The sequence below is a fragment of the Canis lupus genome, chromosome 24 (assembly GCF_048164855.1).
Source record: "Canis lupus baileyi chromosome 24, mCanLup2.hap1, whole genome shotgun sequence".
Classification (NCBI taxonomy): Eukaryota; Metazoa; Chordata; class Mammalia; order Carnivora; family Canidae; genus Canis; species Canis lupus.
The window spans coordinates 26,413,449-26,474,396 of record NC_132861.1 but is presented as its reverse complement, the minus strand read 5'-3'; the positions used below and the strand labels follow the sequence as shown (position 1 = coordinate 26,474,396).

General features: G+C 37.4%; 1 long non-coding RNA gene across 1 annotated transcript; it reads left to right on the top strand.

Annotated features, from left to right (window-relative positions):
- Positions 1-17,267: 17,267 nt before the first annotated feature.
- LOC140615907 (uncharacterized) lies at positions 17,268-59,886 on the top strand. The gene is made up of 3 exons (XR_012016412.1): positions 17,268-17,397; positions 47,040-47,670; positions 48,683-59,886. It is a non-coding gene; the product is annotated as an uncharacterized lncRNA (long non-coding RNA).
- Positions 59,887-60,948: the final 1,062 nt, after the last annotated feature.

The window sequence follows — 60,948 nt, the reverse complement described above, 5'->3', positions numbered from 1 at the left end:
ACTGTGGGAAGCCATCCTAAGGAAATAGTCCAAAATAGGGAAAAAGATATTACTTACACCATTAGTTCTGCCATTATTTTTAATTCAAGGAAAAAAAAAAAAGAAAGAACTGGAATGCCCAAAACTTGGGGGCTGTTCAAACAAATAACTAGCAGATATTTGAGTATATGCTATTTACAAGATCCTATGCTAGATAGTGGTAAAGTAGACCAAAATACATCCTCGTCATGTGTTACTCTGAAGCTATGATGTTTATGAATAAAATGAGAAAGCAGTTACAAATAATTATGAATACCAAAAGGATGTGAAATTATGCACATATGTCTATATACGTATGTGTGCACACACACATTACAATTACCATATAAAACTGCAAAAATCTGATTGGAAAACAGAAACTGGAGTAAAATATACCAAGATATGGATAATGATCTTCCCATTTCCTCTTTCAAATATTATTAAGGATCATATATTTTAGATAGAACTAAATAAATTCCCTGACCTACTCAGAAAATAAAGATAAATGGTGTCCCCAAATTAACTAGTATAGTTTTCCCTCAGAATGTTTCCATGTATTTTTATTCAGAATTTGCTTTATTTTTAAAAGACACTTAGTTGATCTGTTAAATCATTTCTGGACAAATGTTTTGTTTTCAAGCTTCAAAAAGTGGATTGTCTTATATTATTTTTGTCTGATTGAATTAAAGACCAACAAGAGAAAGATACCAAATCTTTACTGAGGAAATTTTCATTTGCTTAAAAAAAAAAAATGGCTTTCTTCTTGGCGCGGTTGGACAGGAAGGTTGGATTTAATTTAAAATGATTAATGAGATTTTGTCAGGCTCCTTGACTTTACCACCACTGCAGTTTGTCAGTGCAACAACCCGGGAAGCCCGGACGCCACTCTGTCGCCCAAAACCACTCTCCAGGGAAAAAATTAACTGGCAGAACTAGTGCCAGGTACATGTCAATGGCATTGTCTCTTGGGTATCGACAGTTTAAAAGTCTGAATCAGAAATATGTAAGTTTTGGGGACATACATACCTAAGATAATGTTTTCACTCTTTTTTTTTTTGCAAGTGACTAATTTTAAATATTTCAATTATTTTAAAAAAAGGAAAAATTTAAGTTGTTGATGCTTTCCAAAAGAAACTATTTAAAGCCAAAATCTTTACAAATGTCTGTCTCCTTAATGTATCTTAAAAATTAAAATAAACAAGAATTCTAGGATCTCAGGTTACTTTCTGCTTTCCTTTTTTTTTTTAAGAATTAAAGCAAAGCATTCTTAAAAAGTAAAATCATTTTTCCCTTTTGAAAACACATCTTAGCCATCAGCATAACCCAGTTTTATTATCAAGTTTTTAAATTAAGCTGAAAAATTGTGATTTTATACTTATTTATGTATTCAATTTTAAAAATAATCAATGTAATTAGCTAAAACCAAATTACTGAACATGGTTAGTTATGGATAGTTAATGCAATATGTATTTTTGCTTTGGTGTTTAACTGTAAAAGAAAACAAGACCAGTGTTTATCATCTTATTTAAAACCCTATGTGAAAAGTTCGAGGAAAGGGAATTTCTTCCAACAAAAGCATAGTGAAAGTGTGAGGATATGATAGGCATTTGAAGACTACCTTTGTAGAAATTTAACATAATGATTACTTGCCGATTTTTATCCAAACAAAACATGAATAAAGCATGCTTTCATGTTAAACAATGTCGGAGGAGTCATCTCTTCTGAACTGCGAGTGTATGCAACCGAGGAGACAGACCCTCTGCCAGCACCAGACTCCCAATGAATCTGCTTACACTTCTGTGGGAGGCAGCTGAGAAAAGAGCCCAGAAAAGTGGAGACATCTAGAAAAGTTTATCAAGGGCACTGCTCTTACTGAGAGGACAATAAGAAGCAGCAAAACAGAGTAGCTATGTGTATATAGCAGCGCATTTTCACCCATCACATTGGCAGTGAGTTTCTTCCAAGGCCAAGGTCATTTTCAATCCTGAGGCCGTCAAATCATTTATTGAATCTTTAAAATTCTCAAAAATTATATACATTTTTAATATGTATCAATTTTAGTGTTGCAGTTTAACTGCTTCATTAATGTTTTTCCCCCTAAAAATGGACTGTGAGATCCAATGTAGGTAATCATATTTATGAAGGAATTCAGTTATTTATTTTATTTCACTTTGGAGATATTTGTTTTCACTATGTAATTCAAAATATATATATACATATTTTCTCCTTTCCTTGGTTAATCTTGGAACAAAGAAAATAATGCATAGTATTTTCCAAAATGCCACTCAAAAAAGATTATAGCCATTGTCAATAATAAGATAAAGAATTGAAAAACTCTTGAATGAGGCCAAGCTCAGATTAGATTAGGTGAAATCCAATGCCCTTGTAACAGTGTTCCTGGGGTAGCATTTATTACCATGATGAATTTGTTCGTTCTGGGTCTGGTTCTCAGTCTCAGAAATCTGGTTTTGTCAACAGACTTCAAGCAATGTATTTCTCACGTCATTGATTTTTAAATCTAGAACTGACGGGAATGTTACAATGATAACTTACTGAATGTGATCAGTACATTCTTTTTACCAGCCTCCAGAAAGTTGATTGATGATCATGGAGTCAGAGCAAGGAATCAAGCAAGCAACTAGAATCAAATGCTTTATGCTTTTTATCAAACAGCATAGCCAAATGCACTCTCTGAAATGAGAGGATTTTTGCACAGCTAAGAGTTTGATAGCTGAAGTCACTTTGCACTATGTATGGCTAGTATTTGGCTCCATATTTCTTTTTATTTTATACCATTAAATGGAACAATGCTTTGCCCTTCCCCTCCACACCAGCTTCCCTTTTCATGGAATCAAAACATTTCTAATGCTTTTTTTTTTTTCAAGTTTTTACTTAAATTTCAGTTACCATACAGTATAACATTAGTTTCAGGTGTAGAATTTAGTTTCTAGCATTTTCAATTATTATTACATTAATTTCTTTAAAACCTGAATATAGCTGATCATATTACAGGCATGGCCTGCTCCCTTAAAGCCATTCTGATGCATTTTGTGCTTTTCTCAGTATTTAAGAGAAATCACATTTCTCACATGTTCAAGTTCACTGTAACCCCCAAGTACCTATAACATGTATCAGTTTCGGATGTTGCTTTGCATTACAGTGAAGTTTTAATTTAAATATTCAAATAAGCATTTAAATATGGCTCATTTTGGGTGAGGAAGAATGAACCAGGTTCTATGAAAGAGACAAAAATAAAGAAAACTGTCCCTTACCATCAAAGACTTCAGTGGGAGGAAGGCAATCTTAATCCATACAGTTCTCTAATACTTTATATATAACACCACAATTTTGCAGAGGTCTGGAGAAGTTATGTGACTTTTGGAGGTTAACAGGAACATTTATAGGGATCAATATGCTGACTCCCAAGGACATTTTGTATACAACTAACCTTAATGAACAGCGGAAGAAAATGTACTAAAAGATCTTTAAAAAGAAAAAAAAAGCAACTATTTTAGGAAGAGTGAACCATTAACACTAGCTGAGTGTGAAAGATGAATGTCATTTCAATAGGTGTTTGGGGGAGAACTGCATGATCAAAGTCATGGAAACATAGCGTAGGAGGAGCATGGGATGGTGACTAATCTGCTGGGATTGGAAGATAAGGTGTGAGCGACGAGTTCATGGAAGCGACAAACAACATATAGGTTGGAGAAAGTAAGCTAATATAGTGAGTTGATATTTTATTTTTGTAGGCAATTAGAAAGTTTATTAAGAATGGTGTCATTTCTGATCTGTGATTTAGGAAGATCTCTCTAAAGCCTATCCAAAATATGAAATGGAAATACAACAGAATGTAATACATTCAAGGAAATCAGTGAAGAGGCCCCCCTACTTACACAAGTGAAATATGATGGAAGTTGACCTTCAGCATCATTACTGGGCATGGAAATGAAGGAAAGATTGGCGAGACATTTTGGAAGTGAACCATTTTGGTGAACCACGGGCTGTTGGATATAAAGAGGAAGGGGTTAAAAATTACTCCAAATAGTCTGAAGAAGGTGTTGCCATTGGAGATGAAGGGACACAATTGAAGGGCAAGTTTGCTTGGTTGGGGGTAAGGTGGTGATTAGGAGAGAATGAGTTCTCTCTTCTCAAATTTAAAGAATAAATAGGACAATCATGTGAATTATTATTCAGCAGTTAGTTTGGAAATGTATAATAATGCAGAGATGAGAGACGAAAGCTGAGATAACATTTTGGGAGGGTCCTCGGCATAAAAATGTAGAAGAAATAGCAGAGTAGACATGTATATTGTCACAATCACTTAGCATAGTGCATGAAAAATTCTAGGCTCTAAGGAAATAGTTGTCGAATGAATACATTGATATTGATAAGTATTCTCAAACCGCATATCCGAACATCTATTTAAGTACTTCAATAACCTGCCTTGGATATAAAAAAAATTCATCCTGTTTCAATTTAAAAATCTTTCACAGGACAATTTCAGAACTGGATAACTAAGGTACTGTCTGTTCAGAAAATACTCTTCTTGGTCATGAGGTGTTAGAACTATCAACTGTTCTTTGTAAATTGAGAGACTGTAATTGATCCTATAATTGGAATATTCAAAACCAAAAGTATCCTAAAGCAAATTTACTCTTGCACTGGTGACATAAGACCCATGCAAATCCTCCCCAATTCCCTGCCTGAATATTTCTCAGAATGCCTAGAAATTCTGGTTGTTTTCACACCTCACTGAGGGTAAGGGTTACAAAGCGTCTTCTAGGATATGTCTCATTGCCCTCATTTCTTGACCAGGATGCTGCCCGCTAATACACTTACAACTGCAAGCTCTAAAAGAGCCAAATGGTTCTGTTCTCTGCAGTCCTCTCTGTCTTGGAATAAGATGTCTTCTTAGCAGAAATGGGGAAGCGGGGAGGTGGTGGTGGAGGAATCACCTCCTCCCAAGGCTCAGCCACAGTCTTTGAGGCCCTCCTGACTACTGCTTCTGCCTGGAGCCAGCAGTGACTAGCTTTCGCCCCAGAGCCCTTCTCAGCATGCAAATCGGCCAGACATCTCTGCATCACCAGCTTCACCAATTTCTCCAGCAGGCCCACACTCAGCTCAGGACCACCCCAGTGGTCCTCTGCCTCTCCAGCCAGGCACCTGCCTCATAACTCGGGGGACTACAGAGTTTATTGTCTAAACCAGGACACTTTTGAGAGTGCTAAAATGCTAAACCAGATGGTACTTCAAGACAACAGGCATAAACTAGGAAGTATGGTCACCCTACCCGTGACTATAATACAATGTGATAAATGCAATAATAAAAGTTTAAACACTTTCCAGTGGAAACATTGTGAATGTAACACACCAAAGGGTCAAAATTTGTTTCCAATCAAGAACATCTCTAAATTTTTTTGCCAATTGGCATCCATGATAAAAACCATACTGTTAAGCTGGGGCTATTTGTACCATGCTGCTCAGCAGAGTTCTGGCTCTGGAAGGAAATAATCTCCCAGCATCTTGGAAATGTATTTTGTGACTTAGGATTCTTGTAGAGAAGCTCATTTTGTAGTTTGATCAACACCATAGGGAAACGAGTCCCAGAAATCTCTGGGAAGATTGAGGAAATATTTAATTGACAACACTGATGATAAAATAAAAATTACAGATTTTTTTTTAATCTTTCTGCTCTATCACAATTACTCTGCTAAGGGCGTTATTTTCTTTAAGTCATTTGCCGTCTCACAAGTACACTCTGAAGAGGTAAACGTGACCTTAGAAGTCACAGGCTGGGGAGTCCTGGGTATACTGGCTATATATGGACATGTCTCTCTGTATTTATCTAAACACAATCATCACTGAGAAGATCCGGACAAGAATATTCCAAAGCAGAGGGAGCAGCAAATGCAAAAGCCGTGAGGTAAAAACACTCATGTACAATAAAATGTGAGCTTCAGGGGTGCCTGAGTGGCTCAGTTGGTTAAATGCCTGCCTTTGGCTTAGGTCATGATCCCAGGGTTCTGGGATCAAGTCCCACGTTGTGCTCTCTGCTCAGCAGAAAGCCTGCTTCTTCCTCTCCCTCTGCCTGCCACTCTGCCTGCTTGTGTGCGCGTTCTCTCTCTCATGAGGTAGAGCCTGAGATCATGCCCTGGACTGAAGGCAGACACCACTGCTGAGCTACCCAGGCATCTCAATAAAATATTTTTTTAAGATAAAGAATATAAGCTTCAGGAAGCAAGGCACTGTTTTATTCACTTCTCTATTCCAAGCACCTTAAAAAAAATCACTGAAACATAAAACATCAATAAATATCTGGAGAATGCATGCATGAATGAATGAACTAGGGAATTCAAAAAGGAAGGCGGGTTTTAAAAAGCAGGCAGAGGTCCTATCTTGCATGGCCTGATAGGTGGTGGTAAGGAATTTGGATCTTATTCAAGTGCCATGGACAGCTGCAAAAGGATTTAAAAAGAGAAGTGATGTGGTATGATTTATATTTTTCAAACAATACTGTGACTACTGTGTGAGGAATGAGTAAGTGGCTGGAGTAAGAATGAAAGTAAGGAGACTAGTTTTATCAGACTTCTGAAGTTGTACAGGTGGAAGCCAGGGAGGCTTGGAAAAGGGTGGTGGCCAGAGAGATTTTAAGAACTAGACACTCCTACATTTTTGGCTTTAAAAACTGTGTAGATGATGGTGCCATTCACTTGAGATGAGGAACACTGGGAAAGAGTATGTTTAGAGAAGAAATCTAAGGAAATTTATCTATTAGGAAAATGTAAAAATTAGTTGAGAATTAGGAGAACTGTTTATGATTAAATGTTAAAAAGAAAGCCCTACGAATTATATACAGTAATTACAAATCTGAAAAAAATATGTGTACTGAAACACATGAGTAGAAAATATGGTTGAATGAAAACTTTGATTTATTGAGGATTTGTGGTTTTTAAAAATTTTAATTTAAGGTTTTACTCTGCTTGTTATAGTACTATAAAGTAAAAGTAAAATTCTGGTTAAAACACACACACACACACACACAAACACACACACACAGTAAGTCCATAAGAAAAGCCTAAACTGAATGTAACCCAGAATACAATTTCATTATAATAAATCTATTAAAGAGTTTTGTAATGGAATTACTTTAAAACCACTGAAAGCTGTATTCTCAGGTCTTAAAATCCAAAGCAAAAGTCATGAGTGGTTGAGGGAGAAGAAGGGAGGTAGAGAGATTGAATGAATGAATGAATGAATGAATAACCAAACTCAGATTACTGATACGGAATTCTACTGGTAGAGACCTGAAGAGAAGGAGATTCCATGAGCTTCTATTCCAACCCAGTCAATTACTTTAACCAATTTCCTTAAAATTCTTCCACCTTTTTCTAACATAAGATCCCCAAGTCTCTCTGTGCTTACTTTTGAGGTTTTTGCTTGTTTTGCTGTCAGTAGGGACAACAACTAGCTGCCAACTATAGTTTAGGAGCATTTTATATTCCCAAACCCCTTTCAATTGTCCCTTCTTTTGTTCATACAGAGAAATCCTTTTATAGTCATAGTTATATTAAGAATAGATCATTCTTTAGTAACACCATGCCACCCCTTGTCTTGACTACATTAAGAGCTACAAATCAATTTTATGTAAATGATTTCTGCATGAAGTAATAAAATTACTTACAGCTCAACTATATTGTAGGGCCCCTGAACCAAGCAGAACAAATATAAGCTGGTGCCCGTTGTGTATTGAAAGCACAAACTCTACATAAATGTTCATTCATTCATTTTCTTTCTTTCTTTCTTTCTTTCTTTCTTTCTTTCTTTCTTTCTTTCTTTCTTTCTTTCTTTCTTCTTTTCTTGATTTTATTTGTTTATTCTCAAAGACACAGAGAGAGGCAGAGACATAGGCAAAGGGAGAAGCAGGCCCTATTGTGGAGAGCCTGATGTGGGACTCGATCCAAGGACCCCAGATCACGCCCTGAGCCAAAGGTAGACGCTCAACCACTGAGGCATCCAGGTGCCCCATGTTTTCACTTTCCATCAAACAGTAGTTACCCTAGAATTCAGATAAATCTAAACAATTACATCTACTGGGAAACTCATCTGTATTTCCAATTTATGTGCAAAGTATTCTCTCTCTGTTTTCTTTTGATTATTTGTAACTGTTGTCAAATCTCAGGCCCAAAGTGTGATCCATGCATTGCAAATACATTGAGAATCACCATGGCCAAAGTAAAGAGAGGATTTTCAATAGAACATTAACATGTTCTTAGAAAAGGAACACAGAGGGCAGCCTAGGTGGCTCAGTGGTTTAGTGCCTGCCTTCGGCTCAGGGCGTGATCCTGGAGTCTCGGGATCGAGTCCCACATTGTGCTCTCTGCATGGAGCCTGCTTCTCCCTCTGCCTGTGTCTCTGCCTCTCTCTCTGTGTATGTCTCTCATGAATAAATTAAAAAAAAATCTTAAAAAAAAAGAAAAAAGAAACACAGACTTGGGGAGAGCATCTTCACATAGGCAAATACTTTAACATCTTACACTCATATTTAAAGAATATTCATCTGGAAACAAAGAGCCTGACTTCATATGGCACATAAGCACAGGAAAACCTCCAACTCTGTTTAAACAACCCTACAAGTATTTATACGTGGTGTATTAACCATTTTTTTCTAATAAGAAAATTATTTTTGTCTCTTTAGGAGATAGACAGATGAATAAAAGTCCAGTTTCGTTTGGGAATAATATCTTAATTCTATCCCAAAGAAGAGATCTGATTAAACGAAATAATTTCATTTCTTCATGATAAGTGTGAATCTCATTTAAGGGGTCTCTGAAAACAAAACTTATGTATGATTGCATGTATGTATATATTGGCATATGTATTTGACTACTCATAAATATATTGGATGTTATTCCAATATATTAACATTTTGGACAATAACTCCCTAAATTTGAAATTGCATTGTGATACCTAAATTTATCTCTGTAAATTTGAATAAAATTGACCCAAGGCTTTGTGGGACCTTATGCAAAACCTGATGTTCAGACTCTGGCAAATTTCTATAATCCATACATTTGGGACTACATACAAATATGGGAAGGAAAATAGCAAAATTTATTAAGATAAGCTGAATGGGGATCTTACAGACAGACTTCTATGAAATGCAACTGGCTATATTCTTTTCTTGAAATGATGAGCCCCTCATAAAGAATGCTTTGTAAGGACACTTGGGTGGCTTAGCAGTTGAGCACCTGCCCCTGGCTCAGGGCATGATCCGCTATCTTAGGATAGAGTCCCACATCAGGCTCCCTGCCTGGAGCCTGCTACTCCCTCTGCCTATGTCTCTGCCTTTCTCTGTGTCTTTCATGAATAAATAGATAAAGTCTTAAAAAAAAGGAATGCTTTGTAAACTGAACATAGAATGTATTCTGTATTCTGACCATTAGCTAATATGGTGCAAATTTTAATAGAAATATGCTATTTGCACCAAATTTTGCTCCACATTAAGTGGACAGTTTTTCACACTTTGCCACCTAGTGGACATGCTGAAAACTACAGAATTCCCCTCCCCCCTCAACTATTCATTTCCAGATTCTTCAGAAAGAATCGCCCAACTAAGGAGGGCAAGAATTTTGTTTGTTTTGTTCATTGATGCTCCTAGAACAGTGCCTGGTACATACTAGATGGTCAATTAATAATGGGAGGTAATTGCATTTAAAGACTATTGTCATGGAGAATGTATTCAAAAATATAGTTACAATACGATATTGGTGAAATATGTTTCCTAACTAAATGGAAAGTTCCAAATTATTTCAAAAGTAAATGGTGGATCCTCTGTCGTTGGGTTAGAGATACATCTACATAGCTCATTAGGAACAGGAGATGTCATTGCTCTATATAGACAGATAATCCACATAATTTAATTTAGATAGTAACAACCTACCTCTCTTTCATTCCAACTGCTCCAAATAAGACTAAATCTAGCGTGGAAAATGCCCTTTCTTCTTTGTCCCAAAAACACGATTGGATTTCCTCTTGCTTTGGGTTGTTTCTTGCCATTCCCTTTTCTACTGCCCTAAATTATGAAGCCCTTTTAGCTCTCTTCTCAAAAAGAGTAGATATGCATACATATGAATATATATATTTCTTTTTCAAAATAACATTCTTTTTTTAAATTTTTTTTCCAAAGTAACATTCTATGTTTCTACTTCAATAAACCTAAAGTGTCAGGGACTCTTAAATATATTTCTCCTGGCATGAAGACTGGTACTTTTTTGTTGTTGTTTTGTTTTCGTTTTTTAAGATTTTATTTATTTATTCATGAGAGACACAGAAAGAGAGGCACAGACACAGGCAGAGGGAGAAGCAGGCTCCATGCAGGGATCCCGATGTGGGACCCAATCCCGGGACTCCAGGATCATGCTCTGCGCGGAAGGGAGGCGCTAAACTGCTGAGCCACCCAGGGATCCCAAGACTGTTACTTTTGAAAAACAGAATAGTGATCATAATTTTTATCTAAAAAAAATGTTTTTTAATGATCATGATGTCTAAGACCTAAATGTCTTTTAGAGACCTAAAAGACCTCTAATGTCTTTTTGATTTCAGATTTTCTTTTGGAAACATTTTAAACAACAAAACATATGCCTATGTTTTAGCATCTTAAAATTTGGGCTGGAAAAAAATCATTAAGTAATCTACCTTAAATTTCTTTCTCAGGAGGATTATATTCCAATCATTCCAATCTAAAACCAGTGAAATATCTATGCATATAACATATGGTAGTATGCTGGTGTTCATTAAGAGACCTTAATCATTTTGTTTTCATATCAAGCTGATCTTAGACTGACAATATTTTAACACAATAATATATTGTTGAGATACAATTTTTTAGCTGAAATTCTATATTTCTTATATAAAACTCACTTATATAGCATAGAATTAACACTCTCTCCAGGATTCGTAGTTTTAAACAAATAAGCACACACATCCAAATAAATATTATCTCCAAAGCAATGACTTTATTCTGCCCCAGTCAAAAGGAAATGCAGCCTTACACGCGCAGCCTACCAAACACCAAGACATTTCAGAGCGACAGCTTTGAAGAAGCCTAATTTTTTTAGAATGATAAAGATATGAATTATGAATTAAAATACTCAAGTTGCAAGGACTTTGAAAATGGAAGTTGCAATGCAATTGCTTCCTATGGTATTTTTGCCCTCCTGAGGGGAAAAGAAAGGCTATGTAACATTTTTATAAGTACAATCATTTCTTATATATCTGTGTAACTGAGTATAACATTCATATGCCCATACAAAATAATGTGCACAAGAAAAAAAACAGTTTAGAATAACATTTTAATTATCTTTAGTGTATGTGGCATTATTTGCTTTTCACAGCTATATCCCAGGTCAAGGTCTATAGCATTTGCTTGAACCAGCTATCTATCTTATTTTCATAAGGGTCCCAGGAGGCAATAGTCAGACATTGTTACTTCAGCCTTCATGAAGACAAAACAGTACAGAGCCCTGGACTGTAATAGACAACATGGGCCAGTCATAATTTCAGTTCCTGTTACGTTGACAAGACTCTTTCAGGTAAAAGACTAAGACATTCTTTTATCATTATAAGGTTAGTGACCATTTTAATGGAATAAAAGGATTATTCCTGCTACATTGGGGATAGGAAGTTTAGGGTGTGAATATGTAGGAAAGCTGTCTTTTCCTTTTATACTGTTGTTCATAAGCTCTCACTAATTGGAATAAAGCTACCTCTCAAATGTCAATATGAATATTTACGATAAAAGCTAGATTGTATAGAGAGCCTGTCCAAAGAATTCAGTGGATATTTTTTTAAACATCAAGAGAAGGTAGGTAGGTGATTTTCACAGGCTGAGAGGTTTTGCCTTCTAACATAGTACTCTACCATTGTGACTAGAAAGAAACGCTACATTTAGTTTACTCACTTCCAAGCAAAGATATGTAACATTGTTTAAATAAGTGGGAGCTTCAAAAATAATTTTCTTGCCTAATATGCAAATGCCTGATTAAATGCCACCTTTCTTAGTTGTGTGTTTTTGTTTGGAGATAGTTATATAATGAATTTTTGGCCTCCTAAGTTGAGAAACAGATGGAAAAGGAACCTGGAAAGGTCAAGGGGAAAAGATAGTGAAGGTCACCCAAATATTCACACTTGCAAATTATGAAAGAGAGAGAGAGAGAGAGAGAGATAAAGAAGAGAAAATCCAACAAATATAATCTCTAAAGTTTTCAAAATACTTTCAAATGATTTCTTTAGATTTTATATTTTGAAAAAATTTGCTGTTTACACAAAAACATCCCTCTTTTTTGGGGGGAGACTTTTAAAAGTAAAACTAAATCAACAGAAGTGATATTGTAATATTCACTTAAATTAAGCAATAAGGCTTCCATTCTGCTACAAAATAAATATAACACAAGTAAGTTGTATTTCATAAAAGTGTAAAATTTATAAGTGACAGTTTCGTGTGGTCAGATATGAAATGTATATGTTATGTTTTATAAGAAAGATTATACAGCATTTTAATCTTGATTTTTAATGACTTCTTGCAAATATTCATTTATTACTGGCCAATCCTTGTCTAGGAATTAAGAAGAAAAGATTATTTATCCCAAAGCATTAGTTGTTTTTTCTTGGTTTCTTGAATTCTGATTTCATTGAGGAGACTGTATTATGATAATTTCTAAAATACAACCAAGTTTTTAGTTTTTTAGTGTTTTATGTATGTGCCAGGCAGTTAAAACATTTCGTTTCAAAATAACTATGTATGTTTAAAAGTCCAATATACTATTTCCTGCCCTGTGTTATAATTTGATAGGGAAGCAATATTTTTTTCTGCAAAATAAAGTTTTATAACCAAGCATCATCAGTGTAGAATATCTGTGCAAACGACTAAAATAAATTTTATTAAATAGGGAATGTAATTTCTTCATTGTAACTATTCATATAACTCATAAAAATTTTGTGAGCATTCTTTTTTTTTTTGTGAGCATTCTGTATAAGGATATCTTAAATGTTATGTGTGTCCTTCTAAAAACTTTAAGTTCTTTTTTCATTTTAACGGTGTGCTAGCATGTGGCTAGCCAAACCATACCCAATTTTTCTCTGTATCTTAAATGTACCACCGGAAATTCCAAACGGAACAAAAAATCACTTAAAGTCTTTGACACAATTGGAGCAATATTTATGAATAAGGAGGAGTTGTTGCCTTTGGAATTTGTGTGTGTGTGTGTGTGTGTGTGTGTGTGTGTTGAACCATTGATAGATCTTGTTAGCATCTTAATTGACTTCCACCAGAACTAAGCAGATTGCGCGGCCTTTGCAGAGTCTGATGATGGGGATGGGGGTGGGGAGGGGACGCACATCTCGTGCCACCACCACTCCCGGCCACTTGCTGTGCCTACAGGTGTGGGGGGAGGGGCGGGCTGGAAGTGGGGAGTGGACGGGACGGAGTGATAAAAACAAGAGCCAAGTAGGGAAGCAGGGCTAAATTCCTCCAAGATTCAGGGGCCTTATCTTGGAGGAGCACTTAAGGCATCCCTTATCTCACGGTCTTCCTACTGCAGGGCCTGGTGCCCAGAGTCTGGTAGCTTTTCCCGGGTCTCTGCTCCAGTGGCGGGGGTGGGGTTGGAGATGGGGATCGGGGACTTAACCCTAAAGGGAATGACGGAAACACTGCGCCCCAATCCGCTTCAAGACCTTGTCCGCGTGGCTTCCCGGAACCCAGCGGAGCAAAAAGTCGAAAGCAATAGAGTGAAGTGCAAAGGGGGAGCGTCCCCCTCTCAGGGCTCCCTCTCAAGGGAAAATCCAAAACCTTGGTGCCAGCTTCATGAATTCCCGTCTTTCTTAGTTGTGTGTTTTTGTTATCGAATGACTTTCTGAACAACTGGGTTGAGAAGCAAACGCGCAGCAACTCGGAAAGGTCAAATCAGCGTTCACTGTCCACAGTAGGGCTCTGGTGGCGCTCGCCGGAGGCCTGCCAGGCGGAGGCGTCCGCTTGGGCGGCGCGAGCTGCGGGGAGGCAGCCTGCCGACAATTGTGAATGGAGAGATAAGGGCCTCGGGATCTGATTATTTCAAAAAAAAAAAAAAAAAAGTGTATTTGTAACCGGATGGAACCAGTCTCGCTCCTTCTTGGGGAGCGCAGTTGGCCGCCTGCCGGGCGCTGGGGATGTGGACGCAGTCGCTGGTGGGTTTTGGAGAAGTTCAGGTCTTTCTTTCCTTTTTTTTTTAAAGTTCAAGTCTTAAACGATCAAGAATAACTGTTTCCCAAGGCGAACTGCCCCGCTATCACGTTGAACTGCAGGGCGTTCTGTTCCCTCCGACCCCGGGCGGACCCGGGCGTGGGCGCGCGCCGGCATCCCCCCTGCGCCCCGAGCCCCGCCAGCCTCAGCCTGGAGTCCCCGGGGGCCCGCGGGCCACACAGCTCAAGGCATGGATAGACTGTCCGTTAACCCAGAGGTTTGAAACTGAATCCAACCCAGCAGGAAAAGCTGCGGGCTCCTCGCGCCGGAGCTGCGGAGCACCGGGTGGAGAGGCTGGCAAGGTGCGCAGGTTGCAGCATGCTCCCCCCGGGCTGAGCAGTCCTGCGTTAACTCGGCCGCAGCTCCTAGATACAGTCTAACGATCCAGGTTGACGGCCCACTTGTGTCACCAGCGCATAAATCACCTCGGCCCGGGGGCAGCGTGCAGAATGATCCCGCACGCCCGAGGCGGTTAACCGCCGGGGCCTCCGCGCGAAACTTCCCGAGCCGGAGTGTTTGCCCCGGGTCTTTGCAGCCCTGTCAGCTCGGCTCCAAATAAGCGCTTTGCACAGACACGCAAAAAAGGCGCTAGCAATAGATCACGTCTGCCCGCGATGGCCTGATTAGTGTCCAACAATCAGAGGACGCAAGAGCACATCATCGGGTCTCATTTTGTGCAAGGGAAACCCCGAGCCCATCAAGGGTAAAGTAACAGCGTCAAGGACACACAAAGTCTTTTGATTCCCGCTGACTGCCTGACCCCCTCCACCGTCCCGCCTCTCATATTCATTGCGTTTTAGAGATGACAGATCTAAGGATGCCTGCAAAGACGGATTCACTGTTTGCTGTCATTGCAAATTATCAGGCTGATGTTCAGTGTAATATCTCCAGTTACTGTCCCAGGAACGTACTTCAGGTCTTCTCTTGTTCTACTTCACCGATTCAGAAAAGAGGAATGTCAGGCAATCTCAGATGGACATCTAGGTGCTAGACACCCAGTTCACCTCCCGGACTCTTGGGCCCCCTGGGAGAGGGGTTACCTGCAGCACCCATCATTGTCAGGGAAGGAATTCCGCGGGTACAGCTGCAGGACCAGGAGAGATGAGGCTCGAGGAGGGTGGGCGCAGGCTGAGAGAAATGCTGTAGTGAAGCAAGTGGGCAGGCAATCAACTTTCACCTTCTCAGAGCTATTAGAAAAGGGACTGGTTTTCGTCCAGCAAACTGTACCCTCAGGCGTTCAGGGCTTGACGTGATCGTAAGTATTTCTCACTATTCGCATTAATTATTTTAGGAAAACACACACACACACACATCCCTCCAAGCTTTGAGTAAAGGAGAACACGAGCCATTTCGGATTCTCTCTTTGTCCAGTTTCCCTTCTTTGTTTTTTAAAAATCTCGGTTAGAATGTTGGTAACCCCTTGAAGCATTTATTTCTGAAGAGGCCACAAAGTTGTGGTCTCTTCCTTGTTCTTCTCATTCAAATTCTCTCCCTCTCTGTCTCTCTGTCTCTGTCTCCCAGTCCAAGAGGAGAAAAGAGAGAAACCCCAGCCTTCAACTGTCAACTGTTTTCCAAACACCAGATTAATGTTCCCCAGGACTCGGTAGTAACGTGACCTTTCTGTTTTCAGATGTGTTTTTCAACATGTAATCGTTTGTTTGTTATGTCTCTCAGCATGGAATAAGAAAAGCTGGGGGAAGGGGTGCCTGTTGCCAGACAGGGAAAGATGGATTTGGTGCCTGTTTTTGTTCCCTCCTCAACACAGGAAAGCTCAGAGCATTTTATTTTTATTTTCCAGAAGATAATCCCCAGGAAAAAAAGAAATCCACCATACTAGAACTGAAAAAGACATCTGAGCATTTGATATGCAACAATTTAAAAACCACATATCCCCAAATAAAAATCTGATAAATGGATGCTTTAAATGAGGGGGACTTGTGAAGTGCTGGTAATCTCCTCCATTTTTTAAAAAAATCTAGGTAGTTACATGAGAAATATTTTTAAAAGATATTTTTCAAGCTTGTTACTTATGATTTGTTACTTTTGGGAATGCTATACTTCAATAAAAATGTTTTTTAGAGTCTGAGAAATAGGAAACCTTTGATGCATGCGTATATGTCACTGTCTTCTAAAACTGATTCCTAAGAAGTTTTCAAACCAATATATTTATCAAAAGCTTGATTTCTAAGCAACAGATTCTGAGTAAAAATGACAAGAGTATTGAATTAGTTATTTGGCAGACAGTATAAATATTGGATCATTGTTCCTAATATACTAAAATATCAAACAGTGAGAATTTAAGGCTTGTTCTAAGAAATACCTAAAGAAATAACAAAGCTATTTGCTTAACAACTGTTCAGACTTCATATTTTTAAAACATTGTTTGAGACTAACTCCTGTTAGAAAATATTTTATCCCAAATGAGAATTGGAAAAGCAATTCACCTATACTCAAAAGCGAATTCCTGCTAGAAAGATGCCAGTTTTAAATTTGTTTTCCCTCCATAAAATATTAATAAATATTCCCTCCATAAAACCTGCTTTCATGGTTGGTGATTAAGCATTTCACCAAGAACCAAAGACTAAATTGCTGTCCCCACATAATCAATAGTTTTTATTGCTGGTGTCAGCCTCGTTAACAACAACCCACTGTCGCCCCTTTGCTCCTCGTTTCTTCCTTTCTCTCCTCATCCGCTTCCAAGGCACCCCAGTTTTCTCTCTGCCCCATTAAATTTTGAGAAATCGTAATTCTCAACCCAGGCAAAACTTCTCCGACCAATCCCACCCTCTTCTTCCTTCTCTCCATCTCTGACCGACCCCCTTCCCCACCCACAGAACAATTGCTAAACCCTCACTGCCCACATGGAGGCTGCGCCGCCCTGGACTTTATAGGCCTTTCCGCGGTTTTATGATTGGTTGCTGTGGATGGAATGTTTATAGATAATAAACAACTAATCCATTTCTTGCCTAATGAATTGCCCCACCCGCGTACCAGTTTGACACCCGTAACTAGCTGCAGGATCCATCTGAGCCAGGGAGTTGCGGGACCGAAACCACCCAACGTCTCTCCCGATTAATAATACCCAAGCCTAAAATCCCAAGGTCAGCAGATGCATTTTCGCATTTTCCAATTCCTCTCGCCCACCCCGACCCCCAGCCTCTCGCTCGGGCCCTGCTTCCCCGCTCCCCTCTCCGCCGGGAAGGGATGGCATCCCACGCAGGGATGCTTCGGAGGCCCCGGTGGGCGCTGAGAGGGCGGGAGCGCTGCGCGAGGACCTCAGCCTGGCGGTCGCTGCGCCCGCAGGGACCCGCAGCCCCGGGCACAGGCCAGAGGCGGGTCCCTCGCAGCTCTTGCTCTGGCCGCATGAGCCTCTCCGGGGTCAGGCCGCACGCAGCCGAGGGGCAGCCTGAGCCGTGCGAGCTCCGAACCCGCGCGCGCTCCTGCTCCCCGACGGCTGGAGCCAAGCGCTCTGCGCTCGGAGGCGGGGAGGCAGGAGGGAGTTCACCATCTAGTTCACACTTTGGAATCTAGTCCGAAATAAAGAAAGCGTATGTTCAGGCTCCCAGGAGACCTGGAAAAGCGGGGAGGATCCGCCAAAAGCCGTCCAAGAACAGAGGCAACCGACGACTGGCAGAGATTCTTTTATACCCCTTGTGGCGGCGGCACCTGGCCCGCGTCAGTAGCCGGGGCAGGGGTGTGGGGCCGGCGGCGGGGTGGGGGCCGGGCTCCGGCCCCGGGCCTGGCATTGGCACCTCGCGCGGGGCTGCCCGAGGGGGCACAATCCGCCAGGTGTGCGAGCGCCCCGCCCCCAGAAGGTGAAGTTCGCCCCGGGCGTTCGCTTTCCCTGGGCACCCAGAGCGGGGAGCCGACCCGCAGTGCCACCCAGCCCCAGCCGGAAGGTCCGAGATCAACAATCCCTTCGCTAAGGCCGTTTCCAAAACCCATTTATCAGCTGTATTTTGAAGGAACGGATTTCCTTTCCTTAGACAGTGGTTTGAAAGTTCTGCAGTTTGGGGTTTATAAATTTGATTTTACAAAGCTGATGTTTGTGCCGCCTTCCATCGGAGCCCCCTGGTTCCCGGGAGCTCTTCTAAGATCTCAAGGAGGGATCCTGAGAAGCCCTCGACTCCCCCGCGCCTCCCACATGTGATTTGGCTTCTCAATCATAAAGACAAGGTGGAGATGTTGCTGAGTCGGAATTTATTCTCTTGGGTGGCCAGTGCATCTTTCCGTCACCAGTCATGATTTGCAAATCTCTTTGTTCCCCTGTGGTGGTGGTGGTGGTGGTGGTGGTGGTGGTGGTGGTGGTGGTGTGTGTATAGTTGTGTGGGTAGGCGGGGAGGACTTCTAATGTTCTATCATTCAATTAACAAGTAATGTTTGAATGCCTACTGGTCTAAGCAACGGGGACACAGCAATTAAAAAAAAGAACAAAAACCTTTCCCAGAGTCTCTAGTGTGTGTGTGGGGGGGGGGGGGGCGGGGGGGGATTAGGTTTACATTAGAACTCACTTTGGGCTGGACCCTGAGAGAATATGATTTTAAATAAAAACTTAATAAAGCACAGTCCCAGCCACCTGGTTGGAACCTCTCTTCTTGTCACCTAAGAAGTTTCTTCATTATGTGTGTTTAAATCACACTACCTTCCCAGTCTTTCTTTCTACAACGTACCTAGTGCACTAAATAGACAGCACTCTACCTCTTTCCCTTCACAGAGCCCATTTTCCTGCATGAGGTGTTGGGGAGAGGGTATTTTCCACTAGTTTCAACTGAATGTGGGTCATTCAGCCACAGAGTCAACAATTCAATAATGTTAGTGTCCCCCTAAGTGGCCCCATGAATCTTCAGTGACCCCAGACCAACTTCAAAACAAAAAGCAGGCCACCGTCCTTAGTGAGAAAGGGGATTTTCTCTCTTCATCAGCATCCGTGTTGGAATCCTCTATCTACCTGGGATCGCACACTCTCCTCCACTCAAGGGACACAGGTGTTGCCTAGGGAAGAATTAGCAGCTTCTCGAGGGCAGCTAGCACTGGCCAGGTTTCTGCAATGACTGATTTTGCTGGAAGGTCTTTCAGTCCCTCGCTCTTTCTGGGCCCAAAGCCTCCCCTACTTTGGGGCGGAAAGTTGCCCTTTTAATAGAGCACAAGGACGCTTTCAGGGCCTGAGCCCTGTGGCCCGGCCTCCCGGGCTCGTGCTGCGCGCAAGGATATTGATTTAATTGCCCCTTGATGAAGCGGAGGAATTAAAAACGATCCGCCAGGAGAAACGCGAATACAGAAAAAAGGCAATAAGCGCACAGCGCGACCTGTTTGATTATTTTCTCAGACTTTGCTGTTTGATTTGAACCTGCCTCATCAGAAATAAAAATAAATAACACAAAACGTTGACTGGTTCTCCAGCACTGAGTGTGTGCATGTTGATACAGAGAAAAGAAAATAAAGCCTGGTTACTTAATGAAAGGAAGAGGTAATTTGCGTAAATAGAGCTTTAGAACAAGAAACAGAATGCGCCGGAAAAGCCAGCCGCGACCCGCGACCGTCGTACCTTCGCAGGGGCGCGGGGACCGGGAGGCGGGAGGCGGGAGGCGGGAGGCATCGCCGACGCCCCCGGGCTCCGACAGCCTCAGGAGCCTGGATGGAGCCGCACATCAAACAGCGGCGAGCAGGGCTTAATTTTATTTGATCATCAAAGGAATGGATAAATCAGCAAGGCATTGATGTCTGCGTCCTAGGTAGCGCTGAGATCTTTAGGAAGGTGTTTGCGTTTCCGTGTGGCTTGCTTTTCTGAACGTGACAGGCGGTAGACTGTGCAAAACAAAGGCTCTTACCTGCAGGAAGGCACAGCTGTTGCCGGGGCCTGGACCACGCGACTTCCAGGGCAGAGGGCGGCGCGCCAACGCTGGTTCGGACCTGCCACCTCCCGCCCAGGGGGCGCGCCCGGGGGGGCCCTGCCTGGAGAGGTGGTGCCTGAAGACCCAGGTCCCGAGGCCTATTCTTCAGCCTCAGACTGCATCCCGGAGGACGTCTCTCTGATGGATCCTCGAGAGTGTTCAGGCCTCAGGCATCAGAGCCTGCAGAAACGGGAAAATGCCTGTAAAAGCCCCTCTTCAACTGTAAAGGGATTAGGTTGCATGCATTATCACTATGGGATTCTGAGAACTTCACGTGCAAATTGTGTGGCCAATTGTTAAGAAAATCCTTGGCCGAGTCCTGGTTTCATGTCATTTATATTTTTCTGTTAGGTCCCACTGTCACCTGAAGCTGACATTTACTGAAATCTTACACAGCATTACCATAGACAGTCTTCTTTCTTTGTAAAGTTAAGCTGCCTGCAAACTTGGCTTTAGAGTTCAGCAAGCATCACCCTCAATTCGGAAGCACAGAATTACTGTGTGTACAGAGGTATGCTTTCAGGAAACTTCCTCCTCTGCAGCCTAAAGATGTGGAATAATAATTTTGCACCATAGTGAGTCATAGCTACAACTCCATTTTACTTATCACTTAAATGTAATGTAAAAAGGACACCCGGTAGGCTTCCCCTCCCCCCCCTTCATTTGACAAACTGTGGAAGTTAAATAAATATTCTGTCTAAACCTTGCTGCAGGGAAGGAGAATAAAATTAGGGAGCTTATGGCATTGCATTTTACCTTTGTACCCTAGAAGAGCCTTTATCAGCAACTTTCAATAAAAAAAGAGGGCACAAATGTCATGCACAGATGTGACAACTTTCTTACCTAAATTTGAGGGAAGAATGGACACATTTTATGAAAGAAGCAGAATATGTGTTAGGCATTATTATCGATATCAATGACAACAGAAGCCTTTAGAGTAAAATTCAGTTAAAATAAAAATATTTTAAAAAATAAAATAAAATAAAAAATATTTATCGGTGACATGATCAGAAGCATAAAGTACTACTATCAGAAAACAAAATATCTGTTGACCTGAAAGTAGGAGCTGTGTTGACCAAGGGGAGGTTCAGGTGAAGACTGTCCCCCACACTGCACTAGATATCAGCCCCCCTCCTACTTTCTTGACTCACAAGCCTCAACTTTGAAAGCCTGAGTTCCTGTCCTCTGTTGTTCAGTATTCCATTCCTTTTCTTTTTTGTCCTGTCCACTCCCCAGACACAGGGTCACCTACAGTTCCCTGAAGTGGTGACTTAGGAAACGTTTCTCTATCACCTCCCCCACCAAAACATATTAGATTTTATCCAAGCCCCATTAGAGTTGATAAATTTATTCAATTAGAAGTGCTAATGGATGGCTTAATGTGTTCTCCTGTCCAGTCTATTATAGTTCTCCTGAAATTGATGTCTTCAATGTCTTAAAAAGAGGTGGGACCAGAAGTGGGAATTCTAGGTGGTTTTGTCACAAGAAGAGATATTTTGGGGGAGGTTTCTAATAAAGGCCCTTTCAACTATAATAATATCTTATCTATCTTCGACTCCCCTGGCCCAGAGCCACCTCAGTAGTGAGTGAATTGTTACTCTCTAAACTAGTACCGAAACCCATTCTCCAAAAGGAATTTTATTTGGAAGTCCAATAAGTGAAATAAATTTAAAAAGAACTGTCTTGGTTGATAAGGATGGTGCTGGACTTATAACCTGAAAATTAGTCTAGTGGCACCCCAAGCACCCCTGTCTCTTTCATTTCTTGGAAGTTCAGTTTGAAAATCATTATTTTTCATGAGGCCAATATGGAAGATATAAACATCACTGTTGATGTTCAAGTAGAGAGAAATTTGCATAATAAGGAGCATTATCAGTGACCATGAATAATAATAGTCATATCTATCTCTATCTATACACATAGAGATAGATAAATAGGTAGATGTTATGTGCAGAATTAATAAATCCCACATTCACACATAGGTTCATAAATTTATAAACAGTGTTTATCTGCCTATACATATAGAGATAGATGATAGATAGATAGATAGATAGATAGATAGATAGAATGTGCAGAATTAATGAATTCCACATTCAAATAAAAGTTTATAAATACATTTATAAATAATGCTTACTGGAAAGGGTTCACTTTTATGTCTCCCTTGAACCAAGGGTCTCATAATGTCACCATCTGGGTTGAGGAACGTACACAAGAAAATCACAATGCAAGGTCTGGGAAGAGAGCCATGGGAGTGAAATGCTGTGAAAGTTGTGGAGATATTTTTCTCTGTTATCCCCATTCGCAACAGGTCAGACTGTACTGATAACAGCTGCAGAAACAATTGGGGACTTTATTCATAAAATCAAAGGCATAATGCCAGATGGCAACCAACCAAAGGAATTGGGGATGGAGAGGTTTACAAAATACTGATGAAACAGGGAACAAGTCCTTTGGGAAATACACATCCCTGGGTTTTTGCTAAAATGTAGAGATCAAATATTTTTGTGTGCAAAAGTACCAACATACAGTATAAAATGAAAACAATGAGTGTTTGTTAATGAGGAAATTTGTTCATGGAGAAAAACAATTTTCGTAGTAGAGAATTTGACGGGCTGTTTGGGCTGCTCTGTCACTTTTCTTGTCTGTCTTCATAATCTCTATGTAATCCAGAAACAGCCAGTAAAAGGAGAGAATCTTTGCTTCTTTAATTACTTCCTGTAAATTTGACAACTGCTACCTCAATCTCATTGGCTAGTCCACGTATAAATAGACCACTCTTTCAAAGACAGCATAATTATTTGGGTACACCTACTTCCCTAGCTATATATCATGCCTATCAAAACTAAGTGCTTCCAACCTACCTTAACAGTGTCTTCCCATCTCACTGGAGCAATAGGTTTAACTGTTAAATTTTACTGAATTTCTTAGCTGGGAAATTTTCAAGCCACTGGTGATAATATATACCCACAGTCCGAGATAAAACCCAAAACAAAATTTATCAACATTAAGGATAAGAATAAAATCAATTCTTGTGATGAATCAGAATTATTGAATCCTACTTAATCTCATTCACTTTTGAGTATTTTGTAACTTACTACAAATTTTATACTTGTGAGACTCTTCTGGGTGAAAGGCCCATAGAAATAAATGTAAGCTTATGATAATCTTGTATGTATATATTTAGTTGGGAAGGAAATATGCCATTGAGAAAAATAACATACATCAGAACTATATTGAAATTCTGGTGATTTAATGAGTTACTAAAATTCTTAAGTCTAAAAACCTAGTATTTTGCCATAGAGTTCTGAGGGGAAAAATGCAAATTTTTAAAAGCATCAATGCTGATATGGATAAAATATTTTATTTATTTATTTTTAACATTTTTATTCATTTATTCATGAGAGACAGAGAGAGAGAGGCAGAGACACAGGCAGAGGGAGAAGCAGGTTCCATGCAGGGAGCCCAACGTGGGACTCGATCCTGAGTCTCCAAGATCACGCCCTGGGCCGAAGGCAGGTGCTAAACCACTGAGCCACTGGGCTGCCCTAATAATTTAGATTAATTTTTTAAAACTAAATTTTTACTTATTGGTTCAAGATACTATTTCTTAAGAAAAACTGGGCCCTTATAATTAATATTTAAACCTTAAGCATTGATTTAAATATAAGATCAGTTTAGAAATATTCAAATTGAAGAAATATGTGTGGAATATTTGCTAAAGTTCTGTTTTGTATAGTTTGAACTAAGGGGCATATCTAGCACCTACCTCATTAGTTTGATCCAGCAAATTGGATAGTTAAGATTCTTTAATGGATTTGAAGGATTCGAGCTTATCTGCTTTGGCTCTCTATTGACCCAATAAACCATTCAATTACAAATATGTACTTTATTATGTACTGGGTAATGCTTTAAATTAATAGGCTAGGTACAATGTTTAGTTATGGATGAAACTTACTTTGATTACAGTGCTTGACCTCTAAGTACTATTTTATATAAAACGTATTTGGGGACTTTATTTTTTCACAGTTTGGTATACATATTGGAAATAATAGCTGTAGTGCATTTAGAAAGCAGTAACAAGGTGGGTGGGCTCTCTTGCCATTTCTAATATGGGCAATGTAAAATGGGGTGGATACAACAATGAAACAAAAATTTGAGTGCAAACGTACTTTCAATGAGCTTGGAATGCTGCAGGAATGGGAGATTTCTAAAATGAAACAGAATCATCCACTACAAATCAGTGATTCTGTTAATCTTTGTATCAGCAGATGTATCAGAACCAAAGGAAATATGGTAATATGTGTTTGTATCTGGAACACATTAAACTATTGCAGTAAAACAATACACATCTGCATATGTGATTAGTCATGCTTTAATTTTCCTTTAATGGCTGTGTATGGGGAGGAAGTGTTTGAAAAAAATCTACTTCTTATTTTTTTATCCTTCTTAATTGAGGAGGAAGGTGGTGGAGATTCAGTCTTACCATTGAATAGTCTGTCCCAAACTTGAAAGAAAGAATTGCACAATCAATCTAGGAATGTTTGTGTGACAGACATTTCTATAAAGAAGCCAAGGCACACAGTCTCCATAAGTGGGAAGATAATATGTAAGTACTTAAAATGTTAAATAACTATAAAGGAGATAAATAGATACATATTTGCTTGGTACAAAATGCTAAGCATAGTAAAAGGCAGTAAATTTAATTTGCTTCTAATAAAATATCTCTAGAATGGTACACAAGAAGCTGATAACAGCAGTTGCTTCCAAGAGGGAAGCTAGCTGGTTGAAGGATGGGGTTGGGAGAGAGACATTTTTTTAAAATAGACTCTTGAACCCCTGGCTTTTTGAACACCAAGAATGTATTACAAAACTGTATCAAAACTAACAAAATAAAAGAAAGTAAATAAGCTCATGGTCAGTTTCTGAAATAATGGTTCAAATGGACACCATTATACTTAGAATTTTTTGTTGTCTTAATAAAGAAATAGTAATCTGGTCTGAATATTAATAGATGGGTAATATTTGAATAGACCGAAATGAGGGGGAAGCATTTCTGGCAGGGTAATGACATTAAGCAGAAGCCCTGGGGAGGAAAATATAAGACTCTTATGGTCTTAGTAAGTAGATTGGGCAGCCTATAAATAATTTGGAAAGTATGGTGAGAGATTAAGGTACAGATTATGAAGGTCCTTTAATGCCAAGATAAGGAGTTTAGACTTAATAATACAAGGAGCAAGAAGCTTTGGACATTTTTGAACAGAAGAAATCAGTCTCTGATTAATGGTTAAGGTGAATTGAGATAGGAGATATTGGAGTTTAATATAACATCCCAGGCAAGGAGGCTGGGGTAAAGGTGTTGGGGTTAGTTTGTGAAGGTCAGAGCAAAGAGACTGACCAAAGTCACAGTGCCTGGAATGTGAGGAGACAAGAGAGCCAGAAGGTCCCCAAAGAAAGTGTCCTCATCAGTGTCTGGTTCTTAAGAATGAGAGCTAGGAAAATGTTATTTTATTTACTGATTTGTAAGTAGTTATCGAGAAAGTATGAACCATATATTTTTGATGAGTGTACATTTTCATGAGAAAAGAGGAGTAGGAGTAATGGTGACAGTGGCAAGAAAAAAAGGGAAGCTCTTTTTAAAATTAAATAATCCAGTATAATCAGTATTGTCTGAATGTTTACTATGTGCCAGAAAATGTATTAGGCATTAAGAGTATGGTCTGCAACAAGATGACTTAATCTCTGACTTTATGGACTTCATAGATCTCTTGCGAAGATACGCATGAAACAGGTAATTAAGATGAGTGGATTATGTGTCATAGAAGGAGAAGGTGCTTGGGAAGTTTACAGTAATGAGAAGGATAGAAATGGAAAAATAGCTGGAAGAAGGTGGTAGGGACACATGAAGTGACATTTTTTTTTTTCTTCAACCGGATCCATGTGTCTTTGAAGGTGTATTGGATAAAGAGTCCGTGGTGAGGACAAGAGCAGGTAATAGATGACACAAAGTCCTTGGGGAGGTAAGAGGAGAGGGAATGAAGCAAAGGTGGAGAAGTTTACTGATGGAAAAGAAGGATATCACTTTGCAGCAAGAAGTAAGAAAAGAAAACTATAGTGTAGAGAGAACGCTGTTGAGAGGCCGGGAGGGAAGAAAGCAGGCAGTGTTCAAGCCTGGCTACCTCATCCTCCTAGTGGAGTTGGAGCTTCAGGAATATGGGTTTGGAAGAGCCATAGGGGAGATGACGAGAATAACTGGCTTCATTCTGTTTCAAGGTTATAGACTGAGTTATTAACCCCAAGTCAACTCAAGGCAGTGAGATGGTGAATGGAAGGTGTACTTCCGTAGAGCCTGGGGTGGTGAAAGAGTTTGATATACGTTAACACAAATCTTTTACCACTAATTGAAAACCTCACAAAACATATCCTAAGTAGAAACTTTTAAAATCAATGGGTTGTATTCATATCATTTTAAATGAAAATAAGTTATATTATTACTCGTGTGTAAACCTCTCACATAGTAGGCAGTCCTGGTAGAGTAAAAAAGAATCATTTTTGAGAAGGATGGATTGAGTCAATAAAGAGATTTTGAGCTGGCTTGGGAAGCTCCCTAAATTGTCGTGGTATGATTGTCAGAGTACAGTGGCAATGGACCTCCCAGTGAAAAGATATGGTTATGAGTGCGTTAGGTGGCTTCTGTCTGAGGTTGTCTTGGAAGGATGAGCGCTCAGAAGATGGAGTAAGTTGGGGACCCACCTCAGGGGCCGAGTCCACGGGGTTCTATTCCCAGCCCCAGTTTCCAATAAAAGCAAGTGTATAATGGGAAAAAGCCTTAGTGACTGCTGTTGCCCAGTGATAGACGAGACGGATGCATCTGGAAAGGCCGCACTAGCGTCTGCTCTGGGGCAGCCCTGGAAGGGAAAGGACAGAAGGGCGGCGGGGTTACCGGCTGGCTGCGGTCCGTGGGCGCCTCCCTCACATCTGCTCTCCTGACCGGGGGACCCCTTCTTCCTCTTTACTTCAGCCAAGGAAGAAAGCCTGCCTCTCAACAGGCCAGGAAGATGAAGGATAGGAACCCAAAGCTGTGCAGATGATAATCAGGATTTATACTAGTACATTTAACGCGTTTAATAGTTTTGGGAGTGTAATCCAGATTGGAGTATCCAGAAAAAAAGGACGTCTGGCCACAGATTGGACGGTATAAATCAAGCCGTTCACTGGGAAATACAGTGTTGATGGGGCCACTGTAGTTCATGCATAGATATTTTAATGAGTAAAAGCTACATATTATGTTGTCATATACTCCCTGGAAAATCTCTCTTCACCATTTAGTTGTGAATGCATTTCCATTTTTATTAAACCATGTTGCCTTTTTATATCATGTGATAAACTGCAGCTAAGTATAAAAAGTTACTGCAATTTAAAAATAGATATAATTCCATTATTGCCACATTTTACAGGGCATCAGAAGTCAGTCTGTCCTCATTATTTTTTTTTAAATTAAATCTATCAGATAACCTAAGCCTTTAAAGCCATATATCCTATTTTAATTAAAAAAAATTCTGGTTGTGATCATTGTATAGAATTAAAATCCCATGTAAAATATGGGAAGAAGGGAGGTAAGGGGAGGTCATCTAGTGTTACCTGATAAAAGGAGACAGTAATATTTAAAATGAGGTAAGTGTTGCACCGATTTATGATGTATTTTATCTTCAGGAGAAACCATAGTTTATCGTGGTGTCATTCAGCTTGAATCGTCAGCTGTATATCTTTGACTTTTTGAATGTAACTGTTGAAAGGAAAAGACTTTCAGAGATGTGAGCTATGAGACAGATCAAAAGCTTAAAGCAATTTTGCTCTGCTAGTTCAAATATATTTTTATTGAAACATATTTTGTTGTCATGCATGCATAAATATTATATAGCATCAGTTAAAGAGGGTGAGAGTCCCAGGGTTGCTGGGTGCTGTTAGCAGAAAGGCAAGTAAGAATTAAAATATTCTTTTAACTTCTATTATCTCAAACACTTGGCTCTATTTTCCTTTTTTCACATCTAATTTTGCAGGAGCCACTCTTGTCCATAGATGATTCCTATTGTAGAAAATAAAATAAATTCCTCATGTTAGATTCATAGACTAAATTTATCATTAAATTTAAGGGACAAAAATCCTTAGGAAATAATGGCAAACACCAATTAAAGAGTCTTAAGAAAATGATTATAGTTTCACATTCTACATGAGCCAATACACATAATCTATATTGTTAGTTTGGGGTTTTTATTTTTTTTTCTGTCATTTTGTTTGTATATCTTTGTTACTTCCAACTAGTAGATACTCATAACAATTAATCCTTGGTAACAATCAGTTCACTGACAGCAACTTGTTAATTTAAGTTTATTTATTTTTTTACTTTAGCTTCAGAATTTCTCACGATATTAACATTTTTCTTCTATTTAAGTATCTTTAGAGACCAAGTAAAAATATTTTTTCTTTAACCAAGGGAACAGATTTCCATGATTTTTAACATTTCCCTTTTCAGGAGTTGGTTTCAGTTTAGAACAGAATAATAAAAATAAGCTATTAAAGTCAGGAGTATCATTAAGAATAGGGTCAAGCTATCAATGCCACAGTCTGAAGACAGGAAGGAATTTAAGTTATTCAAACAGTCTTTGTGGAAATTAATCGCAAAGTATTTAAATGATTGGATTCAAAAATGTTCAGGAGAAAAGACGGGGAGAACAAGAGGAGACATTCTACTGTTTGTTCTATGCCTTTAAAATCTATTGTCTTTTCATTTTAGTTTTTAAAGACAACAGTTGATAAAGTGATCAGAGGTTAATTGGCTTTTCTGTGTCCCCTTCACCGATGTCTTCCCTAAGAATAAAAGGGTAGAATGTACTCATGCTCATGTCATCCTTGGTGATCTTATGGAGCTAATGATCTGAGGTTTCAGGAGGAAAAACAAAATCAAGGCCCGTAAATTAAACGCATTGGCTCCTTCCTCCAAAAAGCATGGGCATCTTATAGAATATAGATTTTTCCCTGCTGTGTTCTTGCCTCTCTGTAAAGTGGAAGAGTAACAGGAGGTTTTCTGAAAGGGACTTAAGAAATGGTAAAGCAGCCTAGTGTTTTGAGTTGGTGTAGCAGTTTATACAAGGAACTTAGAGACTTTCATATAATTCTTAGTATTATTTAGAGAGCAGCAGCTTGAAGGGCTCCGATGTCTTGTATATCTTACCCAGACTTTATTAGAATGTTTACAAAAGGACTCACTTCATAACTCATATCCTTTCTTAAAGCAGCATCTATAAAGCAGCAAACATATGACAGATGTATGTCTGTGTGTCTTTTCTGCCTTGTTTAGGCTTTATAAAGGCTTTCGTTTTCTTTTTTTTTTTCTTTTCCTTTTTCTTTCTCTTTTTTTTTTTTTTTAAGAAAATCACTAGTGGAGGATCATTTCACATTAACATGCATTCTTTTGTTTGTGCTCTTGTTTTTAGGCTTGCTTGAAATGTATTCTCATTAGGTCCATCAGAGAAAATATTGTACACGTTTTTGCGTCTAATGTAGGTCACTCCATGCTAAATTCACATTTACTACACCTTATGGCAATCAAATGCCTTTTGATATTTTCACCTTATTTTATACTTCGCTCATTCAAAGACTTTTTTTTCAAAGTTTTTGCCCTCTTACCCTTTTTTGGTATTTCAGCAAGACGAATATCTGATCAAATAGGGTTTTCAAAAATCAAAAAGCATCTTATGAAAACATTTGGAAAAAAATGAGTCCTAGAATTTCTTACATTTAAACAGGTAATTACAACTGATATATATATATATATACTGAATGAAAACAATGCATGAGGGTAGATTAAGTAGTGAAAAAAATACTGAATACTGGAATTTGTAAACAAAAATCCATTTATTTAGAAAAAATGATTTTGATATTTTGTAAATATGTTATTGGCAGATGTTCCATTAAATATTTTAATTTTACAACTTATACAACACTATCAACTATTGTAATTTCTTGTTTTTCAGAACGGCCTTGAATATACCACATAGGATGAAATAGCACTAATTCACATTCCACTCATTTATCCATTGGTTTAAATGGCAATTAATTAGTTCCATTAGGGAATGCTATTAGTGGAATCAGTAACAGTTCAGAGCAAAATAAGTCTCTTAAAATGATTAGAGTAAAAAAAATATTTTGTGAAAATATTTGAATTCCAAGTGCAAAGGAAAAAAAGAGAAATTTAAAATGAGAGGCTTTTACAGTGTGTCCTCAATGTTGAAACACAGATCTTTCCCTGTCAAAGCTTTCTGTTAATTGTAGTTTTTGTATTAAATTCTAATGGGATAAAATGTTTCATTACAATGTGCTTGTAATATAGTATCATTATAATATTTTCTATATATTTCAAGATTTTGATCTATTTAGATTGGTTAACAATTCTTAACATAGTGAATTTCAATATATCCTGTATTGTGGAATCATAAATAGTCATTTCTAAAAATAATACAATTTTGACTGAAGATGACTGAACTGATATTACTGCTCTGCCTCCTTTGCCTCCTGATTTTCTTCTGTTTCTGTATTCCCCATTGTCTGGTAAAGACATTTTCCATCATTTTTATCATTGTGATCTCATTTATTAAGCTTTGGTTTTCAGATACATTTTAAGGCTTTCCCTTGGTAAATTCTTCTTTGACGTTGCATAAAGTGTCAATTTCTACTGTTTTAGGAGCTGCTTGATGGTTTAGGAGGAAGTTTTTTGACATTTTTCCTAACAAGTTCATTAAGTGCCTTCCAATTAACTGAACCCTTCAGACTTTTGATAACTCTTTATTACAAGGGAATAGCATTTAGAGCTCATTAAAAAAAATCTTAAAATTTTTTTAAAATAGAGAGCTTTGTTAATAAAAACAATAAGATGGTTGTAATGAGTTTAATGATCTTATTAATGTATTTCCTTGCTAATTTATAATCATCTCATAAAGTATTTTTCTTAGAAATTTCATCTTTCTGTCACCTACCTTGCTAGCCATCAACATCAGTGCTTTGCTGTTATGAAAAAACTATTCAAGTTTTCCAAATGTTCTGAAATTTGACTTTATCATTTGCATTTAACTTGAATAGTGCTACATTTGAGGGAAATGTCACTGTACCCTCATAATTCAAAAGCATTAAAAGAGTAAAAATGCTTTTATTTTAAACCATATTAAAATGATTATTTAAGTTTTTTAATAACCAGTATAAAATATTTGCAATAACTAAAGCTGGTTCCAATTAAATTATTATTAAATTTATGATTAGTACCGGATGTCAAAATAAAACTTCAAGTCTAAATGGCACAAGAGGAAAAGTTACCTGAAACTAACCAATTGATTATTATGGGGCTTACTGTCTTCCTAGAAGCCAAAAGCCATTGTATTGACTGTATTATTTTATTATTATGTGTATTTATCTGATGATTAAAAGTACATACTTTACAAAGAATGGCATTTTATGAATTGAAATAAATTCTTGGTAAAAGGTAAAAGGTATTGTCAACTTTCAGTTTGTTTACTGGTTAAGACCAATTGTAAAAATGTATTATCATTTTGAGTTTTGACTATATGCCTTTTCACTGTGCAAAAAAATCAAGCCTTTCTGCCTGTTACATTGCTACGATTCATCCATCGAAGGACAGGACTATGAAAATCTGCAATAGCCCTCAATGTGACTTGATGAATAGCAAGAGAGCTTAGTGGAAATGTTGAACTCCTTCATGATTAAAAAGCAAACCTTTAATGTAGTTTTTGTTTACCATGTCATAAGTGCAGCGTTGGAAGTTACTGCCAAAGAGTCATTGGAACAGGCATCACTAAGGCAATGTCAGCCAGCCAATGCTTTGAAAATGATTCAGTTCCTCTAGCCTTATGACTAAAATAATATCCAGTGGCTCCAGCCCCAAGCCTGGTTAATGCATCTGTCCAGAACACATAATTACTCGGTCATAACATTCCCCCGGCCACCAGCCAACAAACCAATCAGCATTTCTTCCTAACTTACCAGAATTTTTGCTGTGTCAAACTGTTTGATCTCTAGGTAGTAAAAATGCAAAAAATGGAAGGACACTGCACTGGAAGGTTTTAATTTAGAATAGTTTCTCATGGAAATTAAATTTGAAGAGAAACATGTTTTTGTTGTCTTGACTGAAGTTGAAATTTTAATTTGGTATCCCTTTGCATATCATGTAGTTTATTTTTTCATAAGCTAACATTTTTTAGCCATTTCAGTGAGGAAATATTCTAACAACAAAATACCAGTACATATATTTCCAGTTACTATTAAAAATGATTTTGTTTCCAAAACATTGCAAATATACTGGCAAAATTTTCTTTTCAGCTAACATAAATATTGCATGTGCCTATATTGATGTGCATGTATGTATATAGAATTCCTCATATCATCTGCAGATGGCAGTTACAAAAGTATGTATCTCCTCACAGACATATATGTGTGTATAGTCCAAGTTTTTACACAGTTATTGCATGCAATTGTTAATGAGATCATTGAAATTGCTCTAGATTAAGTTACATTATTTTCCTGTGTTTTTCACAGACTTGTCTGAAAATGTTTTAAAATGGATTTCAAAAATCATTTTTTATGAGGTGAAGGTTTAGTGAGGTGTGAAATGTCAGCTTCGTTAAAAAGAATAAATAGATGTAAGCAACCACAGGAAGTGAGGAAGAACACTCCAGATAGAAGTGAAAGCAAGTGGGAAGAAGTGTAAGTGTGAAAGAAAACGGCGTGTTCAAGAAAATGTAAGAAAGTTGGTCTTTCCAGAGGGCAAAGGGCATGCATGAGAGTAATGTGAGATGAAGCTGGAATGGCTGGCATGAGTGAGGCCGTGAATGACTATACAAAATAGAAGCACACATATCAGGGCTTATAATTTGAAGGGATGACATTGGAATACTTCAAGGGGTTAATTTGTGGACACCTTAAATGCATTTTCTCAAGTATTAAACTCTTCTCAACTTCTTCCTGTACCAGGTTTAGATGGCAGTGTACCAACTGGATCCTATTCTTGGCTTCATGTTTGGTAGGACAAAGAAGTGTTGAATTACTTTGTTCTCACAAATCGTTGGTAAATTTTCTGTAGCATGGCCTCTTTATCTCAGGCATACTGACCCGCAGGGAAATGGGAATGGGAACGAAGATAAAAGATACTGTCATAGAACAAATTTTGTCTTCTGAATACCTGGTTATGGAACGTTCTGGAAGAAGAGGAGTCAATGTCCCTCTGAACTCAAGAGGGGAGAATTATGCATATACATATTATATAGACCTACGTACATGCACATAATCCTTTCTGCCTAGTGTCTGTCTGCGTGATATCACCATGTATATCCGTGCCTGGACATTCGCATCTACAGTTTACGGGCTCATCTTCCTGTGTCATTTCATTTCCTATGTGCTGTTCATGCAGATGTTTACATGTCAGAACCTTGAAATATTTACCAACATACTGTAATAAATAACAAACATGAACCATCTCTAAGACATAACTGAAAATATGAATGTTTTATAATTCTGAAGGTACTTGAGCTTCCACTTACTTCTGTTGATATGACTAGCTTGTAACGGGGAGGTGATTCCACGGTGAGAATGTGTGGAGTGCAAAGGTGGTCCTACAAATGAAAACCTGCATTTTTATGTCCAACTATATCCTTAAAAGTAGATCTAGTTTTTAAAGGAATTACGTTTGAAGGATAGATGTTAACTCTCAAAGCGATAAATAAATTGAAGGAACAATTTTAAAGAGAAGATGACATAATGTTCATGAATTACTATTGTCTCTGCTGTTAAACTCTATATGATTTCAGTGATTCAGTGATTTCAGAGAGTGGATATCAAACATGGAACTTTCCATTTCGAAGTAATAGAATTCAAGCCCTAAGGCAGTAGGGCTCACCAATAAAAATAGAATGACAGTCTTATATGTAATTTTGAAATTTGTAGTAATTTAATAGCTACATTTGAACAAGCAAAAACAAAGATTAAATTAATTTTAGTAAGATTTTACTTAACCCAATATATTCATAATGTTATTCTAATATTTAATCAATAGAAAGTATGAATAAGATATTTATATATTTAAAAGAATTAAGTTCCTTAAATCCAATGTGTCCTTGATATTTATAACATATCTTAATTTAGACTAGCCATGTTTCAGGTGCTTGGCAGCCACATGTGGCTAGTGGCCATCACATTATACAGCAGAGTTCTAAAGTGAGAGCTGAACTCATAGTTACGGTATGCTAGCTTGGAGGCACATTTGAAATTGATGTATATCTTTATGTTTTAGTCCTTGGCTAGCGACATCACAAAGACATTCACCAGAGAAGTCTTTTACCAGGAGCACCTGGGTGGCTCAGTGGTTGAGCGTCTGTCTGCCTTTGGCTCAGGTTGTGACCCAGAGTCCTGAGATTGAGTCCTGTGTTGGGCTGCCCGCAGGGAGCCTGCTTCTCTCTCTGCCTATGTCTCTGCCTCTCTCTGTCTGTGTTTCTCATGAATAAATAAATAAAATAAAAAAAAAAGTCTTTTATCAGATACTTTCTTTATTTAGATTCACCCTCATATTTATCATATTTTAAAATTACTTCTTAAATATCTGAGCTCCTATAGAGATAACTTTTATTCAGCCTGAAAAATATTTTAAATACAAGTCTGAACTTTCTCAGCTTTTGTTGGTCAGAAAAATAATTTCATCTTTATTGTTGAAGGATATTTTTGCTATGCATATAATTCTGACTTAATTTAAATACTTCAAGTATAGCTTTAAATACAGTTTTCTGGATCTTTTTTGGGTTTGTTTTTATTTTTGCTTATGTTGTTTGTGTTGAGGAGTCAGATGTCAGTCTAACTATTGTCTGTATGGAGGTAATCTGTTCTTTTTTTTTTCTGTTAATTGCTGTTAAGATTTTCTCTTTGGATTGGTTTACTGTGTGGTTTTCAACATCAGTGTAAACGTATAATAATGTGAGCAGGTGTTGATTTATTTTTAGTCTTTTCCACTTGTGCTTTCAATGGCTTCTTGAGTACGTGATTTGATTTTTTCCATTAGTTGGTTACATTCTCAGCCATTTTCTCTCTGTTTTTTAAGGATTTATTTATTTAATTTAGAGAGGAATATCATTGATTGGGGTAGGGGGCAGAGGAAGAAGGGAATCTTAAGCAGTCCCCATCTAAGAGGAACCTGAAATGGGGCTCAATCTTACACCCCGCAATTGGGACCTAAGCTGAAGCTGTGAGTCAGATGCACTGCACCACCCAGGTACTCCTAGCCATTTTTTCTTTAAATAAAACTACTATTCCATTCCATTCTCTTTCTGTTCTTTTGGGATCCTCATTATATTTATGTCAGGCTTTTTTTTTTTTTTTTTTTGAGACAGACCGAGAGAGAGTACACATGTGAGTGTACTCTCATGGGGGAGAGAGGAGGGGCAGCAGAAGGAGGGGGAGGGAGAATCTTAAGCAGGTTCCAAGCTCTGTGCAGAGCCCAAGATGGGGCTCAATCTCATGGTGACCCTGAGATCACCACCTAAGCCAAAATCAATAGTCGGGACCCTTAATCGACTGAGTCACCCAAGCATCCCTGTGTTAGGGTTTTATACTGTCTTTTTATAATTCTTATTTTCTTTTCTGTATTTTTCATTCTTTAGTCTCTCCATACTTCATTCTGAAAATTTTCTTCTGACCTACATCTCAGTTTGCTAATTCTCTCTTCAATTATTTTTAATTTATTGTAAGACCTGTTCATTGAGATCTGAATTTTGGTAATTAGTTTTTTGATTGTTCTGAAATTTCTATTTTAAGAAAGAGATTTCAGTTCTTTGCTTAAGTTTAAAATCTTATCTTTTATATCCTTGAGCTAAGTAAGTATTAACTAAAAATTTGGACTTCCTATTTGTTTCTATGGTTTGTTTTTGCTACTTTTCAGTAGCATTATTTTCTGTGTCTGTTTCCCCCCAAACCCTCATTCCCAGATAATGTGTTTACAGATTCTCCTTAAAAACATTCTAGAAAAGAAGATAGTGTTCTAATTTCCAGAGAGGATTTACTAAGCATCTGGGAGCATTAACAAGATTGGGAAATCATCTTAATCCAACATCATATATTGCGATGATTTTAAACTGAGCTGTGATTCCTGTAAGTGCTATCCACTACACTTCATTCTTATCCTTGTCCTTCACCCTTATCATCTAAATGTACAGTCATCCAGGGTTTTAACTGAAGGTAAAGATTAAACTGGGAGCTCCCTTAGGCAGGCTCTGGGCTGTTAATGTTCTATCAAGGAAGGACACCACTCACTCTCTCATTCTTCCTCTTTCAAATTAGGGGAGAAAAGGTGAAAAGTGGTTACAAAGATGGGCACACTTTTCTGGTTCTCTTTTGTATCTCAAGATTCTGAACTAGTAACTTTTCTCTAACATTTCCCTATGTCTTAAAGATGTTTTATATATTTTGTCCAAACTTTCTAATACATAGCAGAGAACTATTCCAAATTATATAGTCTACCACTGGCCCTTTAAGTCTTTCTAATTTCTAAAACTAATGTTATTTTTGTCCATTTTCCAGTCAAAGTTACCTTACTACAGTGGCAATTTATCTAGCTTTGGTTGAAGCCAATCTAACAGATTAAGGCAGGATCCTTCTGAGCTAAGCATTATCTTCCAAAAATCTTAATACTTTCATCCCAACTTCTTTTTCCATTCAAAGTTAATAAGAATACATCTTAAAAACTTTCCCATTATTTTATTTTCTTTGAGGTAAAGTAAATAATTCTTAGTTATATGATATACCCCCAAATAGCTCTGGTTTGTATCTTAGTAAAATATATACCAAATATTAACTTGTACAGAAGCCTTAAAGGTACTTTTGTCTACAAGTTATTTAATATGAGGAACTTTTAGCATAGTTTTTGAAAACAGTTGATGAGGTAGGTTCTTTTCTTCCTGTATAGCATGTTTTCTAACTGCACTGTTTTTGTTTCAGTTAAATTTTTTTTTTCGGGGGGCTTCAATGTTTGACATTCTTGCTCATTTACTTGACAGAGAATGAAATGGCATTTGAAAAAATTGAAGACCAATTATAGTACCAGATTTCTGGGAGTTTAATGGAGATGCTCATATAGAGTTTGTTTGTGAGTGCTTCAGATATTCAGGGAAACTTGATATACCCCAGACCCAGCTAATTTAGAAGAGAAAGAGATATGATTTGATTTGTCTAGGGATTTTTAGTCCTATATCCCTTAACTCTGAGTTCCTTTAGCTAGCGTGTATATCAGAGTCAGTTTATGCACTGCTCCAATTCCACGCATTTGTCTTGCTGTCTGAAGGGAGGTGTCCCTGCTTCTACAGACAAATAAGCTTACTGTGGTAGCTATTTTCTATTTCCTATGTTATTCATGGGCGTGCCCCTAAAACATCAGCTCACCTCCTCACTGACCTCTTGTTCTAGCCCTGTGGTTTCCCTATCTGAGAAGCAAGACACTAAGGGATCTACTGGGAACCTGTGCGTGTGCAACTTACAAGTGTTAATAATGCCCTTGGGGCAAATTTTGAACAATGAGAGGGCTGGTAGATAAATTCTACTCTCTTCCTCCATCATAAAAAGACTGTTTAGAGACTAAGTAGCTTCATAAATGCACACTAAAGCTATCTTGTAAAAATGAGCAATCAGTTCATCGTGAAACTGTGTGTCCAGGACTATTTGTATTTGATCTTCAACCCTTTTTCCCTCATGCCTATGTTTCTGGATAGCATTCCTCAATAAAGCATTAGCACATCTGCTTTTGCCTGGGCTCTGTTTCTAGGGAACGACCCTAAGATAGGCTATATCAGCAACATAATGAATATTTATGACTGTGATATTGCTAGCTTAGTAGATTCTTGGCAAACCCATGTGAGATATTGGGTAAAGACTTACACTCACCGGAAGATACTTTGATAAAGATGTTTAGCCAGCTGAAGTTTAAAATGGTAATAATACCAAAGATTTAGTGAAAATGTACTTCCTGCCAGATTCTATGATAAATGCTTTCCAACTGCTATCTCTTTTAGCTTTTAACAGTCCAAGTGGTTGGTACTACTATTAACCTAGTTCGTACATATGGAGAAAGTGAAGTTTATACCTGTTAAATAATTCATCTAAGCTCATTAGTCAGTGTCAGAACTGGATTCAAATTATACAATTCCAGAACTTACAAATTGACCACAAACTGTATGGTCTGACTCAATTTTTATTTTTGTTCGTATACTTCTATTTTATTTAGTTTTATTGGTCATGCTAATGGAAGGTTTAAAAAAATCTATTCCTAAAAAAGAAAAAAAATAAATAAAATAAAAAAATCTATTCCATTTTACATGTTAAACAGCTGAGGAAATGCCAGAAAATTATTACTGTTGTTATTACAACTAATGAGTAAGACATCTGTTAATTCAGGTTAATGATCAAAATCAATAAACTGGTGTTTCCCTGAGAGAAGAAAAATGTGAATGAAAGTAAAAAAGTTAAAAAAAAAAAAAGTAAAGTTAAAAAGTAAAAAAAAAACTTTTTTAAAGTAAAAGTTAAAAGCAATTCCTTATTTACTATTTTATTCATCCTGAGAAATAATATATTATTTCGTTAGATTTTCAAGGATATTCAACCTGGTTTTCCACCTCAAGTCAATGAATTTAAAATAGATATAGTTTTTAAAGATCAGCAAATTTAAAAAAAATCATTTGGGGGCTCCTGGGCGACTCAGTCTGTTAAGCATGGGACTCTTGATTTTGGCTCAGGTCATGATGTCGGGGTGGTAAGATTGAGTCCTGCCTCAGGCTCTGTGCTCAGAGGGGAATCTGCTTGAATTTATCTCCCTCTGTCCCTCCCCCTGCTCTCTCTGTCTCTCTAAAATACATAAATCTTTTTTTAAAAGAGAGCCTTAAAAAAATAATTTGAAACAATGAGAGCAGTACAATCACATGACTAATTTATTTTATTCTTTTTTCTTTTAGTGAGAAACATGATTAAAATGATATTACCTTAGCAAAATGCCTCTAAATAAGGATATAGATGATGTTTAAATTATAATTAAGAAATGTTCTTAGAATTATTTGACTTGAAAATGAATTCTAAGTAGGCAGGCATGCATCTCAATAGGAAAGCTAACATATCAAGTATTTTCATAATTAAACAGTAACATTCAACAAAGTTTGAGCCTACTCTATCTGTTAGGCACTATTTTAGGTGCTAGAAATGTGGAAGTGAAAAAGACACAAAATTCCTGCCCTCATGAAGGCCACATTCTACTGAGGGAAATAATCAAAAAAGCAATAAAATATTTTTTCAGATTGATTTAAGTACGATGAGAAATAATAAATCAGAGTGGGATGACAGCCCTTGATGAGGTGGCAGTGGTGAGAATTGGCCATTTTATCCAAGGGAGTGATTTTAGAGTCCAGATTCTCCAGTACAGAATGTTACTGATGATAAGGATCCAAAAATTTACTCTTCCATACCATGGACTTCTGCTGGTATAGATCAACATGGAATCACAGAGGCAGAAAGGTCTTTGAGCTCTTCATGTTGTAGACGAGATTGAGAACAGAAAATTCCAGTGGATCTTATGCTACTTTGCACAATAGTCAGGAGGAAGGCTTGGCTTTCACCTTTCTTACTTCTCAGTCAAGTATTCTTTAGCCATGCTTTCTTCACTATGTTTTTGTATGAATAAAAGAGAATGATTCAACTCCAGATATCCAAAAAACACCTTCCAATCTCACATTTTTTTCAGGTCTTTATTCCAACTTCTCACTTTATCTGTCACTTTATCTGCATGTCCTTCATGTTGGAAGGCTGACTCGGAGTCACCATCATCCTGTCCTTTGTCACTCATGTAGGTCCCACTTGGAGCCCTTTAACAATGGCAAGCAACACTTCCTTCCCATAGTTACTACATGCACCACTAGGAGCTGTGCTCATTGTGTAGAAACCAGGCATTAACTTGCTTCTTTCCTTCTCAAAAGGCAAATTGCATCAGCAGGATGATCATAAATGACCTTCAAGGGTTTAAAGAAACACCATCAGTAGATTATGTAGCCCTTAGATTACAGGGAAAGATCTCTTCAAATGAGACTACTCTTTTTTGGAAAGTATCCTGGAGGGATAACTGACTTATTATAACTGAAGTTATCCCCTTGGGAATCACTCATTTAGAAAAGTTGGCGTGAAAATTGGTGCCTGACTTTGGCAAAAGTGATTAGTGACAGCAACTTGGTCCTGAAAGTCACTCAGGCTAGCCTTAACTCATTGATCAGGGTGCTTATAAAAGGTATGACTGCTCTTAGACTTCTTTTTGTACCTGGATTGATGCCTTGAGCAAAGTTAGGTTAAAAAACTTGAGGAGAAAATCACCTGACTTTCCAGGTAGACTCTGATGGTTTATGGGATTTGTTCCTATGGTTGGGTCTTGAACCTTGAGTGGCATGGTTAAGATCAATATTGGCCTCATCCTGCTTCTTGGCATTCTGTTGGTTGTAGCATTAATAAAAATGCTGTATGAAACAGATTGAACATACTTTGTAGAAATGAGGAGCTGATATTGCTGGGAGACAACTCTCCATGGGTCTCTCTGTACATCCTGTGAGTGAAATAGTGATAACTGTTTATTCTAGCCTATCTTTTTAAGAATGTTTGTATGGCTAATATCCCTGGAATACAGAAAGCATTTTGCCTTGTAAAACAAAGAAAGACATAATTGCTTCCAATATAAGAAAGGTAATGTTCCCTCTGGAGAAAAGATCAGGAAGGCTCACTATGTGTTTTAAAAGATTTGGCTTCCCTAAACTCAGAGTTCCTTTCCTATAATGTAACCCACTATATGTGCAGGCATTATCTGGCCTTTTTCTTATCACCCTGTGAGAATTCAGCTGTGAGGAAATGTGCACGTTGGTTCTCTGGCTATTGCTTACTCTGAGTAATAAAGTCCTTTGACTCTGGCCCAGGAGTCTGTGTCTTCTGCTAGCATCTAGGAAACTATTGTAGATTAGTTGCTAGCTTGGAAATAGGGTAAATTCTTAACTCTACCCTTCCTATTTCTTTCCTGGTTTGTTTTTCTTCTTCTCCTTCTTCTCCTTCTCCTCCTTCTTCTTCCTTTGTTTTTGTTTTTATTTTTTTTCTAAGCATACATCATTATCTAAGATATCACTATATAATTTATTTATCTTGTTTGTTGTTTCTCTCCTCTAGCAGAGAGTTTTGTCTATTTTGCACACTGCTATAGCCCGAGGGCCTAGAACAGGGATGAGTCCATAGTAGATAGCTCACAAATACTTTTGAACAAACGAATTTGCTGTATTGCATCTTTGGTGTCCATGCAGAGAGAGAGTAGTGAAATGAATTATGCTGTGACCCAGACTCATGATCAACATTATTGATGATATTCATGTGCGGTTAAAGTTAGCGTGTATGGACATGAGCTGCGCATTTATGTGCAGAAAATTGCACCATACAACATGAAACCATTTATATTCTCTCTACAGATTGAGCCTACTCTATCTGTTAGGCACTGATTATTATCAGTAAATAATCTGTCAGTAGAGAACTTGCCTTATCCTTTTGATTATGTTTTGGAGGAAAATATTTGCTGACTACTTGGGGAGCTTAAAGTTACCTATGCTTGTATTATCATCACTGACTGCTTCCTCTGGGGTTTTCCCCTAACATTATTTTACATCTTCCATCTCTTAAGTTTTAGCATTTTTCCCTGCATTCAACTAGATGGTCATTTGTCCTTTGTCTTAAAACTATGTACAATTTTCTTATTCCTGTTACTACCTCAAATTTCTTTTTTACTGCTCTTGCTATTTGCCACTAAATTTCTTAAAAGGGTGGTCTATGCTAGATGCCCTTCCCTATCTCAATATTGGCTTCATTTTCAACCTTTTGCCATCTGATTTCTTCACTCATCACCACTGAAACTGTTCTGTCATTATCAATGATCTGAATTTACTCAATCCAAAAAATCTCTTCTCAGACTCCTTCCTAAAACACTTCATGGCTATGCCAATTCCTACCTACTTGTTACTTATTATATTTCTTTTCTTCTTTTGTTTCTACCATATTGAATGATTGAGAGACTGCTCTTTTAGGCATTTCTCTTCTTCACTATTTACTGCCCTAAATATACATAGGTATTCATTAATTCAACAAATATTTATTGAGTGCTTGCTTACTGTGTTCTGTGTATGTAGGCTGCATTAGTGAACAGAATGTTCAAAATCCAAACTTCATGAACTTACATTCTAACAAAGGGAGTTGGGAACAAGAAATATAATAAGTAAGTTAAAAAATAATATAATATCTTTAAAGTCAACAATAAGAAAGAACATTCAAAGCAGGATAAGAGGCATCCTGAGGACGAGACGAGTGGGAGTACAGAAGATTGAAAGTAGGAACTGGGCAGTTTCAATAAAAATAAGCCTCATTGGGAAGATAGTACCAGAAGTTCATCACTTTTTTCTTTGTACCACCTCCCATGGGGAGCTCATCCACTTTAAACTTTACAACCAGTACTTCTAAGACGGTGACTTCCCAATCTATATCTCTAATATTACCTCTCCTTTGAGCTATAGTCCAGTTTAAATCTTACTTAGCATTATTCATTGATTGAACCAAGTTTTGAGCATACTGTGTGCCAGAATTGTAAAAGTGATGCAAAGATGAATAAATCAATACCCCTGAATTCAAAGAACTTCTGTAGTAGGAGATACTGCATTAATAGAAATATGGGAATACAAAGAATTCAGTCTTGGGGAGTGAGTCATGGGAAGACTCCTGGAAACAGTGATACTTTGTTTGAGAATTAGCAATAGTAGGAATGAAACAAGGAGATAGGAGGAATCTTAAGGTCTAACGTCCAGATGCCATAATTTGTTTATTCCACTCCAGTTGAATAATACCAATCCTGCCTTTGGACCCTCATCTCCAACCCAATAGCATTTCACTTATATTCTCCTTCCTCTTGTTAGGAGAGACATTTTACACTACAATGTGCAGTAGTCATCAGTATTCATCTCTCTACCAGATTTTAATGGCAAGTCTGACTTACCCATATTTGTATCTATTGTGTACACATACGGTGCTTGTTTCTGGAATCAAGTCCTACAAAGAAGTAGGCTAATGAACCAAATGGAAAATGGAAAATTACCATGTATTTTTGACTTGTTTGTGTCAAGGTCTAAATGTGCTGAAAGGGGAGGAATTCTGCCTAATGTAGAAACGATGTAAATTTAATGTTAGAAATCCCAAGCAAAGCTTTTTCATTTTTTTCTTCTATTATTGCAGGCTTCTCAGACATCACATCCCCAAGCAAACCACTCTTTTTGCTGAGTCCTTGACTATTCCAAGGGCCTGCCTCGTCAACAACTCCTTCTTTGTGATCTGGCAATTGTAAATTGCTGGTTAGGTTTCTCTAGGCTAGCATGATGTCTAGGATAATTTGCATGGAAATTGCTGTGATTATATAGCTCTATTTCAACTGAGAAATTCCATGTTATGTAATAGTTGTTATTATTCATCGTAGCTGAACCTGAAGTTATTCTGTGCCGGCTTAATGAGGAGTACAGTGACAAAGCAACTCATTGTAGAGAAAAATATTTAGGTGTGAAAATTATTTTTAAAATATATTCTATTGGAATAAGGAACCGTGTGAAATGGCAACATTAAAAATAAACGACCACTAAAACTGTCACGAGCCAGCAGCACCTACGTGTTGTCTGCCCCTCCCTAGATTGTGAACGGTGCTGTGGAGAAATGCTAAGTTGTAGGAAGCTTTACCTCGTGGGATTTACCCACGTTGTGGTCAGCCTTCTCCCTGGCCTGCCTGCTTGGATGTCAGGGCTGGCTGTAGTTCTCTCTGCCTTTAGTGTCTCAGAGTACCAACAACCAGAGGCTTTTCTCATGTTATAGCCAGACTCTGGGGAGTCTGTATATCTAGGTTACAAGTTTTGATGAACTTAAGATAATAGAGAAAGAGGCATAAAGTGATTTCTGTGACCACTTTGGGCTTTAGAAAGTCATGTTATCTAGTGCCCTGAGTACAATTCTCAATTCTTGAGATGTTTAAGAGCACTTCTACTTCCTTGTCGTGATCACCCATAAAGTACCAGTCAGTATTGAGATATTTAAAAAAATTCTAGAGCATGAAATTATCTTACATTAGAGAGCCAATGTAAAGTTTGGGAACTTTGACTTTGGGTTCAGACAGACTTGCATTTGAATCTATAGGAGGCCATGCACTCTCAGGGCACTTTGGACAAGATGCTCTACTTCTCAAAATTCTGATGTTCTCATCTGGGAAATGGGGCTATTAATGGGGCAAACTCCATAAGGTTGTTTTGGGTATTATATAAAAATGATGTTGCTTAAAAGATCCTTATCTTTTAGCCATTCTCTAGTGAAGTATTTATGGATGAAATCATGCAAAGTTTAAGATTTTCTTCAAAATAATATAGCTAAGAGGACTCAGAAGGTGAGGGTATGGAAAAAAATAGATCAGCCCTGAGTGTATAAGTATAGAGGATGGGTTATGAGGTGCATGAGGTTCATTATATTGTTTTATTTTTATATATATTGAAAACTTCCATAACAAAAAGTTTAAGGGATCCCTGGGTGGCGCAGCGGTTTGGCGCCTGCCTTTGGCCTAGGGCGCGATCCTGGAGATCCGGGATCGAATCCCACGTCAGGCTCCCGGTACATGGAGCCTGCTTCTCCCTCTGCCTGTGTCTCTGCCTCTCTCTCTCTCTCTCTGTGACTATCATAAATAAATAAAAAAAAAAACGTAAAAAAAATTAAAAAAAAAACAAAAAGTTTAAAAAGATAAAAGATAATGCAAGTAAAACTCTTAGCATAATGTTTAGCATATAGTATGCATTGCATGAATAAATTATTGTAATGATAATCTTCACCGAGTAATGATTAGCATCATGAAAATGGTGAAATATTGATGTAAGCATATCATCTTCAAAATCAATGTTCTATTATCAAACTCAACACCCAAAAAACAAATAGCCCAGTTAAGAAATGAGCAGAAGACATGCATAGACGTTTCTCCAAAGAAGACATCCAGATGGCTAACAGACACATGAAAAGATGCTCAACATCACACATAATCAGGAAAATATAAATCAAAACCATAATGAGATACCACCTTGCACAGTCAGAATAGCTAAAATTAATGCAGGAAACAGGTGTTGGTGAGGATGTGGCAAAAGGGGACACTCTTACACTGTTGGTGGGAATGCAAGCCAGTGCAGCCACTCTGGAAAACTGTATGGAGGTTCCTCAAGAAGTTAAAAGTAGAGCTGCCCTATGACCCAGCAAAAGCATCGCTAGGTATTTACCCAAAGGATACAAAAACACTGATTAGAAGGGGCATATGCACCCTGATGTTTATAGCAGCTTTATCAACAATAGCCAAACTATGGAGAGAGCCCAAATGTCCATCAACTGATGAATGGATAAAGAAGAGGTTATATATTTTATGTTTTATTTACTTTATAATTTATTTTATATTTTATTTATTTTATTTTATATAAAACATATATTTTATTTTATATTTATATGATATAAATACAATATATATAAAATATTATAAATATTTTATTATTTATAAATATTTAAAAATAATATAAAATATTTTATATTTTATATTATTATATATTTTATAATATTACTCAGTCATAAAAAATAATGAAGTCTTGCCATTTGTGATGTGGATAGAACTAGAGTGTATTATGCTAAGCAAAATAAATTAGAGAAAGCTGAATACCATATGATTTCATTCATATGTGGAATTTAAGAAACAAAACAAATAAACATAGTGGAAGGGGGGGAAAAGAAGGAAACCATAAGAAATTTTTAATGGTAGAGAACAAACTGAAGATTGCTAGAGGGGAGACGGGGGGTGGATTAAATGAGTGATGGATATTAAGGAGGGCACTTGTGATGAGCACTGGGTGTTATAAGTAGGTGATGAATCACCAATTTCTACTCCTGAAACCAATATGACATTATATGTTAACTAACTAGAATTTATTTGTTTTTATATTTTTAAACTTTTAAAAAAGATTTTATTTTTATTTATTTGAGAGAGTGAGTGAGCTAGAAAAAGAGAACACAAACAGGGAAAGACAGAGGGAGAGGGAGGAGCAGACTCCCTGCTGAGCTGGAGCCAGATAAGGGGATTGATCCCAGGACTCCAGGATCATGACCTTGAGCCCAAGGCAGCTACTTAACTGAGCCACCCAGGTGCCCCAACCAACTAGAATTTAAATAAAAACTTGAGGGATGCCTGGGTGGTTCAGCGGTTGAGCATCTGCCTTTGGCTCAGGGTGTGATCCTGGGGCCTGGGCATCAAGTCCCCATCAGGCTCCCTGTGGGGAACCTGCTTTTCCCTCTACCAGTGTCTCTCCCACTCTCTCTGTGTCTCTCAGGAATAAATAAATAAAATCTTTAAAAATAAATAAATAAATAAAACGATTAAAAAAACAAGCAAACAAAAATTCAATGTCCTATCTTTTACAAGTTATGGGTTTTAATAGGATAACATTAAGTATGTCCCTGCTACTTGTGTATTTTTCCCATGTTGTGATTAACTTGGATGTAACTCTCATTATTTGTCACAAACAAAAAATAAAAAAAGAAAAAAAGAAATTCGATTATCACATGATACATTCTAGCAGAATAATGAGATCTTCACATTGCTTACAGAAATGTTTAAATCAATGTTTCTTTGTTAAAGTCACCTTTTCTTGTTCCTACAGGACTTGTGGGAACCTGCACTGCTCCAGTCTTTTCAGTACTGAGGACAGGCCTTGCTCTTCTGGATATCCACGGGCTCTCTGCATCACCGCAATGACCACAGCACAGCATGCGTCCTGCCCTGTGGATTTTCTGTTGTATAGTGGATTTCTCCTTCTCTAACACAGAAAACTGGACTGTAAAACACACATCCTTCCTGTAGAATCTCACAAGTCCTTCTCTGTAGAGATTTTCACTTTTTCTTACTGTTGAAAGTAAAGCAAATCCCTAGCACCCGTGTCCTCCAGTGGTCCTGCTCTTCTCGGTGACTTCTGGAAATAATTATCTTTGCACTCCAGAGATGAAAGCTGAGTTAAATATGTGAGAGACCAAGCAGATGTGACAGAGCAGATCATGCTGCACATTGTCTTGTGTCACAGCGGTACAGCTGATGAAGAGCTTGCCTGCAACGGCGTCATTTGGAGATACTAGCAGAGGTGGCTGTTTGGTGGAAGAAAATTAACATCCCTGTTACCACATGATCTCGTACTGAAACCTCGGATACATGTGTCCACATGTTGTGGGACTATTTTCTTTTCTTCAAAAATTCACCTAATTAAAGCACAGATTCGAATTAAAGCAAAATAGGAAAAGGTGAGTGTTCAGAAAACGTTGTTAATACTCATAATGACACCCAAAGTAATTATTCAATAAGAAACAATCATGCCATTCATTTATTCAAGAGTAGTATGTGACCATCCTGTGTACATTCACTTCTCATTATCAGATTGTTTTATTTTTATTATTGAGCCAATGATACCACATTTTTATACTTGGGTTTCTTATTCCTTCAAGAGAGAGGTTGTTCTTCTTTGAAGAATTCTACAAGTTAGTAATGACATATAGCTAGATAGTGCTTTACATTATTCAAATAATTTCATGCCTACTATATTACATGATGATTTAAAAAATACTTTTTGAAATGTGATACAGAGTAAGGAAGTGTTCCAGATGTGCACCTCATGTCACATAGCACACATCAATCCTGCACCCTAATTCATGATTCATTGATGTCTGAAACGAAATGAAATGAATCCTTTGTTTTCTCAAGGCTGCAAAGAAGTAGAAAACACACGTAGTTCTCATCCTGTGGTTTGGGGGTCTGGTGGCCTCTGTTTTTATAGAGGGCAACAAGACTTTAACCAAAATGCCAATCCAGAACCCTTGAAGATGTTCGTGATGTACCTTCACATGTTTGATGGAGGGAGGCTAAAGCTTCACTTGGTTGGGAGACCAAGTTATGGGGACAGGTTTCATGATCTCCCTTGTCCAGGTGAGACCAAGAGTGTCAAGTAACTTTCCTTGAGGCATCCAGCAAATGGATCGCAGAATTCAAATTAGAATTGAGTCTACCAACCATAGCCCATTTTATTATGTTCATATTAAGATGAACATTATTTCTCAGAAACTTAGAAAAGGTTTATGTTTTATTGGCTTTTACTTTAAATGATTGATGCTGGGTGCTTACATATTTAATTTCTGTTTTAAGAATGACCTCCCATGCCACAGGATTTGCAGGATTTGTCAGCATTTGACGATTTTATGACTGAGGGCATTTTGTGTTTTCTAGATGAATAATTTCACATTCACTCTCCTTCCTCTTCAGTTCTCTGTGCTGGAAATGGTCTGCTTTGCACCATTTAATCACTTGCTGACTGTCATGAAAGCCTGGTAAACTGGAACCTGCATTTTAAGATCATCTTGATGCCCTTTTGGGAAAATTTATGTGTCCTTCTTTTGAGCTCATGTAAAATTTTGTCTTTACTGACCTTTATTTAGTTTTTCCTTTATAACGATAATGCATATCTTATTGTCATTACATGTTTTCTGATGACTTTATATTTTATGTCTTCCTACAGAATTTGTCATTTTAGTAGGTGACCAACACATATTTGTATTTGTTGCCTACATATGGTAGAGATATCAGTGCTAACATCCTTTCAAGAACTAACAGAAAGACCAACCACGTCTCTGCTATTACTGTTACAAAGTTATAACAGTATCAAGAATCCATAACAAATACTAACTAGATTATTTTTGGAATTTAAAAACATTTTGGGAAGCATTTAATTATAAGATCAATCTTTATCTATATTTAACAAGTTTAAAATGAGAATTAAGCCAGACTTTCTATGGATGTTTCTTTATTGGATAATAAGTTATATCTGCTCTGGAATATTTCTTAGGACTGAGACATTTAACATATCTTACAAGTAAACAATTATATCTTTGGGGAATGTTGTGATTTTATAATTATGGTATTGACTGTTTTCTTTGGCCTGTGCTTTGTCAGCAGTTTGGAATATCTCTTTCTGGGATCTTAGATCCTCTCTGTCACCCCTTCTTTCAAAGATGAAGAAGCAAACCTATTGGTAGATGTAGAAGAGAGAGATGAATTGAAAGGTGTAGAAATGGTTAATTTTTATGATCCAAAGAATCAGGAACCAAATAATTTTTTTTCTTTCTAGTTACTTTCCTTTATTTTTCCCTTTTGCTATCTTTGCATACCCATCCCATTTTTATTTTTTATTTATTTTTATTTAAAATTTTTAAAAAAATATTTTATTTATTTATTCATAGAGATGCAGAGAGAGAGAGAGAGAGAGGCAGAGACACAGGCAGAGGGAGAAGCAGGCTCCATGCAGGGAGCCTGACGTGGGCCTTGATCCCGGGACTCCAGGATCATGCCCTGGGCTGCAGGCGGCGCTAAACCGCTGCGCCACTGGGGCTGCCCCATTCCATTTTTAGAATGTAAAACAATGTGGCTGATGAAAGACCTGAGAAATAACATGTAAAGATGAGATTGCCAGGTAAGACTTAGGAGTTGACATATTATATAACACACTTCTAAAATCTTATTCTACTCACTGTTATCAAGCCAACATGCCTCATTGAAAAAAGATACGGATTCTGCATAAAAGCAAAATTACTTACTTAGATATTTTTATATATTTAGGGTTTTAGTGAACTAATGTTGATGGAGATAGGAGATGATTTTGAGTTACAATTAGTGTGACTGGATTTTTTCATTAATTAACTTTAAGGCAACTTAAATCAATGTAAGATTTGTAGACTCAACCCTGGTAATTATGATAAAATGAGGGAAAACAAAAGACATTTTACAAAATTAAAATATATCTGCATTTCTTACTTTGAAATGACCATATATTATATGATATAAATTTAGTTTCTTTATGGGTTTTTGTCTTTCTGTAGTAATAAAATTTAACCTAATAATTTTTAATTACTTTGAAATACTTTTATTTGTTCTTGAGTAAATACCTAACAAGACATATCCTATCGTGTACAAAGATATAAAAGCTTAAGACACAATTAGGAAAGGAACCAAAATCAAAAAGTCACGTGTAGAGGAAAATTTTCACATCTTTTAATACTTTAAATGCATTTAAATTGAACTTGAATGAAGATTGAATAATCTTTTTTTATATTTATTGGTCTCAGAAAATAGTTGTAACAGGATGATAATTCTAAGATATTAGATTTTGTTTCCTTTATATTACTACATTTATATGTCTTGGCTTCCCCCATTCTCCCAAGTAAGCCAAAGATCCCCCCAGTCACTGCCTTTGTGAGTTTTGAAAGAGATTATTGAAATCAATATACATCTCTTTTTGAACATTTGGAAATTTAAGTTTGGGCATTAAAAAAGGAAGGAAGTTTGTTGAGGAAGTTGAGGAAGTTCAATCCGAGTGGGTTTCTCTGCCTCTTAGTGTTCAGGTTGGGAGGTAGGGAGGAGAGTGCAGAGAGGAAATTGGCAGGTTAGATACAAGGCAGCCCCTGCACCACCTTCTTACCCGTGGCCCTGGCAGTGAGCCCAGGACTGAACAGGATAGAACTCCCTTTGAGATTTATGGGCTCGAGAGCAGAAAGGCCTTGTCTCTTACTCTTCAGGTGAAGAGAGGGACAGAGATCCTCACTGAAAATGCCCTGCACCATTTTTCTGATTTCGTGACTTACACATAAGAGGGCAGAGTTGTCTGCTCAGGTTCCCACAGCTCCAGAGCAATCTAGGAAAGCATCTGCCTACCCAAGATTAGGACATAGAAGGAGGGGGAGAAGAATGAGGGAGGGACGGCTGGGGATTTTTCTGTAGATGGCAGGTGAGTGGACTAGGAGTGGTTAACTTACTGGGAACTGGATGAATCAAAGTCCTACCTTGGCAGGTGCCTGTATCAAGAGGGTCATGTGTGGTGTTCAGATATGTGGCTAGATTACTCTGATAGTTACATTTTTGCACTTTTCATCTTGTGGCTGAACTTTATATCAGCCCCATATCTATACTTTAAATTTATGCCTTGGATCTTCTTTTATTTTCTGAAAAGATGGGTGATAGAAATATGATGCTAGCTTACTCACAGAAAATAAAAGAATGATAGAAAACTACTGAAGCTAATTGACCAAAATCGTTTTTTTTAAAAGTATATTTCATTTTAGCTTGATGTACCAAGCCAGTTTTGTTCCATAGAAGTTGTCAAGTGGGAAATATGCCTTTTTCTTTGAATTTATTTTTATTTAAAAAAACTTTTTAAAGATTTTATTTATTTATTTGAGAGAGAGAGGGGGAGAGAGAAAGCATGAACAGGAGGAGGGCCAGAGAGGGAGGGAGAGAGAGAAATGGAGAGGAAGACTCCCTACTGAGTGCAGTGCCTGACACGGGGCTTGATCCCAGGACCCTAAATTCATGATCTGAGCTGAAACTAGATGTTTAACCAACTGAACCATCCAGGAATCCCAGTTTTGAATTAATTTTTTTTGTCATCAATTTGGAAATTCCTCCAAACACTGAAAGGTTTTTTTTTTTTTTATAAAATAAGGATGAAATGATACCTTTTTTTTTTTTTAAGGAGAGGTACTAGAATGATCTTATGCAAAATTATTTAAATGAGTAATATCATAAGTAAAAAGTTGAGATAAGATTAGTCATATTTGCTTTTTTCCATAAATATGCATGTTTCTAATTACTGTGGCTAATCTATGAATTGCTATAGCCATCATGACTAGGAGCTAGACATCATTCCATCAAGACATGAAATCTCTTTGGATGTAAAATCCATTTACTAAGAATGACAAAAACAGAAACAAGTTATACAGGAGCTAAAAAATCAAAACAAAGAATGACAAAAACATAAATAAGCTATTCAAGAGCTAAAGGAGTCATACAACACGTATAATGTATATTTGACTCATGTTATGTATAAATATTCGTATGTATGTATATGTGTATATACTTATATGCAAGTGTATATTAATATTTGCATGTAATATATTTGTATTATTTATTGATATAATAGTTATTTATAGCATGTGGGAGATAGATTTTTAATAATGTTAAAAAACTGGATGTTAAGGTCCTAAAATTAATTCATAACTGTAATCAGCACAAAAAATATACATTTCTTTAGGCATCACATTTTTAATCATCAAAATAGAAAAACATTCTAGTGGTACTTTGCAGAGAATGGTACATTAAGGGCCGTGCTGCTAAGTGTGCAAAGTAATAATCTTTTAAAGTTTGAAATAATCAACAAGGTAATATGATTGAAAATTGTTCCTATATCTCACCTATATATAGTTAAGTGATGATGAAAATAAATTTTGTAACTTAATCCTAAAATGTGCAAAAACTTGTAATGAAGCTACTTTTTCCTTGTTTATTTGACCTAGAACAATTATGCTTCAACTGATATTCTAGAAGAGGGAAATTAGAATGGGAGAAGTTAAAATTCTAGTTTTTAAACATATTTCAAACTTCTATGCACGACAGGGTTAGGGATGGCATTTAAAATCTGAATGTATCTCTTTTTTTGCTATCGTGCCAACTAAAAATATTTGTAGCCGCATCTGGAAGATGTAGGAAAGCTTCAGCCATTTGATTTATGAACTCCACAAGTGGAGTGTCTAGGATAGGGGCTTTTAGTCCACAGTCAAGTCTTTGAATTCATAAACATCTTGCAAAATCCTATTCACATACACAGAAAATGTATTTAATCAACACTGGTTTGCAGCAAGTGGAGCAGAGCAAAAGCAGTTATTGAATAATTAGATTCAAATACTCAGAATTGGGCAATGTTGTAAAGTTGTGATCTACTGTGAGTATTTTCTCATCTGAACTTCCTTTTGTTTGAATTTGCCTGAAAATTTTAGCCATAAAGGCAGACATTTAATTTGGCTGAATTGTTTCTTGGAATCTGAACTCTCATGGCCCTAATAACTATTAAGCAAGTTCTGGAGCTTAACTCACCATGATCGTAGTGTTTTATGAAGGCACCACTTGCCTGGTGAAGAGTGCCACTGCCTTCAGATGCCTCAGACATGCCGAGATGTCAGCAGGTATTACGGGTCAGCAAGTGGAAAAAAACATGTTCGTGCAAGTTGGAAGTTGTCCTATGAATAAGGACACCCATGTAGTCAGCTGGTGGCTGCTTAGTGGGAATATTCTTGGGACATGTTAAATACAAAGTTGGGTGGAGATGGGACATCCAGAGTTGAAAGAAAGGGAGTCATTCAGTGGCTAAGAAATCAAATAAGTATGTTTGCATGTATGTGGAATCAGAGCTAAGTCTTATAATTCTGTGGGGACTAGGAGAAAGATAGGAGAAAAGAGTAGCTTCAGGGAAATCAGCTCTACCCATTTCTTCTTTTGATCTTCGGTGTCATTTTATATGCTTCCATCTGTTCCCATTCTCTATCCTGGATGAGTAGCCACACCAGCACAGGGCTGTGGCTCTCTATCTTTATTGGTCTCAGGAATTTCATGGTCCTTAACTCATCTGCCTTGGAATGTTTGGATAGAGTATGATGATAATAGGGCCAGAATCTGGAGGACGGCAGATCAGGGTTGATGCATAGCTTAACCACTTCCTTGTCTGTATGACCTTGGGCAAGATGCCTACCTCTCTGAACCTGTTTCTCATCAGTAAATCGAAGACAATACTACATCCCCTTGGGTCACTAAGGGTGGTGAAATGCCATAAAGCTTACAGAGCATTTAATTTAGCACACAAAGGATTGCTCAGTTAACGACACTGTTTCTTCCTCTTTTTCTCACCTCAGAGCTAAAACTGTCTTCCAACTCTCAAGGGCCTTCTATTTCGCCCTCAAACCCTGGCTCAGAGGCGATTCTCCAGAGTAAGATTGACTGCCTCGCATTTCCTCCGGCCCTTAGTGCAGCCGACCTTTTCCTGATGAATTCACACTCCTACATCACTTCCTGCCTTATGTTGGTAACTGGTGCTCATGTGAGTTCAAATTTCTGGGTAGTCTGTGTGAACCTACTGAGGAGCACCAGTACAGAGAACCTTGAGTATTTGGGGCAGTGCCGGAGAGAAAGAAGAGGGCCAAACTCAAAAGACTGGAGCAAGGGAGAATGGATTTTCATGGAGTGAGTGTGCATGAGCTTGCTCAGGCTGCCATAACAAATCACCACAGACTGGGTGACTTGAATAACAGAATTTCCTCAGTCTTGGAAGCTGGAAGAACAAGATCAAGGTTTGCCAGGTTTTGAGGCCTTTCTTCTTGGCTTGTAGATAGCTATCTTTTTCCCGTGTCTTCATACGATCTTCCCTCTAGTTTGTGTATTAAGTCCCTTTTCTTATAAGGACATCAGCTATATTGGATTAGGGCCCATCCACATGACCTCATAGAAACTTAATTAACTCTTTAAAGATCTATCTTCCCATATAGTTACATTCTGAGGTACATACGAATTTTGAGAGGATACAATTCAGTCTAGAACAGGGGGCATAAAATGGCATAAGGGAATGGGTGGGAGCCACCGTGAAAGAGGCCAAAGCCCTTAGTGAAAGGTGATTGAACAAACCTAACCTGAGAAGAGTCTCTACAGATTGTTTTAGCAGGAGAAAGAAGTGAAAAGCTAAGCATCTCAAGAACTTGCCAGAATGGGTGACATGTATGAAAACTCCCAACTCTTCTTTCCAGCTCTTGACCTCTTGTATGCGAGGTCTTTTCCCTCCATATTCTCTCTCCTCTTTGAGTGCAAATTTTCCCAGCCTCCACCCCAACATGATCCATACTATTTTTGTCTCTGTCTTTTTAATCTCTGACTAATCCTGTTGTTCTATTTTTTTCCTCTAGTAACTATCAGCCATTTTCAATGTAATCAATATGTTCTCTGGATCTTCCTGGTTTTCTCCTGATTAGCATAATAAGTGAGCCTAGGAGCTAAATATGCAAAGTATGTCAGGAAAGAAAGGAGACTTAAGATCTCCCGCTTCCCCCTCCTCCCATTACAAGGAACAGAACAGATGTCATTTGATATTATTGATAAACAACTGTTTCAACAACTGTTTGTGAATATTTGTACTGGATGCTGACTTGGTTGATAAATCTTCCCTTGGGAGAGTCTGTCTCTGGATATGATCAAACTTATAACTACTGTAAAAGCTGTTCCCATGTTCAAAGAAAAAACAGCTGTACTTGCTCTTCATTTGACTTCTTAGAAGAGGAAAATCTTAACATTTTAAGTGAAAACAATTTAAGAAGGAAAATAATACTTTGAGTTCAAATAATTACTTTCTTTGAAAATTTTTATTAAAGCACAAATTATTTTGCCACCAAATGTAAATTGAGGACTTTGAAGATTATTTTCCTCATCCTACCCTGGCCCCCTCCTCAAAAAAATTAAGCCACCCAAATTCTAGATTTCCATCAGGATTTAAAGAGGCTTCCATCCAGTGTTTTTGCTGAGTTACTAAGTACCCGTCTAACTCTTTATATTGATACATCGTGTACTTACTAAAAATTGTTTCTGCTGAATCTTGTGTCTTGAAAATGCTATTTAATGCTTATTTTACTATCTGGTAAAGTCTTGAACAAAAAAAAAACTGAAAGAATTAAAAAAAAATCAAAGCCACCATTGGGCAGTCAGTAAATTACTTATTATTCATCTTTTAATACTCATACTCACTGAAAACTGTTATATTGATGTGATTAATAGAAATTTTAGTGTTTCTAAGAAGTTATACATAGATTGTGTTTTAAAATGAGCACATCACTTTTTGGTTTTCAAGATTGAAGGAAATAACAGATTTTTTTTTTAATCAGGACATATACAAGCACATTTTACTTGACCTGGCATTATTTTATACACATTCAGAAAACACAACTTGTAGCATTTTATAAGAGGATTTCCCCCTACCTTAATAGACATCAATATCCTTTAGTTTAACAATATATTTATTTGAATTTATAATGAATAAATTTAAGATGATAACTGTCCAGTGAATACTAATTTTTGTTAACACAGTGGTTGTTGAAAATATAGTGAGAAGGCCATATCTCAGGTTTTGAGAATAGACCAATCATCATACCTCTAGAATTTTAATAATGTTGAGACTGATTATGTTGTTTATATGGGCAATTTGTACGATTTACCTTCTTCTTGACAAAATGATGCATTAGTTGTAGTGACATATTAAGGATCTGTGTCTCCCACAAAATTATCTTTTTTCTCATTGATCAAGGAAGAGGCATTTTTTTTGTTGATTCAGACTTTTTTTGATGAATAAATGCATTTTCTTCTAAAAGTTTAAGGCAATAAATGCTCTTGACGTGCAAATTGTTTACATTATTTTATATCTTTAAGGCAATTGTAGTTTTAAATTTTTCCATCAGGCACCTTTAGAACTAGAGTATACACTGGAGAAATTCCTAAACCTTTCTCAGCCTCTTCCTCCTGAGGTTGGGGGCAGTGAGAAAGAACACATGAGGTACACACAGCTGGGGAATGATCCATCTGGTACACCTATGAGGCACGGCTGAGCACGTTGTGTGCACTAAGTTAGGACACCTTGTCCTTTGATGCCTTCCCCCCAGCTTAGCTCTCTTCTTCATTGGTTCACTTCTCTTGGTTTGGTATTCTATGGCTGAAACAATGATTAGATTCTTGCTGCGCCCTCCTTGCCTCAGTCTGCTTGCCAAACTTCTCCCACTACTTTCTTTCCTTTCTCCAAACCACTTCTTCACAAACCATTTTTTTCCATCTCCATGATTCTTTAAGACTCAAGTTTTTAGAACAAACATTATTTCTCTCATTTCTATACAATGAATTGGAGTTGATGATCAAAAAGAATGTTCAATCTCATTAGCTCCTTTCTTTTCATGTTTTCCCATTCTTTTATGACTGCCTCCCCCACAAAAGATCCAAGGCATGCATTTATTATTTGTATCATTTGGTCAAAAAAACATGGCAAATGAAACTGTACACTTGCCAATTGTCAACAAAGTGTTCTGCTGCTTGACATCCTTGTTGGATGCTGAGACTCCTATTTTTGCCCCTAATGTGGAAAATATAACTGTTAAGACTGATGGAGGATAATGAGATAAAAATCTACAGTTGAAATACCTCCTCTAGATATGTTAGATGAAAGTAATTCACTGAAAGACATTCACTGGACAGGCAGTAGTCATGCAGTTTCTAGTCACGTAGCTTAGGAAAATACTACAAATACATTTTATTTTTTCATTATTATTATTTTTTACAAACACATTTTAAAACATAAAGGTACAAAACAGAGTTAGAGGCATGGTTCTAGGGGTATATATGTGTGTGTCAACCTCAATGTTTAACCTATGTGTGTGCCTTATAAAACCTTGCAGGGGTGCTTGGGTGGCTTAGTGGTTGAGCGTCTGCCTTTGGCTCAGTTTGTGATCTTGGGGTCCTGGGATCCCCACAGGGAGCCTGCTTCTCCCTTTGCATATGTCTCTGCCTCTCTGTGTCTTGTGAATGAGTAGATAAAACCTTAAAAAAAGAAAAAAGAAAAAAAAGAAAAAAAAAAAGAAAAACCTTGCAAACACCAAGATGTTTCACAAGGAGAAATCCCTCTCCCTATACGGCAGTTCCATGTCCGACCTGAACTGTGCAGTCAGATAGCCCTATGGCTGATTTTTAAAAAGCAAAAAATTCTTAAGTATGAAACGGGGGGGAAAAAAAAGGTCCTACCACATTGGAGCGGTTGCTTTAAGACCTCCCACATGGCTTCTCTGACTGACAGGTCTGACATCCCTCATATTCCCACAGCATTCCAGCTAATTACTTAGAAACAGATAAACTCACCAAAAGCCAACCAGTAAGTAGGAACGTATGTGAGGAGTGATCTCATCCTGAGTTTCTCAAGGAGACAACACAGACATGGAAAAAAAAAAAAAGAAGAAGAAAAAGAAAGGCAAAAATAGTAATTGGTGGTTTTTATTCCAACCATCTCCTTTCTTCCCTCCTTGCCCCTCTGTTTTAATCGTTAATATTTCACAGTAAGTGCACTCTCTGTGAAAGATATTAGTGCTGATTCACTGGACAGACATTTGGTTTTATGAAATCACTAAACTTTATCAGAAACTAAAGCACCAACATTTTAATAGGCATTACCCTGGAATGACATTTGTACTATTGGAAATGTCGTTGGGAAATTAAAAAATCTTAATTGTTGGCAATTGTTGAGGGTAAGATTTTCTGAAGGCAGTGGGCAATGGATTTCAAGACATTTTAACATAGAAGCTTAAACAGTTATCGACATGTCTCTTTTTTCTGCCTTGTTTACGAAATTCATTCCTATCTAAATGTGCCATAAAAAATGTTCTTATATTATCTTAAAATTTTGAGCTTTGCTTTTTCACACTTATATATTCATAATATAGAATTTGTTTTTTTATCTGTGGCATGAGATTCTTTTATTTTACTTACTTGAGCCAGGAAGGAAATATTCTCATTGGCATCATAGCTCCAATGAATTTTTATGCCAAAGCTGTATGTCATAAGCAATGGCTCTGTGAGCACGGTGCTCTGTTTCTGAGCCCTCCACATTGTTAATTATATCCATGCAGGCAGCTGACCAGAATTCACATTTCAGCACCAGCACTTACTAGCAATGTGGGCAGCTGTCTTTCTATAGCTTTCATGGGTCCTTTGGAGGTGGACAAAATCACAATTAGATTCTCGGGTATTGTGTTTATAGGTGACATGCTGCTGGTGGAAGCAAACAGGGGCTGATTGGATGCTTTCAGACCTCTGAGGAAGAGACCCACCCTTACATTCCATTAGGGTTCTGACATCCATAGGCTGTTCTGACATTAACCATTGAGGCACTACAAGGAATTTCAGCTCAGAAAGAAAGGTTCTCCAGGATGCTATGCCCATTCTCTGACTTCAGTTACAGAAATACTATAGATACCTAGCATCTTCTTTCCCAAGTTTATATTCAAATTTCTGCACTTTGTTTCCCTGTCTCTTCTCGCTGCTTTTATTTTTTTATCTTTTGATTATGCATTGTGTGTCTCTGTCCTTACACATATTAAACAGTTTCTCTCCAAAAGGAGAGAGGCCAAAAATGGAGGCCAAAATGAATTTGCTGTGCTTTTACCTGTAAGATCTTGTATCTGAGATTACATCTGTCTTTCTTAGGTTACCACCTGCAAATCGAGCAAATACATATTTATACCAGTAAAAACAAATAACACTCTCATTAAAACAGAACTTTCTGTCCCTACAGGCAAAAAATAAACCTACACAACTGAGATCTATTTCTGTTTAAAAAAATTCTTCAGAGTAATATTTTTATTAATGACCACTAATATTTGTGGTCATTTTACTCGTTTAAAGTTTCATGAATTTTATATTTTATACTTGAATACTTCTTTCAAAGTCTGTGGTATCTGGATACTTCTAAAGATTATACAATAAAAAATGTTTTCTTGTCCTGAGTGGCCCATTTGCTGACTATATTTGCCAGTATCTACATATATACTATAATATATAGAAAAAATGTCAGAATATAAGATCTATAATTAGTTATTATCCTAATAATAGTTTTTGACTGATTTTGATCTATTTGTTAACCTGATTAAGAACTTGAGGTAATTATTTATTCTGTGTTGTTTTGGGGATGGTTCTTACCTCCTTTGGATATCAGTTTCTTTGTCTCTAAAATGGTGACAATAGTGACCTTACTGGGTCCCTATGAGGATTAAATAAGGTAATGTGTAAGGAATTTAGCAGTATCAGAATTGCCATATAAGTGATGGTTAAAAAGGGAGGATCATAGTAGTAGTAATAGTATAGTTTTCCATTTTGTTACAAATATTAGAATTTGAAACATTTATGTTTTATGTTCTTATATACATGCACTAGGTGCTTATTTAATAAGAAATATTTATAAATGTCATACATCTTTAAAGTATTAGGAATTAGTCTAATATCTGTTGATCATATTTATCTACCAACTACATTATTTGAGTTACTAATCATGATGTTAACTTTTTAAAGGGAATAAACAGCTCATAGAATTATTAAACTTTTAAAAACTGACATTGATGGAAAAACTTCATGCAATAGATAATAGAATGGGGTTGAAAAGGGGAAGTTTGGAGAGAGAGTAGTGTTCTCTGTTTCTTCCTGACTTCAGCTCATTTAGTGAATTGAATATAATTATATCCCATAAAATATAATATTAATTTAATTTCTGAAAAATATTTGGTAAGGATATTCTTAAATAGTAATTAAGGAGATAAATTTGCTATTACTCCTCACTCATCCTGGGTATTTTATAGCTGCAAGAATAATATGATACTTGCCAATCTTGCAGAAAGCAAGATTTCAAGGAGTTTACTTTATGCCATGAAATTTATACCTTCTCCTCTGTTTTATTTTTAATGTTTTTAAGGATTTTATTTATTTATTCATGAGAGACACACACACACACACAGAGGCAGAGACATAGACAGAGGGAGAAGCAGGCTTCTCACAGGGAACCCGATATGAGACTCGATCCCTGTACTGGGGTTACTCCCTGAGCTGAAAGCAGACGTTCAACCACTGAGCCACTCAAGCTTCCCATACTT